The sequence below is a fragment of the Marmota flaviventris genome, chromosome 18 (assembly GCF_047511675.1).
Source record: "Marmota flaviventris isolate mMarFla1 chromosome 18, mMarFla1.hap1, whole genome shotgun sequence".
In the NCBI taxonomy this organism is placed as follows: domain Eukaryota; kingdom Metazoa; phylum Chordata; class Mammalia; order Rodentia; family Sciuridae; genus Marmota; species Marmota flaviventris.
In genome coordinates this window covers 36,118,385-36,190,473 of record NC_092515.1, presented here as the reverse complement: position 1 = coordinate 36,190,473, position 72,089 = coordinate 36,118,385, and the positions used below count along the sequence as shown (strand labels likewise).

General features: G+C 40.7%; 1 protein-coding gene across 1 annotated transcript; it reads left to right on the top strand.

The window, feature by feature from the left end:
- Positions 1–21,377: 21,377 nt before the first annotated feature.
- Positions 21,378–58,047, top strand: Ces5a (carboxylesterase 5A). The gene is given in 14 exon segments (XM_027939001.2): positions 21,378–21,450; positions 22,488–22,692; positions 25,136–25,274; positions 26,320–26,453; positions 28,966–29,119; positions 31,123–31,227; positions 33,232–33,336; positions 34,626–34,766; positions 36,741–36,809; positions 39,843–39,990; positions 54,761–54,804; positions 54,806–54,911; positions 57,665–57,737; positions 57,816–58,047. Coding segments are annotated over 14 exon segments (1,728 nt in total).
- The last annotated feature ends 14,042 nt before the right edge of the window (positions 58,048–72,089 follow it).

Here is a 72,089-nt window from a genome sequence, read left to right as displayed (position 1 = left end):
CAGTTGCACTTAACCTTCTATTAGAGTTGCCTGTATTTATGTGGTAATGCCCTGATCTCAATCAAAGCTCCCTAAGGTAATCTTTATGCCTTATGTTTCTACACACCCTCCTAACCTCCTGCCCAGAATGTTACGCATATTAGCTATTCAGTGAAGTTAATGTCAACACTCCCTAAGAACGCATTGGAAAAATAATATTTTAATATATTACATTCTCCTTCATTCCTTGTGACCACTGGGCCTTTTCCTAGTCAGTTAGGTAGGCCATTCTATAGTCATTGCTTCAGGAAAGAAAGAATCAGAATAAAGCAGCAAAAATGAGAATCAATTCTGGATTTCTGAGGTTTAATTGAGCCTTCAATAGACTAGATAAGACTCATGCTGATGAATACCAGTAAGTTTGTGATTTCTGTGTCAGACTGTGCTGTGAGTTCATTTGTGCCTTGACACCCTTCCCTACACCAAATTCACCACAATGACAGACACCATATAGAGCAAACATTAAGAAAAATCTCTGCTCAAACTCAAGTCCAGAAATGGAGCATATGTTGGTAAGCTTTTCATTGCTGTGGCAAAATACCAGAGATAGTCAAGTTAAAAAAGAAGAAATGTTTATTTTGGCTTACAGTTTCAGGAGTTTCAATCCAAAGTCACTTGGCCCCAGAAGTGTGGGCTTGTGGTGAGTCAGCACATCATGGCAGAAGGGTCAGCAGAACTGCTTACTTCATGGTGACTGAGGAAACAGAAAGAGGGAGAGAGGAAGAGGCTAGGCAGAGAAAATACCTGTTCATGGCATGCTCCCAGTTACCGACTTTCTCCAATTAGTCCCTGCCTCCTACAGTTTCCACCATCTCCCAGTAATGCCATCGGCTATGAATCCCGCAATGATGAATCCATTGATAGGGTCAGAGCCCTCATGATCCAATCACTTCCCAAAGCCCCACCTCTGAGCATGACTGCACTGGGGGCCAAGCTTTCAACACACGAGCCTTTGGAGGATCTTCCCAATCCAAAGCATAAAGAGCAGAAGCACAAAACAATGATCAGGGTCAGAGCCACACTTGGGTCTGAAAACAGTGGTGGACGGGGATTTCACCTCTAAAGGGTGTTGATGGACATTCCATATAGAAGTTGAGTTGGGTTTGAATAAAGCTGTGGTTAAAGTGCTCCTGAGTTTGTTGTTTGGACTTCTCACACACTTCCTATGTGCAGTTCTGTGTAGTTCAACTCTTCACTTAGGCAGGCCTCATCTTGGTTGGTTCTTTCTTCATGAAAATCAGAGCCATTTAACCTGGTCTGATGGATGAGCCTACCCTGTGGCAGAGAACAGTCCAGTTCCTGGAATGGACCAGAGTGTTTTCAGGGCTGTGGTCTGAGCTGGGCTTTTGGCCACTGAGAATCACTTATGAAGAGCTGACCAAATCCAACAGTTGGCTCCAGGAACAAGTCCAGATGGGCATATGTGGAAGTCAGCAAGGCATTCCGTTCAGCTTCGTTACCTGAGTACAGTCTGGAACAAAAGTGACTCAGGCTTGACGGCGAGTGAATACAGCAATGGCCTTGACTTCCAACACCCTGGGTTTACAACCCAGCAGAACTTTTCAAAATGGGACCCTATTGATTTATCCCCCAGCAAGTTGTTGAAATATAATTTACCTAGAGTCAATGAAATCTCAAATCAGCTTTATACATCTTTACATGTGTTTATACTCAGGTGCTCATTAAGATCACAACACAAAACCTTTGTATAACCTCAAAAATTTCTATTGCCCCTTTTCCCCTAATACTCCCCATTGACATTACCACCACTCTGATCTCTGCCACCATAGATCAGCTTTGTCTGTGGTATCCGGCTTCTTTTAGTCAAAAAAATGGTTCTGAGATCCAACCATATTGCTGAGTATGTTAATCATATCCTTTATTTTGTGGCTGACTAGTATGCAGTTGTTTGAATGTACCACAATTCATTTATCCATTTTCCTGTTGATGAAGATGGATGTGTCTTTAGTTTGGGACTATTAGCCATAAAGCTGCTATGAACATTCCTTTGTAAGTATTTTTGTGAAGATACACATTTATTTCTCTTGGTTATTTACCTAAGAGTATAATTCTTCAGTTACAGAGTAGGTGGATGTTTAATTTTATTAGAATCATGCCAAGCAGTTCTACAAAATAGTTTTTACCATCTTACCTCCCACCAGCTATGTATACTTTGCATCATTACCATATTTGATACAATTCACTTTAAAATGTTTTTATTTTTAGCCCTTTTGGTGGGTGTGGTTTGAATTACACCAACCTGATGGTGAATAATATTGAACATATTTTCTTGTGATTATTAGCTATTTGGATAACTTCTTTTGTGAAAGTACTTGCCTTTTCATTATTGAGGTATGGTAGTTCTTATATATTTGAGATGTGATTGCTTTGTCAAATAGATGCATTATGAAGGTTTTCTCACAGTTACTGGCTTGTCATTTCAATTTCTAATGTTGTCTATTGGTCAGAAAAATATTTTAATTTTTATGAAGTATAATTTATTATTTTTTCCTTTTATGCCTGATTAGTACCTTTTATATTATCAGAGTTGCTTGCCTATCTTAGTATCATGAATACATTCTCCTGTGTTTCTTCTAGAATCTTCATAATTTAATTTTCACATTTAGGTCTATGATGTATACTAAGCTAATTATTGTTGTGTGATGAGGTAAGGGTCAAGGTACCTTAAAGTAAATCTTGATATCTGATAGAGTAAGCTCTTCAACATATTTGAATGTCCTTTGGTTTTCCACATAAGTTTTAGAATTAGTTTTTTACTGTATCAAACCAAACCAAAGCACAACAATAGAGGCCTGCTCAAGTTTTTATTTGCATTGAATTTACTCTAGTTCAAAATAGAATCAAGCGAATTGACAGTTTTAATAATATTGAGTCCTTAAATACATGAACTTGATTTATCTTGCATTTATTTAAGTTTTTCTTTAATTTCTCATATCAATGTTTTATAGTTTAAAGACAGGAGTCTTTCAAATCTTCCATTTCATCTATTTCTGAGTGTTTAATATTCTAGTGCTATTATTCTTGGCATTTAACAATGTCCAGTTTCTGATTTTTTGGTTAATAGAAAGAAACTGATTCTTTGTATGTTGAGAATTAAAATGTTTTAATAAAGTTAGTAAGACTATTTTGTAACCATGATCACAGGGAGTCACCAGAAATGGTTTATAAACTTGTCCAACAAACCAATGACAACTTGGTTTAATGAATACATTTCTGCAAATCAACAAGTCTTTGTTAGCCTCTTGCTTTTGAAAATCGGCCAGTAAAGGCAAAACTCCCTTGAATACACACACACCTTGGAGTGCCAACTGGTCAGCAATGGGCTAGACTGCTTGTACAGATCAACCCATCTTTTATCTAAGAGTCCACAAACCCTGAACTCCACTGTCTAGTTCCTCTTGTGATTTTCTTTCTTGACTCCTGGGTAATTTGGAAGTGTGTTACTTAACTTTCAAGAGTTTGGAAATCTTCTAATTATCTTTCTGTTGTTGATTTCTAACACTGAGGTCAAAGAATATAATCGACATGATTTGAATATTTTGCAATTTGTTAAAACTTGCTTTAGAGCACATCATATGGTGTGGTAAATGTTTTGTGTATACCTGAAAAGAATACATAGACTAGAGTTGTTAATGCAGTGTTCTGTATACGTCAGTCCTAGCAAATTGATTAATGCTGTTCAAATTTACGCCATTACTGATTTGACCTTATTCAATTAATTGTAGAGAGAAGGTTGTGTTGAAACTTCTATCTGTGATTATGTTTTCTGTTTTTCCTTTCAGTTCATTTTTTACTTCATGTATCTGGAAGTGCTATTGCTATGTGCATACAAAGACTATTAAATAATCATATCCGTGGGTTTTGCATCCATGGATTCAGCCAAATGTGAATAGAAAATATATTTTATTTATTATCATTTTTATTGTTGCATTAAAATTATACATAAAAGTGGGGTTCACTATGCTATGTTTATATACATATATAACATAATTTGATCAATATCATTCCCTTTCTGAGTCTGGCTTATTTTACTTAACATGAGTCATCAATAAAATAATGGCCATCTTTATCTAGTAATTTTTCTTGTCTTGAAATCTGCTGCTCTGAATGTACTGAAAATCTCCCTCTTAAATTGTACTGCTCAGTCTATTTTTCGTTAAATGTGTTTGCTAGTATAGGTACACTTAATTCTACCTTTTTGATATTGATTTTGACTTTTTTTTTCTTTTCTTTAGCACTGGGGATATAACCTGGGGGGGGGCTTTACCACTGAGCTGCATTCCCAGTCCTTTTTATTTTTTATTTTATTTTTTTAAAGAGAGAGAGAGAGAGAGAGAGAGAGAGAGAGAGGGAATTTTTTAATATTTATTTTTTAGTTTTTCAGCGGACACAACATCTTTGTTTGTAGGTGGTGCTGAGGATCGAACCCGGGCCGCATGCATGCCAGGCTTGAGCCACATCCCCAGCCCCCTTTTTATTTTTTTGTTTAGAGACAGGCTCTTGCTAAGTTGCTTAGGGCCTTGCTAAATTGTTGAGGCTGGCTTTGAACTTATGATCCTCCTGCCTTGGCCTCCTGAGTCACTGGGATTACAGTAACTTTTGCTCCTGTCAATTTTATATTTTTATTACCTGTTCTTTCTGTGGTTGTCCCCTTTTCCTATTTTCTTTTAAATTAATCAAATATTTCCTAAGGATTTGGGGGGAGTTCTTTGCTATTGAGGGTTCTGCTACTGGGTTTTTCAGCTACATAGTTATAAGAAACTTAAAGAAAACGTCATTCCTTTTGTCCTCTATTTTACTTCTGTGTCTTTAGGAGCCTCATGATACATTTGCATTATTTTGTCATTTTCTTTTAGCCTGAAAAACATTTTGTAAAGTTGGCAGTTATGTTTCCACTTTCATTCCCAATTTAAGTAATTTGAATCTTCTTTTTGTCTTGATGAATCTAGAAATGTTTTGTCAATTTTTCAAAGAACCAAGTTTTGGTTTCATTTGATTCTCTTTATTGATTTCAATCCTCGATTTTTTTTTTTTAACCTCTGTTCTAATCTTTATTATTTCTTTCCTTTTGTTTGCTTTGGATTTAGTGGCTCTGCTGATTTTGGCTCCTTAAAGTAGAAGATTAGGTTATTGATTTGAGATATTCTTTTGAATGTGGACATTTAATGTGTAAACATCCCTTTGAGGCAGTTTCCATTGTACTCCGTAACTTGTGATATATTGTGTTTTTGTTTCCATTCCTCTCAAAACATTTTCTAATTGCCATGTGATTTCTTTCTAGATCAGCTGTTTAAGAGTGTTTTGCTAACATTTCACATGCTTATGAACTTTATTAATTTATTAATTTTTTGTTATTGATTTCTAGTTTCACTCTGTTCTAGGAGGAGAAGTTATTTCCAATGACTTCAAACTTTCAAAGTTTCTTGTGGCTTGTTGGTTTACACTATTTTTTAAATCTGTTTTTTTCCTTGACAGTTTTGTGTCTGGACTTTCTATCCACTATTGCAAGTGAGGTATTGAAATTCCCAATTATTATTAAAAGACTATTTCTCTCTTCAATTCTGCAAATTTCTGCTTCATGGATTTTGAGACCTGTTAGGTGTATACATGTTTATAATTTTTGTATCTTCTTGGTGATTTATTGTTCTTCTCTGCCTCTTATAAAAATTTTGTCTTAAAGTCTATTTTGTCTTACATTTAAGTAGCTACTGCAATCTTCTTTGATGACTGATTGTGTAGAATACCTTTTCTGATAATTTTATTTTTAATCTATTTGAGTCTTTGGTTATAAAGTGAGCATCTTTTGGGTGGCACATAATTTGGTCATATATTTGTTTCCATTCTTCCAGTGTCTGTTTTTAATTTGAGAGTTTAATCCTTTCACTTTTAATGGAAAAATTGATTGATGAACCCAGCCTAATTCCATTTTAAGATTGGGAGCCATCTCGTCACAAAGTCATGAAAAGTTAATTTCTGTTTTATTATAAATTACTGTGATTTCTAAACTTGCTTGGAATGCCTGCCCATACCTTGAACTCACCCGTGCCTGGCTTTCCCTGACCAGATAACAACAGTCTCTGAAACCCTAATGGCGCTTCACAGATTCTGATGTTGGGGTCTAAATTTACTCCCTAAGTGCAGAACCATTTAGACCATTAACCTACTACCTGCCTTTGTATTATGCTTGTCAAAATCCTGTTATCTGTAAGTTCTAAGACACCCGCCTTTTGCAACTTTTTGTGCTATAAAACTGTGCTCCTAGGGAGCTGGAGTATTGTCTTCTAACCCACAGATTTCGGGAGAGACAGTCCTGGCTAGTTGGAATTACAAGCTTGCTTTAATTTGATTTAAAATTGGAATCAGTGGTCTTTTCTTTGCATCGTGGATTAACACTGATAATGGATGATTTAATTCTGTCTATTTTCTATTTGTCTTTATGTTTTTGTTCCTCTGTTACTGACCATTTGTTCCCCTTTTATTTTCTTTTACTCTATATTTTCCCTTCATTGTCTTGGTGTCTTCCCTAGGGATTACAATCAAAATCTTAATTTATAGCAGTCTAGTTTAGTACCAACTCAGTTGCACTAGTATGCTCAACTTTTTCTTCTATATAACTCCATCTCCCCCTTTTTTTTATGTTGTTGTCACAAATTAGATCTTCATACATTCTGTGTTCACCAAATCAATTATAGGTATTACTTTATGTAGTTGTCTTTTAAATCATATAGGAAAGAAAGGCAGTAATATTGACTTTAAAATTTACCAGTGTAATTAACATCCCAGGCATTATTTCTTCATGTAGATTTGAGTTATAGTTTAGGGTCCTTTTGTTTCAGCCTAAATAACTTTTTTCATTGTTTATTGTGGGATGGCCTACTGGTGACTGTCTTTGTTGTTGTTTGTATGGGAGTATTTTCTCATTTGTGAAGTATAGTTTTGCTGTATATGAACCATTTAAATTTTCTTTCAGGACTTCATGTATGTCATTGTCATAGCCTCCGTGATTTTTAATAGGAAATTAGCAATTGGTCTAACTGAGGTGCCTTGAATCACTTTACTGTTTGCATCCAGGTTTCCCTCTTCAAATTTTTGTGATAATATGTCAGTGTGAATCTTTCAGTTTATGATTCTTGGTGTTTGTGTAGAGATTCATATATTTTATTAAAGTCAAGAAGTTTTCATGCATGATTTTTTCCAACTATTTTTTTTTTAGTGTGATTTTCTCTTTATCCTCCACTTTTTGGATTCTTTCTACAGGTATGTTGGGATGCTTGATGGTGTCCCAGAGCATCAATTTGTTAATTTTTCTTTTGTTTTGTTTTCTCGATTTGGGTAAACTCAGTTGACCTGTCTGTCCTCAAGTTTGCTTGTCCTTCTGCCATTCAGTTTTATTGGACCTCGCTATGAAATTTTCATTTCAGCTATTATACTTTTCAACTTCTGAATTTCTGTTTGTTTCTTTTTTAAAGTTTCTATGTCCCTGGTATTCTATTTGGTGAGACATTGTTCTTATGATTTCCTTCAATCCTTTGTACTTAGTTTTCTTCAGCTCTTAGGGTATATTTAAAATAGCTATTTAGTCTTTGTCTTATAAGTGCAATGTTCAGACTTCCTCAGAAAAAGAGTTTACTAATTTTCCCCCTACCCTACCACCTTGGTATAGGCCATACTTTCCTGGTATGCCTCTTTGTATGCCTCAAGATGTTTCATTAAAAACTGGAGATTTTGAATTTTATAGTTGTGGGAGCTCTAGAAATCACATTCACACCCTTTTTAGGGTTTGTTGTTGCTGTTTATGGTTGTTTTTGTGTGTTTAATAACTTTTATAAAGTAATTTTGTAAAGTTTGTCTTAAAGTATGTGTTCTTTGTCACATGTTGCCACTGGAGTCTTTATTAGTTAGCTTAATGGTCAGCCAGTGATTGACAGATGTTTCTCTCAGTGCTTGAGATGACAACAACACAAATCTTTCCATCTTTGTGGATGTTCTTTCTGTGTGTTCCCATACTCTGCTTTAGCCTTCACTTGGTGTGGTGCAGAGCCTGGAGATCAGCCAGATAGGAGAGTTTGGGGCTTTTACAGGTATTTTCTGAGTGTTCGCCCATCCTTGACCATGCACACAACTTTCCAGATTCCTAGGAATATGTGGGAGCTTCCAAAGCTCATCCTCCAAAGTATCTCATTCCCTGGGCTATCCTCCCAAGCTTTTTGCTAAGTCTATTTTTCCCCCAGTTGGTATCCCTTGCCCCAGGTGGCAAGCATTTTGAAACTTTTTATTTTTTGACAAAAGACCCCAGGTTAATTACCTCTCCACCCTGGAAGAGTTCTGAGTTGGGTCAAATAAAAACAAGTTTTTTTGAAATAGTCCTTTGGGAAGCCACCAAGATTGCCAAAGAACTGGGGAGTGAGGAAAATACCAAAAATGCCACAAAATTCCCCTACTAAGACTCAGCCACCTTTTCTTCAGAATAAATGTTTGTCTGATAAAGCTTTAACTAGTTTCCAGTGCTCGGATAAAATTGATTTAGACAGCTTTTGCCGGTGTATTTAGTTTTTGTGGAGGAATGGACCCTTGAAATTCCATACCTTTTTCTCTCATGTCACTCCATATCTTCTGAGAAATATTCTTTTTTAAATTTTTTACTTATAGGTGGACACATATCTTTATTTTATTTTATTTTTTTATGTGGTGCTGAGGATCGAACCCAGGGCCTCACGCGTGCTAGGAGCGCGCTCTACCTCTGAGCCACAATCCCAGCCCCCTGAGAAACATTCTTTATTATTTCCTATAGAATGAGTCTACTGGTAACATAGTCTCTCAGCTTATTTCCCCCAAATATGTCTTCTTTCCTCATTTTTGAAGGTTATTTCCATGATACAGAATTTAGATAGGCAGTGTCTTTGCTTTCATAATTTTCTTCATCATCCAACTTTCTCTGTTTCTAATGAAAATAGTCACTCTTCTTAATGTCTTTTTTTTCTAGAATCCAAATGATTTTTGTTTCCTGGATCTGGTAAAAAAATTTTTTTCTGGGTTTAATTTTCAGAAATTTACTATGATGTACTAAGAAGTAATATGTTTTATTTGAATTAATTTTACTTAGAATTTCTTAAGATTCCTAGATATATCAGTTGATGTCTTTCCTCAGTTTTTCAATATTTTTTCAAATAGGGAGGTGCTTCATTCTCTTTTCCTCTCTTCTAGACTCTAACTGTACACATGTTAGAACATTATATATCAGACCTTATATTACTGAAGCGTTTATTTTCTTTGCTATTATTGTTTTCAATTTTGCTAATCCTTCCTTTAGCTCAGTAGTCTGCTATTAGGCCCATTCAATGAACTATACACTGCATGTTTTATTTTTTTAGTTTTAGAATTTTCATTTAGTTTCTTATAGGGTTTTAATTTCTTTACTGAAATTTTCTATCTTTTCACTCAGTTTATCTGATTTTCCCCCTAAATTCTTTAATGTGCTTTAGTAGTTATTTTTAAATTCCTGTTAAAACCTAAATTTTTGTCACGTGTGAGAACTGACTCTATTGACCTTATTTATCCTTTGATTATAGGCCACCTTTTCTTGTTTCTTCATGCTTTTCATATTTTTTTTCCTATTTTTTTTGCCAGGTATTGTAATTAGGGCTCATACAGTCCATTTAATCAGAAGCTGAGCTGAGTCTTGGTTGGAACTTTGAGTAGTTATAGCTGACTTCTGATTTCGAATGTCTTGAAGATGGAATCAAGTCCCTCCCTCTAGGAGACTTTGATAGGCAGCACTGAGTACACAAGAGTGCTCTCTGTTTTCCAGAATTTCCTTAAACTTCTCAGTATCACTTTTTACTCAGCAAAATTCCTGTGTGGGAGAATTGGCTGTCAGGGAGCAGAATGCTTATGTTAGGCAATTTTCCAAACTTTTCTGACCTGGGATAAACCTCATTAGGCTATAGAAGCTCAAATGGTTTGTCCTTGTCCGTGAAGAACTTCACTGCCAGAGGTCATCTCACTCTTCTACCTATTGGTGACCCTACCTTGGCAATTTCTCCTAAAGATGTAATTGTATTTATCCATATTCATCAATACTCATTAGGAGCAGCTTGTTCCATCTGTGAAATTTAGTTCAATTAAGCTTCTCTGTGTCCACAGTTCTTTGATGGTTTTAAAAATATATAATTTAAGAAATTTATCCAGTGTTTTCTTCTTGCTACTGCAGGATCTATAACAAGCTTTTTATGTCTTATCTGGAAAGAAAACTCTGAGAAGGCTTGAAGTTTTCATTTAGTTTCTTATAAATTAGACATATTTTTTAAAAAAAGATTTTTCAATCTTAGAAAAGCTAAAATGATAACCACTTAAGTTTTAATATCAAGATAGAGCATTTTTTTGTAATGTGGTAAACCACATTGATTATTTTCAAATATGAAACCAACCTTGCATACAAGTGTAACTGAGGGAAAATATAAATAAATTCTAGCTTTACTTGCTTTTTTCTTCTTCTTCTTCTTTTTTTTTTTTGGTACTGATTTAAAGTAAAGGTAGTTAGTGTAGTTAGGTAAATTGGGTCTAATATCCAGTCTAATAAAGAAAATGGAGTGCTGTCTGAGCCCAGGAAATCAGAACTACACCTGGGGAATTGAAATGTTAATGTCCCCAAGCCCTTCACCTGTTTCCCACCTTTTGGCCTTCCCATCTGCAGCCCCCATCACCTGCAAGATAGAGGGAAATAAAGGAAAGGAATGTGGGAGGACAAAAGAAGACCTTAGATATAAAAGGGAGAAGACCTCCCCTTTCCACAGATTCTGTCTTTGGGGTCCCCTTCTTCCTTGGTGGAGAGGGGTGTGAGTTTTTTCTGCTATCCTTTAATAAAACCTTTCACTTTCCACTCTACACTTGTTTCTTTGGTGCTATTCTTCAGTCAGTAACAGTAGCAGGGATTGAACTCAGGGGTGCTTAACCACTGACCCAGGTCTCCAGCCCTTTTTCATATTTTATTTAGAGACAGGGTCTCACGGAGTTGCTAATGCCTCACTAATCTGCTGAGGCTGGCTTTAAACTCGTGATTCTCCTGCCTCAGCCTCCTGAGTTGTGGGGATTACAGTCATGCACCACTGTGCCAGGGTCTTCACTTGCTTTTAGTTGTCTTCAAAAGTCACTCATTCTGAAGATCATGCTTCTGAACAACATATTATTAGTCTCCTACTAGCTTGGTTGTAGATGGCTCTTGTAGCTCCTGATGGTTTAAACCTTTTGATTTTTCCTAGCTCTCCTCATTCTCCAGTGAATGATAGCTTTTCATCTTAATGATCAACTTCAAGTTTAGCTATTCCTGTAAAAAGAAAATAAAAATATATGAGTCATAAAACTTAACTAATCAGTAACTTTTCTCTAGTTTTACAGAGTAATGGACATCTGATGGTCCTCAGATAACATCAAAGTTTTGGTCAAAGACTCGCTCATCTTGTTCTTTAATTGAGAGTGGAATAATGTTTAACTGTCAGAGAATCGATGTTTTTAATCTAAAAGAAGTCACAGGGACTTGCCTAGAAGATAAAAAGGTTAAATATTATTGCAAAGATGTTCTAGCAGAAAAGAGAAACAAAAACATGCACTGAGTAACAGAGATGGTTATCACGCCTGAATGCATGACTTAGCACACAACCTTCCAACTCATTGCCACGTGGTTCTCCTTTTCCTCCCTATAAAAGCCCTTCCATGTGTCTGACTCCCTAAGATGGTCTTTGTTTGGGGCATGGTAGCTTTCAACTCCATCTTTTCAGAACTGCCTTGAATAAACTGATTTCCTTCCCTTCAACTGTTAGTCCCGACTATTGGCTTTTCAGTGGTGAGCAGGTGGTCTTGGGTCTGGTACCAGGAATAAGCTTCATTTGGTTGTGATGTGTGCTTTTATATATCACTGTGTTTGCATTGCTAATATTTAAAGGATTTTTTACACACATTCATAAAAGATATCAGTATTTAATTTTTATTTTGTCTTAAGGTCCTTGGTAGGCTTTAGTATCAAGGTTATACGGGTCTCACTAAGGCATTTGAAAAGTATTCCTTGCTGTGTTATTCTCTGAAAGAGTTCCTGCAAGAGTCATATTAATTGATTTTTAAATGCTTACTCAGAATTCTCTTCCACCTTTATCTCAATTTCCACAAACAATAAAATAATCATTTAATTTAACTCTGTTTCTGAAACATTTTGCTGTCTCAAGCATGTTTGAATGTTTCTTGAACTTTGAGATTAGGGGATTTGATTATCTTAAAAAAATTTTTAAAAAGAATATATATGTATAAATATATCTATAATAAAAATAAATTAAAAAATATTTTATATATATATATATATATATATATATATATATATATATATATATATATATTTAGATGTTGATGTACCTTTATTTTGTTCATTTATTTTTATGTGGTGCTGAGAACTGAACCCAGTGCCTCACACATGCTAGGCAAGTGCTCTACCACTGAGCCACAATCCCAGCTCCTGACTATCTTTTTTTAAAAAAACTGAATATTTCCTACAATCAATTAAGTTCAGGTTCTTTCATTTTTTTTTTTTTAGACTGTCTTGCCATACTATCTAAAGATGGCTGTCTCTCCTTTGGCCCTTTTGTCTTCTCATACAAATTATCTCTTCTCAGCCTGATGGAATGCATAGAGGAGGTCCATCCTGCATAGGTGTTTGTGGAACTCCCACAGACTCAGTTTATGCTACTGCCAGAGGCACTTAGATGAAATTCCTTTTAGTGAATGTGACTCTGATCCACTCTTGGGTGGAAGGCCATATGATTTGATTCCGAAATTCGTTCAAGAGTCTGGAAGGAGGTTCAATTTTAAGACTAGTCTACTGTGATACTGTTAAATATATTTAGTCTTTATTCCCCATTTCTTGACATGCAGCTCCTAAAACTCTTGGAATTCCCAGAAATACAAGTGCCTTTTTTTAATGTTAATGAGAGATTAACATAGCTGGTGTTTCCTGGGTAGCACAATGATGCATTTGGTTGCCAGGGAAACCCATCGTGTAACAAGAGGATTCAAACTTTCAGTCCTCCAACCCCTGGGGAGGGGAGCTGTGCTGAATGTTGATAATCAGTGATCAATTATTTAATCAAACTGGAATAGCAATTATGCTGACAAAAAATGTAAAGTCCTAAAATATATGTCTGGTGTCTACTTTGAAATCTATAACACTAACGAATACCTGCATAGAAATGGTGGGGTCAGCATTTAACATCAACACTAGCAATAAACAACCATGAACTAGATCAGCATCTGTCTACTATATCATCCACTCATATATCATCCACTCATCATAGTAATGTCTGGTAGGAATTACTTAAACTTTCTAACTCTATCAGTAGTGGAATTACATTTTCTTATGTAAAGAGAAAATGGGGAGGAAAGACAGTAGTAGAAAATTTGAAATATTTAAAAAGTAAACAGAGAAGAATCAGGGAATAGGTAGAAGAAAAATGATTATAAAGAAGAAGTAGTGAATAAAAACCAAAAGTAATAAAAAAAATGATGAAAGAGAGGAGGAAGGAACAGGAAAATTTGGATATTTGGGGAGAGTGAAGAAGGGATAATAAGAAGGTATGAAGAACAAGCAAAGAAATGTAAGGTCAAACAACTCAAACCCACAGATAATTTTAACTCACCAAAGTCAAACCAAGGCTAAGTAATAAATGGGTATAAAGGGGAGGGGAGAGGGCAGGGGATTAGCAAGGATGGTGGAATGTGATGGACATCATGATCCAAAGTACATGTATGAAGACATGAATTGGTCTGAATATACTTTATATCCAACCAGAGATATGAAAAATTGTGCTCTATGTGCATAATATGCATTCTGCTGTCATATATTAAAAAATCAACAAAAATGAAAGAAAATCATACACACAGAATTTAAAAAGTAAAAATTAAAATGAAGTAAAATTTTTAAAAAAAAGTAATAAAAAGATCGGGGGTAGGGATAGGGAAAAATAGTTAAAAATTCTTAATGAGAAATAAAGGACTTTTTCCACTGAGGTTTTAAAAACTGTTGGCAATGATGGATTTTCATTGCTGATGCTGTTGTGCCCCTATTTGTATTGATGTTGGGGAGCCTCTGTAATCCTTGGGTCAAGGACCAGGAGTGTGAAGTCCAGCACCATTGGGTTTCTTGCTAAGCTGCTCTCTGGGTGCTCAGGAGCCAAAGTTGGGTGCAGTAGCTCTCAGCTTCCCGTCTCCCAGTGCAGGGTGGGATTACTGCGGGTGCTGACAGGTGGTATACTTCTGCAGTGGGCCTGGGCAGAGTTCTAAAATGGAAGTTCCAGCAGCTGGGATTTAATCTTGGCTGACCTTTGGAACTCTGCAAGTGGGTATTGAGATTTGATCCACATCCCTTGTTCCGAGGGAGATGCTGATCTCTGCTAGATGTCTAGGTCTCAGGGGCTTCCTATAAATTCCACTATTGGGGAGTGGAGTCTCAACCTCCACAGGCCTCACATTCACCACTATGGGTGTGAATTGGCCAGGATCGGACCTGGGCTTGCCAACACTCCTGTCTAGCTGGTTATTGGCAATATCTCTTGTGGGACGCTGGCAATAGAGTGCTGTCTCCTTAGTGTTCCAAGCCCAGATCACCTTATTCACAATTCTTTCTGCACCTGTTTTAGTCACACTGCTCCAGACACACTCTGGAATACATGATAGGTGACTTCTGGGTCAGGATTGCAACTTCCTTATGTGCTTTCAATCTTCTGCCTCTGTCTGGCAACTGCTTTTATAAATGGTTCCTGCCCTGAAGATACTCGTTATCACAGAACCATTTGCCTGTGGGCTGACCAATTTTGGTTGCTTTTTATTCAACAACTTTCTCCACGGTCTCTAGGTCCATTAATATCCAGCCTCCTTTTCTACTCTATAGGTTTCCCCAAGCCATATTTTTTTCTGCTGTGCTTTCCTCTCTATATGCCAGTGCTCCTCCCCCCCAGCACCTGGAGCTGCTGCCACCACCCGCACCTGGTGCTCTTCAACATATCATTTCTTATATTATGTCAGAAGTTTCCTACTTTCCGTGTCTCTATGTTTTCTTTTACTGTCCAATGTTGAATTTCAGTGAATTACACAACTTGCAGAGAAGCAATCTTCCTGTTTTTTAAATCTTGAGCTAAGGTAGTGCTGGGAAATTCATCCTTCCTCTAATCCTCCATCTTCTCTCACAAGGTTGTCTTTAAAAGCTGCCAGGGAGCTTACTGATTTTCGTGGCATACCTGTGTTGATAGCAGATTGACCTGGATCTACTATTTTCTTCAATGTTTCCAAAGAGGTTAATAAAAGCCAGCCGTCACCACAATCCTCAGAATTACCATGGCTTCTAGACTTTGAAGTGCTAGAGTTAATGCTTTCTTAAGTGCTTCTCCTCCATCTGGAACTCATCCCAGTCCACCAGGGAGAGTCCTAGTGATAGGGTGCTATCTGATCCCACTTCAGAATTCCACAAAGGTCTGACTTCTGAATCTCCTTCTAGTACCAATGGACTTAATTTTATTCCCTGAAAGCAGAACCTGGAGCAGAACTTTGAGGAGAAAGGTAATTTACTCAGGAGGTGATCTTAAGAAGAAGCAAGAAGTAGTAGGAGGAAGACCAAATAAGGGAGGATTTCAGAGATTGCGGCTATAAGCAATGAGAACCCGATTTCTCTAGATCTCCTGCCCACTGGGCAGCGTGGTGAAGGCTTCTTGAGCTGTCCCAGCTCTCATGCCTTTCTGTGGAGGGTTAGCTCTGGGGACTTGAACTGTCCTGTGATTCCAGTATCACTTGAACAAAGACAGAAGGAACTTTTGTCATGGGAGAAGGCCCTGGGGGCAGAAAAGAGAAAGTCAAATGGCTCCCACATGCTTCAGGTGGTATTCTATCAGAGCAAAGTGAGGCTGGGCCTGCACAGAACTGTCCAAGGCAGCTATGACTTACGCCAGAAGTGGGCTGAGGTTTTGCAACAGGGATGAAAGATTTCACCCTTATCATTGTCATAGTCATCATCATCATCAGTGGCTAAACCAGCTGTAAAACAAGGCTAGGGTATTGCTAAGAATAGAGACATCAAGGGCTGGGGCTGGGGCTCAGCGGTAGAGCACGTGCCTTGCACCTGTGAGGCACTGGGTTCGATCCTCAGCACCACATAAAAATAAATAAACAAAATAAAGGTATTGTGTCCATCTACAACTAAAAAAAATATATAGAGACATCAAAACAGTGCATAATAGATGAGGAGAGAATGATTCAAACATTTGGGAATAAGCAGGTCCACATGGAAGAAATGATATTCTGTGGGATCTTGAAAGATAAGTAGATTTCATCAGATGAATAATCAAAGCCAAATGTTATCAGAGAGGAAAATTAACAAACCCTGGATGCAGAGGTGGGTGCAGTATTGGGAGAGTGATGGTGCCAGGGTGGGAGAGAGCGAGGGGTGCAACATGGGGTTTCAATGATGGGAGTGCAGAGAGGTGATGGTTTGGAATGGTAGGATGGAGCCAGAGGAGAAAAGATGGAAGGGAAGGTGCTGGGGAAGGACACTGACCAAATTGTATCATGGGACTGTGGGAAGGTGGTGTAACGCATCCCACTGTCACTTTTAATTATGACGCACCAATAATTTTTACCAAAAAAAAATCAAGTTACAGTGTTTGAGTTCAACATAAATGTGAGATGGCTTTGAAGAAACAGATGACAAGAAGGAAGCTCTAAGATTCATAGCTCTGGGTCCACATGGGGTGAAGGGCATTTCCAGGTGACCAGTTTCCATCACCCTTCTGTTGTCCTGTCCACCTCCAGCCTGGTTTTTCCGTGAGGCAGCTGCCATTCCCTGAGCCTTCAAGTTTCCTTGAGCCTCCCCTTAGGAGAATTCAGAAGTCCACTTTGATCTCCTGTGCTTATCAGCAGGGGTATATTTGTGTAGGTTTCAAACCAGACCTTAGAGTAAGATAGCTCTTATCTCGGTTTTCTCTGCCAGGGCTTCAAAGGGGGAAGGAAACAGGGGGAGGAAGGAGAGGAGTGAAAGAGGAAGTCCTGGGGGCTGAATCAGAGCGAATTATATTCCATGCTTTTATAATTACGTCAAAATGAATCCTAACGTTGTGCATCACTAATAAGAAACAACGGACAAAGAGCCATCTTGGAGAACAGGAAGAGTTGATCAAAGATCTGTGTTTCTCAGTGACTCTCCAGTCCACTGATCTGTGCTACTGATGGGGACATGAAGATCCTAGGAGGAGATGTTAGTTTCCTGAAAGATGGGGTGATTTTTCACAGCCAGGGTCAGAAGAAGCCAGTCCATCCTCCCTGATTTCCCTATTGCCCTTCATTTCCTACTCTCTCTCCTCAAATTGCAAATCCTGCAACTTAAGGGCAGAAACACTGGGCTCAAGCCTTAGGTATGATTCTTCTTAGCCCTGTGATATTTAATTGCATTAAATTAGGCAACAGATACAAAGCATTTAGCCTGATGTCTGATACCTATAAGGCATTCCACAGATGATAGCTAGTGCCTTTGTTTCCTGATACATCCATGTTTCCCAGAATATAAACCCTATATATTAAGGGACATCTGAGATAATCAGAGGTGATAACTAACCAGAATAGCAATTCAAGATATATAACTAGGAAGCCATTTCCTCCATAGTCCTCTTTCCATTCCAATTTTGTAGAAGAGATAAACTCAGTTTGGTGATAGTATCTCTTTTATATATGTCTAATGCTGGTTAATTTGACAAAAAGAAAACACCTCACCCCTCTGATTAATGGTAAATAATTACATCTAATTCAATCCAGTAAACTCAGTCCTATTCAGTAATTTAAACTGCCCACTAAGGAAGCATAGTCTCTTTCAAATAAACCCACAGCCTCTCAGATTTGCTTCCTCCTCCACCAACTTTTCTTTCCAAGATGGCATCTGGCTACCCAAGTTGGGGGTAGTTTATGTGTCCACATGAGTAGAAGAACAGAGGGCACCTGTACTCACTTCTTGCAGAGGTTCTTCTATTGTTGTGGTCTCCATAGCAAGTTTTCCTCTAGCCTGGTGTTCCTGAAAACATGACAAATTCTAGAAAGATGGGATCCTGGTCTGTCTTCTTGTCTTGATCAAAGCCCACTGGCCCTCGGTACCCTGATTAGCTCTCAGCACAATGATCCACCCCAGGTCATGCTGTGGTTCCACTCTCTTCTCAAGCCTAGGAAGCATATACCCTCCTGGAGCCTGTACTCCATATTCCCTCCTCATCATCCAGCTCCCACCAGATCTGCAATCACTTCCAAGTTCCTTTCAAGGCCATGTGGTGATGTCTGCTTCCCTTCTGAAAAATAGGGGACCCAAGGGAGGTGGGAACATCCTCTCAGATCTTTCTCCAACTACTTCTACCTTGCTGTGGCTGCCCCAGGTCAGCTCAGAGATGACCCCAAGAGATGACCCCAAGGTCAGCACCTTGGTGCCACCTCCTCCTGGGTAATCAAGGCTTCATTGTCCTCTATATAACTCCATTGCTCTATACCTGAGGTGAGGCAGAGCATCATGGTGGAAGAATATGGTGGAGGAAATTAGCTCAGGACAGACTACCAGGAAGCAGAGAGATGGCTCTGCTCACCAAGGGTAAAATACAAGTTTTGAAGGCGCACCCTCAATGACCCACTTCTTCTATTTACACCCTACCTGACTCTAGTTACCACCCAGTTAATCCCAATCAGTGGATTGACATACTGATTATGTTAAAAGCTTTCATAGTCCAATCCCTTTACCTCTAAACTTTCTTGTACTGTCTCACACATGAGCTTTTGGGGACATCTCATATGTAAACCAAATCAGTTACCTTCTCCTTTCTAAGATCCATAGTATAGAAGAAGCAGATTTTCAACTTTGTCTTGTCTGTTTTGGGGATCCTCTCTCTATATATATATATGCCCTATCAATTCACCATAATGGTTGCCAGGGAATGGGGAATGACTTTGTGGTATAGAAATGTAGAACATATTTCTCTTCTCTTCAAAACACTATCCTCATTGCATTAGGTATATAAAGTCTTCCTTGATAATAGTTTCTTAAAATGTCAAATTTTTAAAAAACCCAAATGGATAGTCAAGTTGGTAGGGAAAATGACATAAATTGTGAAGATAGGTCAATGACAAAGCTTTGGGAACCACCAGGATCCATGGCCAAAGCTGAGATGGACATTCAGATGAAACATTCTTAAATGGAACATTCCTAGGTGGAAGGAATCATATTCTTCTTTATAGCTTTTTAAAAGCCAGGATGTAGGTGGGTTTTAGTAGGCTAGATTTAGGCTCCAGTCTAGCAAATATTATTAACCACCTCTGATCAGGAAATGAGCTGAGTGCTTTGATGTCTAAAATGTTATGAAGGAGGCTGGATTTGATCATTGCACTGTATGCATGTGTTAAAATATCACACCGAATCCCATTATTTGCAATTAATACATGTTAAAAAATAAAATATTTTTAAAAAACTCTATTTGTCTTTGATCCTCTCAATGGCGAACATGTCTTTAAATATGCAGTAAAATATTTGTATGCTCAGTGCTGAATCTAAACAAGGAAGCCCTCCAAGTAAACTGGAAACATTTTAGAAATTACCACACATCATCCGGTCACCCCCAGAGATCCACAGTTACCTCAAAGGTGGATGGTTTGAACATCCAGACAGTTAATATAAACAATCCCTTTCTTTAGATCTAGCGCATACATCCTTCATAGGGTCTGTCATCACGGTTGGTCACTATGTTTCAGGGGAAATTTGAGAGATTTTCAAGGTATAGGAAAGGTAGCAGAATACAACAGTTACTAATAGGGCATTATGTAAAAATGTGGATGTGTAACCGATGTGATTCTGCAATCTGTATTTGGGGTAAAATTGGGAGTTCATAACCAACTTGAATCTAATGTATGAAATATGATATGTCAAGAGCTTTATAATGTTTTGAACAACCAATAATAAAAAAAAACCATAAGTAATTTTTTGCCAAATTCAGAATCAAACTCTCCTGTAAGATAAGATTCCTCTGAAGTCCTCTTTCCATTATTTGTGGAACTTTCAGCAGTGTATGAAGACCAGAGACGGAATTGGGGAAAGGAGGATTATTTACCGGAGGACAAAAGTTTGTGAAGCATCTGCCTTAAGAAAGTGCATTCGTAGCCTCTTGTTTCTGACCTTGCGGAAGGTCTTCCCTGCTAGACGCACAGACTTCTATATCCAGTAGGCACATAACGCCTGCTGTGGCTCCCCATATAAAATCTCATGAGATGATTCTTTTGAGAGATAGTCCCTTTATTTTATTGATGCTTCCCAATCTTATTATTGCCTTTGTTATATTCCAGGACCCTGTCCCCAAATCTCCAGGGGGTAGGGCATATGAGTCCATTTTCAACAAGTGTTCCTGATAATTAGGATCTGCCAGTCCAGCCTCCAAGCATTTGAAAGCCCTGTTGTGAGCCCTTTACTAAGTGAGGCAGGGAGCCTGTTGGGCTGCTGGGGGTAGAGTGGTAATGCTTCTGGGTCCTTCCCTGGACTCTCTATCACCCATCAAATCCTTCCGAGAGCATGAACTTATATTGGAAAGAACATCGTGATGAGTACCCAGAATGCTGAGTACAGATCCTGGCTCTGAGCCTGTTCACTTCTCTGGGCCTAATCCCTGTATTCAAACTGGGAAACCTGGGTTTGATTCGAATTGCAGAGGGCTGACCCAAGACACAATGCAAGCCACTTGAAATGCTACGTTGAGCTCACATTGTGATTTTTTTGTTTTGAAATTGAAGCTACATTTAAAAACCAAGAGATGTCACTGAATTCTCGTTTGACCCACCTACACTGTCACAAGACAAATGTTTACTGAAGCTGAGAAGTCACTGCCCCTTTAGACAAAGTATATATTATCAAGTTTTCCACAGTCCCCACCATTCCCAATTGTTCTTCCCTAGCAAGCTTCATTCATTCACTGTTTTTCTGCCTTCCTGGCCCCTGGAAGTAGCCAAGTTTGAGGTCCCTGATTTACCAGATCCTAAAAGTCTAAAGCTTACCAAATGCTCTTCCCCAGTACAAGAGTTAATCATCAACTGATTCTTATGTAAATCAGAACAGGAAAGTCTTGCTTGGTGAAAATCCTTTGGAGATCTTGCTCTGCTACTATTCTTTATGTATTCTGTGTCCTCTGTTTGTCTGCTCAACATCTGCTTACTATCAAGAAGCCCTTTCTTGTCCAATCTGAAGCTCTCCAAGGCCAGCAGCGGAGTTCATGCAGGCCAGCCAGATGATTGGTGATTGGGTATATCCAGGACAAGCCCTAATTTGGGCCATTTGGATCCTTGCAACCATCGTCAGGGGTGAGATGTTCAGTGGGAGAGGAAGGCTCGGAGAAGATGGGAGAGAGGGATGGTTTTCCATTGTAGAAATGAAATGATTTCTCAGGAGTCTCTGAGGGCCCATGTAAGTAAGCCCTCTGGGCCCCAAAGTCCTGGTGTTGCTGAAAGGCTGGAAGCCTCCATCCTAGGGGCAGGTAGAGTGTGAAAGACCCTGGTCCTGCCTTGGGTTGTTCACACTCTGAAAGGAGACACATCATTCTGAGAACTGGGGAGGGATGTGGTACGGGACCTGTGCTTCTGGAGTCTTGACTGTGAAGATGGGACTTTCATGAATGTGATAACATCATAACAAGTAGAGTCAAGACACTCGGGTCCTGCTCACTAAGTCCTGGGCAGTTTCCTTCCCACGGCTCCACAATTCTTGCAGAAAATGAGACACTTGCACACCCAGAGTCCCGAGGTGCCCTGTTCAAGCATCTAGAACTGGATGAGTTGATTTCAGGGGGCATCCATATGAGGTATTTCTTATTCATTAGCAAATATTTATTTTCAACACGTATCTACAGCATCCACCTAACTCATCAAAACCACAATCCTATAGATGTTATCACCTAGGATTCCTCTAGGTTAAACTTTAAAAGGAGTTTTTAATTTTCAGAAAAATAAGCAGCCGTAGCTGTACAGGTGATACATAGACATGCCAGCCACAATGCCCTGGGTGCAGAGATGATGAAGGGGCGGGGCACCTTGGGCAGATGATTTGGCTGGGTCCTGGCATCTACAAAGCCCAGCTGGTGTCAGTCCCACAGAAAGTAAAAGCCTTGGTGCAGAAGGGAGACCCCTCCCAAATTTTGTGGCTTATTGATGGGCTTCCAGGGGAAACTGAGTCAGTGCTCTGGTGGGAAGAAAGAGAAGGATGCGGATTCTTGGAGAGGGCATCCAGCTACTCCTGTTGTAGGCCTCTGGGTGGAGAAGGAGCATTCCCGAGGGGACCCTGGCTTCGACCGATTCCCTGACTCTTCCCACCTAACCCCTCATTCTTTCCATCTGTTTCTCAGGGGCCATGGCTGAAATGCCAGAGAGGATCACCAGCCTGGGATGGGTCAAGGGGAAGCAAGTCTCTGTTCTGGGAAGCCAAATGCTTGTGAACGTGTTCCTTGGGATCCCTTATGCTGCACCCCCTGTGGGACCCCTGCGATTTATGGACCCTCAACCTGCAAGTCCCTGGGATGGCTTGCGTAATGCCACCTCCTACCCTCAATTGTAAGACTAGGCTTAGTTCTATAGGTGGCCTGTGATTCTGGGATTTGGGGGCAGATCACTGACAGGGCAATGAAGGTCATGTAACCCAGGGGACAAGAAGGGAGAACATTGAGGATTAGGAAGATGAGAAGGAGGAAAAGAGGGCCATAGACCTGAACCTTTGCTTCAGCAATCTCGGAGCTTCCAAACTGGGTGATCACCAGAACAGTGGAGGCATTGTTAAAAATGTATGTAATCCTGAGTCTCCCTTCCCAACTTCCTGAGTCAGAACATCCTGAACTGGACCCCAAAATATGTGCTATCTGAAAGCTCTCTAGGCATTCTGAGTACCAACCAGAATTTAGAAGTGCTACAGTGGGCTCCTTGAGTCTTTTGGTCAGAAGGAAACTGCCCACGTGTTTCCAAATGACCTCACCTCGTCTCTGGAGTCAGGGAAGAACTACACGAGAGGGATTTTAGCTCACATATTTAAAACTGTTCCCAATGTAATGCCTGGCCCATAGATACCTGTGGGATGATCACGATCACATAAATGGCACTGACATAAGGGCCTGGAAGGTGAGGAGCTCCCAGTCGCTGCAGGGTTTGAACTTGTGTGGATAATCGTTACCAGGTTAATGGTGGAGGAGGTGAAACTTCTGGGTGGGGAGTCAGACTTTAAAATCCCTAAGAATCTTCTGATTCTTCAGATTTTGTGAAGTTCTAGGTTGGACCACATTAGTTCCTGGCATTAAGGTCACAGGCCAAAGGAATACGTTGGAGCTGGATGCTTCCTAAGCCACAGAAGATGACCTCATGTGGCCCAGGGACTGAGAACATTAAGACAGAAGTCATCTGTTCATTGGTTCATTAATTTAATATCCATTGAGAACCAACTCAGTAATTGGCTCTCCATTGCCCTGGGGATGCCAACAGAGAATTATAGATGTTCCTCAACTGATGGCGGGTTATGTTCTGGGAAGCCCACGTAAGTAAAAGGTACATTGAGAACATCTAACCTACAGGACATCATAGCTCAGCCACATAGAACACTGAGGAGTATGGTTTGTTTCCACTGTGATTATGTGGCTGACTGGGAGCTAAGGCTCACTGCCATGGCTGAACTGCATATATCTAACTCAGGAAACGATCAATCTGAAGTATTATTTATTTATTTATTGGTACCAGAGGGGCTGAGCCACATCTCCAGCCCTATTTTGTATTTTATTTAGAGACAGGGTCTCACTGAGTTGCTTAGCACCTCACCTTTGCTGAGGCTGGCTTTGAACTCCTGATCCTCCTGCCTCAGCCTCCCGAGCTGCTGGCCACTGTGCCCGGCTCTGAAGTACGATTTCTATTGAATGCATGTTACTTTTGCACCATTGTAAAGCAGAAAAATCATGAGTATGGGACTATTGTTAGTTTCCCTCAAGAAGGGTGGTCGTGGAGAGATATAAATAACATTTTGTGGGGAGATGAAAGAAAAGGTGACAAAGCCACTACAGGGATTAGAGAAGGGTGTGGAGGGAGCATGGAAAACCCAGCTAAACTTTGAGGAAAGCTAGGAGACAGCTTTGTTGAAAACCGTGAGGCCTGAATTTGTGATAAGCAACATACAAAAAGGCAAAGACACCTACCAGGGGTAGTCTGCAGTGATGGCTTCCCGTCACCCACACAGTGGAGTATTCTATTAAGAAAACAGCTAATATTAATTGAGCACTTAGTATGGTAGAAATAGTCACACTTGCAATCCCACTCAATCTGTACAGAGGTGACTAATGCAGAGTCCTGGGTTTTAGCTGCTCATAGTTGAGTTGGGAAAGATGATAATGTTCATGGACAACCCTAGGACAAGTTCTAGGACAGAACACATAGAATGTGAATGTTTCCAAAGAAAAGTTATGGTCAAACTGGAGAAATCTCAGAAAGCTTCTCAGAGGAGGTGGTCCTTGGCCTGAATCTGAAAGGAAGGGAAGAATGTAAGCTGGCAGATATATCCAGGCAGAGGGAGCTTGAACAGAGCCTGGGTGCTGGGGTCCTCCTGCAAATCTACCTCAGCTGGTTCCTGGTAGGGGGCATCTGGAAATATCCCTTTGCTCCTCTGGGGAATTAAGAAGCAGCTGTGGAGCAAAGCCTTTGATAGCCAACCCACTGTCCTGCCTGCCACAATCTGGGGACTTGCTGAGCTAGTTTGAGTGTTTCTGTGTGTCCATATCACAGTGGTGGGTGTGTGTGGTCAATGGTACAATCACTTGGCGGAATGTGCTTTCCTATCTAGAGACCAGATCAAAGAGAATAATAGTTTGCTTTGAAAACTATGGGGGTTGAGGACCATTGGACCTTGTACCAATAGCTCCCAGGTGCCTCCCTTGCTCAGAGAAGATGGCCAGGCCTCACTGCTGGTCCCTCCTAGGCAGGGTTTGCTGATAGTACACCTGGGGGCTTTTCTCTCCCTTTCTCCAAGGTGCTTCCAGAACACAGAGTGGCTGTTATCACATCAACACTTTCTCAAGGTGCATTATCCCAAATTTGGAGTGTCGGAAGACTGCCTGTACCTTAACATCTACGCACCAGCACATGCTGATGGTGGCTCAAATCTCCCTGTAAGGCTCCCTGCTACACCTGGGGCTGCGGCTGGCAGGTCCTTGGTCTGGGATCCAGGCAGGTTGACGGGGCATCTGGACTCAAACCTAGCCTCACACTGTCTTGAAAAGGCATTGCAATGATAGATCCACTTTTGGATAGATCCATCTTAATCCATCTTTTCTGATTGCCAATGGCTTGGCCTTGGATTTCTATTTCTTTTTCCTCTCCATTGAGTATTGAATGATCCATAAACCTTCTGGAAAGACATGTCTTGAAACCATTCTTTCTTTAATTTGAGAATTCTCCCCCCCCCCAAGAGGATTTTGTTTTTTGTTAAACAGAGGATTATTACATCTTCCAACTCTTATGTTTTCCATTAAGACAGTCAGGTTAAGTATATCATTTAAGAATGTAAAAGATCCCTGTAGAAGGGAGTAGGGTGGGAGGTTCACTGTTATGTTTTTAGCCACACCCACCCCTTAGCCACGCCCTTCATACCTAGCACCGATCCCCCACTCCCCATAGCCATGGATCTGCAATGGGAGACTCATTCTGCTGTGTAGTAAGGGCAGCATCTAGTGAGAGCTCCCTATGTGCTAGGTACCCATGGCGCTTTATGTCACTTCACTCCTACAATAACCCAGTGCATGAGGACGATCGGACCCATTTTACGTCCAGGAAGATGAGGCACAGGAAGTGAATAAGTGACTTAGTCTGGTGCACACACACATGGCAGGGCTGGGTCCTGGCATCAAGGTCCATGCTTTGTCTGGCTGTACTTTCCCTCCATGGCTTTCTTCTCTTTTCCTGCCCATGAGTTACAGTCTCGGACATGAACTGAAGAGAACGGAAGGGAGACTTCTAGAAATAGTGATAACACCATCTGAATAAGGTTTTATGCTCCCTGAGCCCAATTTTTCTCATCAAGATAAAACGTCAGACCCTACTTAGAAGGAAAAGTGAGATCTTCATAATTCCCGGAGGAAAAAAAAAATCCCAACTTTCATGGGAGGGGATGTGGGTGCCTGGTGGCTGAGCAGAGTGTGCCACTCTCTTCCTTAGGTCATGGTGTGGTTTCCAGGCGGTGGCTTCCAGAGCGGCTCTGCCTCCATCTTTGATGGGTCTGCCCTGGCTGCCTATGAGAATGTGCTGATCGTGACCACCCAGTACCGGCTGGGAATATTTGGCTTCTTCAGGTGAGTCTCCCCAGGTGACTGACATTCCAGATCCTCAAGAGACAGCTGTGCAGTAGCCATGAGCAGTGTCCAAAAACCTAGGAGGAATGAACACATTTGGCCCTCATTGTAATTTCAGCAGCTATAACAGATAAACCTCCAAGCCTTTTTAGCTTAAAACATCAAAAAACTCAAGTAAAGTCCAAGTGAATATTCATGATTGACAGATCCTTCCACATGGGCAGTCAGGGACCACCTGGGTTCTTTCCTTCTTGTGGCTCTGATACAGATTCTCCAGGGCCCAGATCTGCACTTGGCCAGCAGATGGAGCCAGAGAATGGAGGATCGCGTGAGGGCAGCTTTCCTGGGTCAGCCTGAAGGTGATGCTCATCACTTCTGTTCACATACCACTGGGCAGAACTCAGTCCTTTGGGGACCACATCCATCTGCCAGGGAGATGTGGAATGTAGCTCAGCCATGTGATGTGGAAGACAGACAAGTTGTGTGAACAGTTAGTAGTGTCTACCATAGGACCCCACTTCAAGGCCCTCCTGAGAATAATTCCTCTATGGCACTGGCCTTCCTTCCCTGTGTATATACCTGCCATGTATTTGGACCCTCCCTGTGAGTCAGGTAGGATACCATGCACCTGCCTTGTGTTATTTAAACTCACCCTTAAAATGATAGTACAAGGAAGGTTCTGATGTTTTTGCCATTTGACAGCTGAAAAATGAAGGTACAGAGAAGTGATAGAACACGGCTGGTCTCTTGATCACCTGTATTATCCTGCCTAAAACATAGCAGTCTAAATCCAGGATGCAATGTGAGCAAAGAGAGGTAGGGAGAGATGGGGCCATGGTGCTGTTTGGAGGTGGCTGTCACCTACTGTGGAGAAGGCAGCAATGATTCACATATGAATCCTACCCCCAGACGCTCATAGGCAAGTGGGGGAGGTGATGTAGGGATGCTCATATCCACACTTGCAGTGCAGGAGTAATTGTCCAAGAGTGAGAGCAAAGGGGTGTGGAAATGAGGAAGGAGATTCCAGGGATCTGGGAGCTTCTGCAGAGGGGTGCCTTAAAGATGGAGTTGGATTTGGGGAAGAGAGTTTGGGAGTCTGCTTAGCAAAGAGTTCCATAGAAGATTGAATCATGAAAACCACACTAAATACATTTACGACCCTGTGCACCTGTGTCACTGGCAATCTTCTCAATAACCATAGAGAGCGGGCACTGTTACTCTCCCTTCTATTAACATGGGAATGTTGAGCTTAAGTCAGTTAAGTGACTTGCCTAAGATCACCCAGATAATGAGGGATCAGGCTCTGACTCCTGTGCTAGAGGCTGAGGTCTTAACCATTAGGTAAAATGCTTCTCAGGATACACAGAAAGGGAGGGATGGAGACCAATGTGGAGCCCACCAAAGAATGGAGGTAAAATTGCAGAGCTTGGAAAGATCTGTGAGTGAGCAGGTGTAGGAAGAACCATCCCAGAGGTCATGGGCAGAGAAAGGAACCGAAGGGGGGATCGGTTCAGGGGACTAGAGAATAGTGGGGAGAAAAAAGTGATTCTGAGATTGCTCGGGTTCCGGTGTGCACTGCATGGATGTTTTTGGTTCTGTGGCATATTCCCTTGTACCCTCAAAACAATCCCCTCAGAGTTGTTCATTCATTCTGGGAAACAGGCAGCAGGGGCAGCGACATGGGGCGTGGTTAGGAGCATGGACTCTGGGGCCAGACTCATTAGATCCCAACTCTCCAACGTTCTAGCTCTTTCTAGCAAGGGGATTTAACCTCGGTGCCTGAATTTCCTAGTCTGTTTGAGAGAGATTATGTATCCATCGGTATCCTGATGGCAGGCTCCCACATTTCATTAAAGAAAATTAGCATGAGCTTTGGCTGTGGACAAATGTGGCCACTGCCCAAGGCACCCCCCAGATGCGGAGGGAACAGAGTGGTGTGGAGAACGTTCAGATCTCTCCACTGCACCCTCAGGCACCTGTCAAAGCCTTCCACTGATAGCACACAGCTTAAGTCTGGCCTGTGCAAGTCCTAGAGGGCCGCCTTTTAGGAACAGGGCAGAGAAGGCCCAGAGAGGCAAAGAGGAAAAGATGCAGAACTACCTGCCTCTCAGATTGTGACCAGAATTAGCCACAAACCCCATGGAACAGTGTCAGACATACCCTGCTTCTGTGGTGATTGCCATTATTGTTACTAACTTTGTCATTCATTGGAATCTCTGTGCCCAGGAAGACCTTGAACAATTGGTACAGATCCATCTCAGCAGCGGGAATCTTCTGGATTCCAGGGATTCAGGGGGAACCTAGGAATTCTCTGGAATCATGTTTCAACATTGTATGTTTCTTTTTTCCTGGGGTGCATAGTCTTCATCAGATTCTCACAGAAACCCAAATCCCAACAAAGGATAAGAACTAGCCCTGGTTTCCCCAGCTTCTCCCACAGGCTCTCTGAGAACTTGGGGCCGCAAGAACCAGTGGCCGACTAAAAACTCTCACTCTGCCTCTTGCCCCCCAGCACACAGGACCAGCATGCCTCAGGGAACTGGGCCTTCAAAGACCAGGTGGCTTCTCTGTCCTGGATCCAGGAGAACATCATGTTCTTTGGTGGGAATCCTGGCTCTGTGACCATCTTTGGAGAGTCAGCTGGAGCCATAAGTGTTTCTGGCCTGGTGAGTTTTCTGCTTTGTGACTTGAGTAAACCTTGGTGGAGGAGGTTACAAGAGCGAGGATAATGACTGACTTAAATTTAATTGGTGCCTTCACTTTGACAAACTACCCGAGACAGGCTACTGTATAAAGTAAGAGGTTTATTTGGCTCACAGTTTCAGAGGCTCAAAATGAAGGATCAGGCAGCCCCTTTGGTTGGGCCTTTGGGAAGGGCGGTGGACAGCATCACATCATGGCGGAAGCGCATGTAGGAGGAAGTCTTACATCTCAAAACCGGGAAGCCAAGAGAGCTTGGTGGGTCAGGCTTGCTCCATTATAGCAACCCTCTGGTGAGAACTGACTTAATCCCTTCCAAGGGCAGGGCTGCCAGTGACCTCCCCCTGGCCACACCTCTGAAAGCTTCCATATGATACCAGTTTTCTGATACTGCCACCCTGGGGACCAAGCTTCCAACACCATATCCATCCATATTCCAAACCATAGCATTGTTCAGTAGAAAAACAGAGCTAAGCATGAAATTACAAAAGATGCCTATAAACATTTTATTTTAATTGAAAAGACAAAAATGCACATCCCTCACCAATGATTTTATTCAGGGTGCTGTTATTATTATTTATGATTTTGGTTGTTGTTGCAGTACTGGAGATTGAATCCAGGGGAACTCTATGACGGAACTACATCCCTAGCCCCATTTTATTTTTTTATTTTGAGATAGGGTATCACTCAGTTGCTGAGGCTGGCCTTGATCTTGAGAACCTCCTGCCTCAGCCTCTCAAGTTGCTGGGCTTATGGGTGTGCACCACCATGCCTAGCTAGGGTTGATCTTTTCAGAGATGGTCTGCTCACTAGAGTTCCTCTTGCATGAGCCACCTGCAGAGTTCATGCCCTGAAGTGGCAGTTTCTTTGATTTTTATTATTATTTTTTTTATATTGGATTTTCAACCCAGGATGTCATACAGGCTGGGCAAGTCCTTTGCCACTGAGCTACAATCCCCAGCCCTTCTTAAAATTTAATTTTGAGACAGGATCTTGATTAAACTTGCAATCCTCCTGCCTCAGTCTCCTGAATCTCTGGGATTATAGGTGTATGCAGTTTTCATTTATTAACAATGAATGTAAGTTTAAAGATGTTGGCAAAGTAGTCTTGCAGCAGCACATTCGGGAGGTTTTTTACTTCCTCCCAACGATTTTACTCTTCTCTTGTCTACACCTAGGGTGACAGAGATACTTTTTGGCCACTCATCTTTTTAAGGTTTTCTTCCCAAATATAATGTCTTCTTTTTACTTGTGTAGCCAAATGGTTTCCATGAGAGCTCATTGATTACGTAATTAGAATAACAAGTGCAATTGACAAAACAAGTTTGGAAGCAAACACACCTGATGTTCAGCAAACAGAAACATACAGAGGTGCTAGAAGAAGGCCCATTGGCTCTGAGTGGCCAGCATTTCCTTGGCATAAATTAGTTACAGAAATTGTTTACATGGCAGTGGGTTAAGAAAGCTTCTGCTGTATAGCCCTTGACAATATTTAAGTTATTTTTATATCTTCAAAGTTGCCTTTTAATGCAGACAAGATTAACCTAACTTTACCTATAGGATAACAACCACCTTCATGAGTGAAATTGGACCAGGCACTGCATGGAGACTTCTAAATTGTCTATTTCCCCTCCTCCTCACAACAGTTCTGTGATCTAGGCTCAATTTCAACTCCAGTTCAACAGTGGAGTAAACTAGTACTTGGAAATATTCTTAACTTATCTAAAATTAAGCTGGGAAGTGAAGGAGCTGGAACTCATGTACTAGAATGTTTGAAATGTTTATGAGGAGCCAGAGCCCAAGAGAGGTTAAAGAACTTGCCCAAAGCTTCACATCTATTCTTGAGTCTGACACCAGGGCTCTTTCTCCCACTCTGAGGTTAGAGCCCTTCAGGAGGGATGGATGGTGTGCAGGATGGGTGAGGATCCCCAGGATAATCTCCCCTGCATGTCCTGTGTTCTCTCTCCAGATTCTGTCCCCCATGAGCAATGGCTTATTCCACAGAGCCATCATGGAGAGTGGAGTGGCCATCATCCCATACCTGAAGTCCCAGGATGTGGAGAGGAAGGAGGATGTAGGTATATGGTAAACGCCTCCTGCCCCCAGCTTAAGATCTGGTGTATGTTAAGCCACCTTCTCATTGTGCACCTGGTTTTCCTCATGGGCCATGCCCAAGGACCTTGTGCTGGCCTCAGTGGGACCTGTTTCTCCATGGAAGACCTGGCTTAGCAGCAAAGGGATCCAGATACTGAATGCAATATCACTGTCGCACCTGAGTGTGTGTGTATGTGTATTACAGGTCTCACATCTTGTCCACTATTCTCTCCCTGAGGACATAATTCAATTTTGTGAGTCTATGCAGATCATATTCTATACCTACTCTACTCTATAGGGAATGGCAATGTAGACTACTGTGTTAAGAAAGATTCTGAGGCTGTTTCCAACTCAAAGGGAAATAACACTGTGACTGACCATTGGTGTTGGGCATGGGATTTTGAAGGGGGTGAGGTGGGGCATATGTCCCCAATATTTGCTATCTGTCATCTTGTCTTAGCTTCCTACTATACAGTAAGGACCTGAAGAACAAGGTTTCTCTGTCCTTCATGCCTCAGGCATAATGCTTGGTATATACTAAGCAACCAAAAATGTTTGCTGAATGAACGAAGGGGTGATTGGATGAACTGGTCCATTCAACACACATTAATCAAACACCAGGCTACGGAGCTGTCCCCGAGTAGTAATCATCTTAGAGGTGCATGTCTCTTTTTATTTTTATATATTTTTTTGAGATGGGATATTTCTGGTCTTCAACTCCTGGACTCAATTTCTGGTCTTCAGCCTCCCAAGTAGCTGGGACTATGGGTGTGTACCACTGTGCCTGACATATAGGATATTTTTTCTTAAATACCACATAACCAATAACAGTGAACTCAAAACACAGAAATGTGGAATCACAAAATTGTGAAAATACTCTTGACACAGTTAATTTCAGTTTTCACATATATTTATTCATTTATGAAACATTGATTGAGTGCCTACTATTTACCCAAGGCTCTGTGGGTTTATCAGTGGGGAAAAGATATATAAAACTTGAGAAGGCTGATATTTTTATTACAGGTTTTTTTTTTTAACCTGGTATCTGTGGGTAGGTGTGGGAGGTGGTCCTTGAATGCTTCAATAGTATGAAGACTAGACGCTTGTGCATTCTCCCCTGGGAAAGTGTTTGCAGCTTACTTTGAATTCTCAGGGTATCCATGACTCCTAGAAGAATAAGCAAGGACAAATTCTACAATTATGGAGGATTCAATGACAGGGCAAAAAGGTGGTTAGCAATGAGCTAGGCAAGGAAGTGGGGGGATCCCTGGGGTGACAGGAGGTTGTGGGAAGAAGGGGTTTGCGGGGGATGCAATGGTCTGACAGAAAAGACATTTCAAGAGGAAGGACTTGGGCCTTGAAGAAAGAGTGAGTGGATAAAAGTAAATAGAAACAAACACAAAATTTTAAATACAAAACATGGAAAAAAGTAAGAAGAAGAAGAAGAAGAAGAAGGAGAAGAAGGAGAAGAAGAAGAAGAAGAAGAAGGAGGAGGAGGAGGAGGAGAAGAAGAAGAAGAAGAAGGAGTGACTCTGGTCTGCAGAGACAGGAAAAAGCCCAGAAGCTGCAGGCTGTGCTGGTAGCTGGGGCTTGAGCAGAGTTGACAAGCCAAGCATTCATCTAGAATGGTGCCTCAGCTGATGACGAAGGAGCTTTCAAAATCACGCATCAATCCTGGGGCTCCTGGCTCCATCTGGGGCCTAGTGCCTGTGCAGCTGAGTTCACAAGACTGACTTCTCTGTGGACCAGGAACCTTGATTCCAGTCCATGGCCATGGGCTGTCAAATCCCAGTCTCCATCTCTGGTATTTGCTAAAGAGGACAGGAAGTGCAGGCCAGAGACTAAATATACACTTAATGATACTTTCCAAATAAATGTGTGGGGCTGGGGAAGGGCAGCAGGCTGGTCAGAAGACACTTTCCAACTTTCATTTTGGTGGATGCTTTCAGTGCCATACTCTGACCTGCTCCTTCTCTGGAAATAGATGCAGATCATTGCAGAAGCCTGTGGCTCCAATGCCTCGGACTCCCAGGCCCTACTGAAGTGCCTCAGGGCAAAATCCCCTGAGGAGTTGCTGAATCTCAGCCAGGTAATGAGGGAGGGGCGAGTTTCAGGGTAGGATTGTGCTTTGAATGGAGTGATGGAAAATCCTATGCCTCTGTTATTTATTTTGATTTGGGACTTGGAAAAAAAAAAGTGGGAATTCGTGGTAATAACTGTAAAGAACAATGTGGGGTATAGAACACGTATAGGTGACTTAAAGAACTTGATGGGACAGGGTACTGCTTAGCCTGGAAAAGGTCCAGCAAAATACAAGGGTCATCATTAAGACATTGAAGGTGTCTGCCTGGGAAGATGGACCACTCGTGTTCCACGTGCTTTTAGAGGCTAAAGTTGACCTCAAGAGCTGGAGTCTATTATCAAGTAATTTTGGTTTCCTATAACTGAGAACTTTCTAAAACCTCAGTTGTCTGTAAAAGGACCAGGCTCCTGGGAAGGGAGGTGCCCAGCTCTGAAAATATTCAAGCCAGGTCTGACTGACTGTTGGCAAACTCTCCATCACTGGATGGAAAAGTCTGGACTAGATGATGTTTTATGTTCCTTCCAATTTTGATAATCTTTGCTAGTCCTTGAAAGATCAAGGTGATCATCTGTCAAATTCAAATACATGTTAATTATTTGGCATGTGTTGAATATCTGCGTGCTAGAGCCCACGAATGGGTAATACATCCTTGACCTGATGCTATCGGGCTCTTTCATGTGTTCTTTTCTGCCTGACTCCCCAAAACAGAAACAAACAAACAAAGCTATGAACACAGTCAGCTGTTGCTTTCTGAGACCCAAGAAATATCTCCCCTGTCCACAGCACAGTGCTTTGAGGTCTCAGGAAGTTGGCTGTACCAATCCCTACTGTCCAGGTTATTCTCATCCCTCCCCATTTTGCCCACTGAATTTGGCTATGCCTCAGAATCACTGGGAGGATTTGCCACAAGAAGTTTGCTGGGCTGCACCTCCAAAGTGAAAGGCCCAGAGTGAGGCCTGCCAATTTGCATTTCTAACAAATTCTCAGATGATATCAATAACGCTGGTCTAAGAACCACACTTTGAGAAATCCTGTACGAAGTCATTATTTGTCTTAAATACTATTGTTATTTCTATTTAGTAGATGAGAAAAAAAAAATAGAAAAGTTCAGCCTTTCTGCCCAGGTAAGTGGCAGGGCTGATCGGAAACTAGTGCATTGGACTGGGCCAATTTTTTCCTTTTCTTTTCATGCATTTTGACCACTCCTTGACTGGATCCGTTTAGTGTGGCTAGGATTTGGGGACAGCAGATTTGGGGAACATGAATAGATGCTGATTTTTCTTCTCTTATTGCAGAAAGCAAAACATTTCACTCGAGTGGTTGATGGTAAATTCTTTCCTGAAGACCCTCTAGACCTACTGATTCGCAAAACATATAAAGCAATTCCTTCTATCATTGGAGTCAATAACCACGAGTGTGGCTTCCTGCTGCCCATGGTGAGAATCCTGGCTGTCCTCCCTGTAGCCACCTCAGCAGTGGCTGGCATTTCCATAGATGACACACAGTGTTATGAGGGCTACAGCCCATCACCATGTACCTGGTGAAAATCTTCCCTCTGTCTGAAAGAGGGCTTCTTGGTCGGTTTGGGTTGCTATGACAGAATACCAGGTGCTGGGTAATATAAATGAGAGACGATTATGTAGTTTATAATTTCAGGGGATGAAAAGTCCAAACAGTATGGTGCTAGTATTTTGCATTGGTCTCCCTGGCTTTGTTACAACAGGGTAGAGAAGTAGAAAGGGAAATTTTGGCTGCGTGCAGAAGGGCCAAGTAAATGAGGTGGACTTGCTTTTACATTTTGCTCTCTTGAGAGCCAACTGAGTCCTGTAAGAACCCAGTGGTGCATCATTTTTATGCATGTAGGCCCTGTCTTTAAATGCCGAGTTCTCTGCTTATCTGCTTTGTGACATTAGGTGAGTAGCTCAGCCTCTTTAAACATTTGTTCTCTCATCTCTAGGGCTAATTTTAGGACTCACCTCACAGGTACACATCAAATAGACTGGCATGTAGTAAGTGCTCAGTAAATGCTGGCTATTGGAATTGTTCTGGTGATGGAATGGGAATTGGTACCCATATCTGCAGAGCTCAAGGGCCTACATGGGTATAAATATTCCATATAAACTTGCAGTTAAACCCATTCCTGGCTGATGGAGACCATAGGTAACCCTCCCAAACCAAATCCCAGCTCCTTACTGTACACTGAGGAGTTTTAGTATATAAAATATGTTTGTGGATGTGTTGAATGGGTGTTCCCTGAGTTTCCTGAACAAATATCTTCCTGGTGAATCATTCCCCCAAGATTTTCAACAGAAAAGGTACCAAGGAAATTCATTTGATCAGTCAACAGTATTTCTACCCCCTGATGTTTTAAGCTGTATTATTGCCAGGAAATGATCATTTAACAAACAATTACACAAAGCTCTTGCTACATAACAAACATCCTCGAAAATGCTTTATAAATATCAGCTTACTCAGTACTCAACACAGCTCTGTCCTGCAGGGACTTTGCTATCTCCATCTTTATAAATGAGGCATCTAAGGCAGGAAGAGTTAAGTCAGTCCCCAGGTTCACAGCAGGTACATGGCAAGGGAGGGATTCAAATCCAGGTTGTCTGGCTCCACAGCACTCGTGTTCTCAACCATCATGCTGACTACCTCCCACTGGTGGCTTCTCAGAGGCTCTGGCTATACAGGTCTTTAGAAGGAGAATAACAAACCATTAGCTTTGAGATTTTCTGACTTCTCTTGGAACTTGGTGTCAAAGCCAAGTTGTGGCTTGTATTAGTCATCTCAGGCTGCTGTAACAAAATAACCATAGACTCAGTAGTTTAGACAACAGAAATGTATCTCATAGTTCCAAGATCAAGGTGTCAGTGGCTTTGCTTTCTTCTGAGGTCGCTTTCTTTGGCTAGTAGATGGCTGCTTTCTAACTTTGTCTTCCTGTGGTCTTGTCTCATGTGTTCAATTTCCTGTATCTCTGTGTGTCTGAATTTCACTTCTTATAAGAACCTGGTCAGACTGTATGAGGTCCCACTGTTGTAGCCTTATTTTAACACAAGCACCTGTTTAAAGGTCCTATTTCCAAATATGGCCAAGTACTGAGGTGTTGGCGGAATGGTACCATATGAATTTGAGGAGGGATAAAATAAATTCAGTTTGTAACAGGGACTTTTCTACAGAGTGGCCACTTGGGCCCCGTAAGGCCCTGAGTAAGACAGGGAATGGCCGTCAAATGTGAGGAGAAGAAGTTATTAATTATATATCTCACCAAGACTGCTACATAGCTCCTGGGGGTGAGAGGGTTCCTGCTCTTCCCTCTCCATCAGAGTCAGGTGTCCCGGTCCTGAATAAACTGATTTACTTCTGGAATACCCAATGGCTCACAGAAGACACTCTGCTTCTCTCCTCAGTTGGACACTCCTGACATCCTCAAAGGCTCCAACAAGACTCATGCCTTTAACTTGATACAATCCTTCTTGGTAAGTGAACTGGGATGGTGGTGGCTCTCCAGAAATCCATTTGGGAACTTCATCCCAATGTTGCACAAACATTCTTAGAGCATAGACATTGGCAAATAGATATTCCTCATTCACTCATTTATTCAACAGAACTTTACTAAGTATATGCCCCAAATCCCTTATCCACACTCTCCAAATCCAAAGGGCACCAAAAATCCAAAGGCTTTTTATAACTCAATGGCAGGTTATAGGCTAAACCTGACCTAGACTCATCTGTGGCCAAGGCTTTCTGTTCCAATATGTTCATTCACTGTATTTATCTTACTATTCATGTTTGTATGTGGGCATACTAATGTGGGTGTTGGGGTGTTGCCCTCCACCCCTGCATGTTACATAACACACTGCATAAGTACTGTATTATCTATCTAAAATTTAAAAGGTTCTGAATTCTGAAACCCACATGGGACTAAGGAACCATATTTACTGCATGCTCTCTAGGTATTATGCTATATTCCAGCCATACCATCATTGAATCATTCATTCATTTATTACTCAATCATTCACTCAAGTAAGACATGGAAGCGTCACATCTTACTTTAGACATTAGGGTGTAGAGACATATCTCCCTCTTTCCTCTCTTCTCTCCTTCCTTCCAACTTCCTTCTTTCTGTAAATGTCTATTTAGCATATACTCAGTGCTGATTCATTTCATTCACTGATTCATGGAACAAATATTTATTGACATGTCCCGGAATTTCCCTAGGCACTGGGGTGCAATGTCAGGTGCACGGACATGACAGTGCATAAGAAGAGCAGAGCCTGAGTCTTTTAGTGCCCATAAGGGGTTCCACTGAAAAGAAGAATTTTAAAGGGTCATGGGTAAGAGGAGCTTGGGAAGATCCCCGAGGACCACCCGGGAACTAAGGGATATGCAGAGATCAGCTGAGGGCTGGACAGCAGCAGGGAAGGAGGCTTGAAGCTGTTGGCAGCTGAGAAGGAAGGTGAACTTTCTCCCAAGGTCTGGGAGCGGAATGAAAAGCAAGTGATTCCATTTCCACTTTAGAAAGTGCCTTCGGCCACTAAGTGGGCCCAACCTGGGGGCAGGAAATCCCTTAGGCCCTAAGGCCTTGGCGAGGGATGTTTGAGGATTCTTGGCTGTCTGATAATGAGAATTGAGACTAAGTTTGGTTTGAGAGATATTTAAAATATAAGTTGGATGGTGAAATTTCTCTGGCCAGATTGCAGATGCCTCATGAAGGAGATGGTCATTTATCCATTTCTTAGAGCAGGGGAATGCTGGAGAAGGGGGACATTTCAAGCGGAGATGGTATCTCGAGCCAAGTCCCAGGGGCATGGAGTAGGTTGTGTGGGAAGGTATAAGAGGAAGGGAAAGGTGTGCTGGCTCTCCTAAGCCTGCCAGAATGCAGGAGCTGCTTTGTAAATGGTAAATAGTTCTCTGACGCAGACGATATAGCCTTTGCTCAGAACCCTAGGGTTGGATGCTATGTGTCTTTGTCAGTTTTTTCACTGCTGTGACTAAACTATCTGACCAGAACAACTGTAAGGAGGAGAAGTTTATTTGAGGGCTCACGGTTTCAGAGGTCTGAATCCATAGAAGGCTGGCTTCATTCCTCGGGGCTCGAGGTGAAGCTGAACATCATGGTGGGAGAGTGTGGCGGAGGGAAGCAGCTCACACCAGAAGGCAGAGAAAGACTCCGCTCTCTACCTACAAAGTGTATACCCCATAGCCACGCCCCCAATTTAAGCACCTCCTCCAGCCACACCCCACCTGCCTCTAGTTACCACCCAGTTAATCCCATCATGTATTAATTAATTGATCTGGTTAAGACTCTCATAATCCAATCATTTCTCCTCTGAACCTTCTTGCATTGTCTCACATGTGAGCTTTGGAGGGACACCTCATACCCAAAGCATAACACTGTGAGCGTCTGTGGGGACTCAACGGAGGCTCCACCCAGCTTCTCTACCCGCTGTGGATGTCTCCAGAACCTTGAGGTCTGCCGGCTGTATGGTTCAAGTGGCCAGTTCCTTTCATGGCAGCCTACATCGGCTGCAGAGCCCACCCTCATTTTAGGCTAGATTAAAAACGATCATCTCTCTGAGGACCTGATAAATGATTCTGAGCAAAACTGCCAGATGTGTTATATGTGGCCTCTCCTCTAAATTCCAAAGAAAACTACCAAGGGTCATGCCACTGAATTATTGGTAGCAGTGTAACATGCAGCAAATTGTCCAGCATCACAGAGAGCACCAGACCCCCCCAAAGCATCATCAATGAGAGAGACCCTTGAATCCTCAGAAAGTTTACTTTCCACCTTGTACTGTTTGTGCTTGGGGCAAGTTGAGGGGGATAAGTCCGAGGCAGGCTGGTTTCGGGTCAAAGAAGGCATCAAATGCTGTGCTAAGCACTCAGTGATGAGTCTCAGGGGAACCAGCAGATCTGAAGACCCACTTTGTGCCAAGAGCATGCTTTTGTCTTCACATCTCAGGCAATCCTTCAAATACATTCAAAAGACTATCTAGCTCAGGTAAAATGGCAAAGGGCTAGAGGCAGTGCTGGTCCTAGGAGCAGGGCCAGTTTCCTGGATGTGTGGCAGGTGTAGTCATAAAAGGCTTTGCATTCAAAAGGGTCCTCCATGAGATATAGTGCTCCGCTGTTGCTATGTAGAACTTGTTAGTAATTTTTGAACAAGGTTACCCATATTTTCATTTTGCACTAAGCCCCACAATTGATGTAGCTTGTTTTGCTCAGGAGTCACTCTTTCTGAAACATGAAAGAGAGGCATGTGTATTGTGGTTAGGAGCATGGTATTTGGGTGCAAATAGACTTCTAGAGGAATCATGGTTCCACCAACCACTTTGCCTTAGTGTCTGTCTCCTTCTCTGAAATGAAGCTAATTTTGATACTGGGATCATAGGAGGGCTACATGGATTCAATGAGGCAATGATTCTGAATGATGCTTGCCCAGGCAATGCTTAATGTGTCAGCCATTTCTGTTGACCCGGATCTCCTCTAACCATGACTTTTTACAGAAAATCTCTACCCAATATTTGTACACTGTGTCTAAAGAATACTTCCATGACAAGAACTCCCTGCTTGACATCCGAGACAGTCTCCTGGACTTGCTTGGAGATGTGTTCTTTGTGGTCCCTGCTATAGTTACGGCTCAATATCACAGAGGTGAGTCTCTGAACAGCACCCTCCAGGCACACAGCCCAGTAAGACCTGTGGCCACAGGGCTCTGTGTTGTCTCCTGACCAGTTGCCTGCTCTGCCCCTTGATTCCCTCATGGAGGGAAGTTCTCTGGTATGTCTGTGATGGAACCATACCTCCCTGACTTTTGCAATTCCCCTGCCTCACAGAGTCTGGTAGCACTGATCAGTTCTTGTTCTATTCCTTCCCCTTCTTCATGATCATGTAGAAAATTTCCATCTCCTTATAAATGCTCTGGGTTTCTGGGTTTCAGCCCCAGGTTTTTTTTTTCTCTCTCTCTGGAATTGGTTTTACAAACATTTTAGCCATAAGGAGTAATGGGAAAATCAGAAAGATGATGGTATGGTGGGGGCAAACCTTCTCTGCTTCCCCTCCTCCCTTCCTCTATCCTTCCTTTCTTCCTTTTCTCCCTCCCTCCTTCCCTTTCTTTTCTCTTCCTTCCCTTTCAAACAAATCTTTTCAAGGGCTTCTTATTTCCCTGGCCCTGTTCTATATATATATCCTGGAGATTTAGTGCACAAAACAAGGAGACTTGTAACAGACGAGAACATGTGGAGAACGTTAGATGGTGATAAATGTTATGGAAGAAAAGCAGGTCAGGGGTCATCAGTGACACGGTGCTGTGGGAAGCCACTGTGGCACGGGGCTCTCTTAAGGTGACAAGTGAGATGAAGACTGAGAATTGACTGCTGAATGTGGAGACATGAGGGTCACTGGTAACCTGGAGGAGAACTACCTGGATGGAATGACAAGGGAGTAAAGACCTGGTTAATTGATCTATAAACTCAATGTAATCCCAATATCAATCAAAGTCTTTCCAGTAGTTGTAGAGAAATAAACTCATTCCAAAATTTATATGGCAACAAGGATGGTCAAGACAATCTTGAAAAAGAGTAATCCAGTTGAAGGACATATAATTCACCTGATTTTAGGACTTATCTTTGAGCTACAATAATTAAGAAAGTCTGGTACTGGTTGAAGGATAGACAAATAGGATGGAGTCTAGAAAACTCTCTCTTACACGAGAATGAAGCTGAGGCCAGGTGCAGTGGCCCACACCTGCAATCTCAGAGTCTTGGGAGATTGAGGCAGGAGGATTGCAAGTTCAAGGCCAGCCTCAGCAACTTAGTGAGATCCTGTCTCAAAATAAAAAATAAAAAGGGCTGGGAATGTGGCTAAGTGGTTAATGCCCCTGGATTCAATCCCTACCAAAAACAAGAAACAAAAACAAAATGAACCTGGAATAACTTGATATATATGTGAAAGAAAGAGTGAATCACAGCTCCTAACTCACTCCATACATAAAAACTAATTGGAGATGAATTGTAAATCCAAATATATAAGCTAAAGTTTTACTTAAACTAAAATAAAATTAGATTGCTTGTCCAAAGATGCTGTTAATGATGGCAGTAAAAATGGGGGAGTACAGAATTTCAAAAGCCCATTCCCCCACAAAATTAGTGAATAACAGGCAAGGACTGTCTGGGTTAATATTTTTTAGAACTCTACAAAGAGTTTATAGACAGCAGGTGCATATTTAATTAAGACACAAACCCACACGTCTCGTTAATAGAGTTTTATGTCATTTTCACTTACTCTTGAAGCACCCCCTGCTACACAGCAAGGCAGTGGTCTTAAATAACCCATATTTATGGTGTAGTATGTTAGTATTGGAAGGAGAAAAATGGACTTTATTCTCAAATAATTGTGGCTGTTTGTTTTGACTTGTCTTGTAGTTCTGTAAATGACTATCTCAAAATTACTACCTAAGACTTTCCTTTATTACATTGAAATCAGGATGAGACAGCTACCTGAAAGGTATCATTCAAAAGTTGTTAAAGGTAAGTGCATTTGTCACTGCCACTAGGGGCAAGGGACATTAGTTGGCGCAAACAGTAAACAAACTGAAAAGCTTAGGAGAAAAGGCTCAGCAATGAGAAACTTTGGGTAATAAAAGCTTGAACAGCTCCCAGTTGTTCCTGGGAATCTAGAAACCTAGGGAAAAAAATCCTAGGAGGCCCTATGTTCCCTCCTCAGCCCTGACCCTCAGGCTCTGTTCAAGCAGAAAGAAAAAGCTAATGTAGACTAAGGTTGACTTGGTTAAGGTAAACTACCCGGCCAAGTGTTAAAAGTGTCTTTGAAAACACACACACACACACACACACACAGCCTGACTGAAAAGATATTTATTCATTTGTTTTTCTTTCTTAATTTCTTTCTTTTGTTGGTTGGCATCAGGCATTTATGTAAATCTCAGCTGACCTGTTAAATCATTAGATAAACACTACAATAACAGAATACAGACTTCAGTGGCTACACATGATAAAGAGTACAGGCTTATATAAAATTAGTGCAGAGAAACCATCAGTAAACAAATAAACAACACCAACCATACTGATTAGTAGAAACCCTAGGGAGAGGGGAAAATCTGATGTCCAGAATTCTCATGTTATAATACTTAAAAATATCCAGTTTCTAGCAAAAAAAAAAAAAAAAAAAAAAAAAAAAATCAGGCAAAGAAATAAGAAAGTGTGGTTTATATTCAGGGAGGAAAAGAACAAATTAATAGAAACTGTCTTTGAGGAAGTCCAGATATTGTAATTACTGGGAAAAGACTTTAAATGAACTAGTTTAAATATATTTAAATAGCTAAATAAAACCAAGTAAAAAAATACCAAAGGAAATTCTTGAGAATAACTTATCAACAATTAGGGAATATAAATAAAGTGGAAGAATTTATAAAGATATGGAAATAAACCAAAGAGAAATTCTGGAGTGGAAAAGTACAATAACTGAAATGAAATATTTGCCATAGGGGATAAATGGCAGATTTGAGCATAAAAAGGAATAATAATAAAATTGAAGATTGAGATTCCCCAATATGGGAATCACAAAGAAAAAAATAACAAATAAAAACAAACAGATCCTAAGAATCCTCTGGAACACCACTGAATATCTCAATATGTCCATAATAGGAGCTCAAGAAGTAGAGGACAGAGAAAAGAGTCAGCAAGGAATATAAAGGTTGCAATACCCCAAATTTGATGAAAGACAGAAATATACATACCCCAAATTTCAGTAAACCCCAAATAGGAAAAACTCAAAGACTGAAAAGACACACATTATAACCAAACAATGAAAGGTCAAAACAAAGATCAATTCACGCAAGCAGTAAGAGAGAAGATGCTTGCAATGTACAAAGTAACTTAAATAACATTAACAGCTGTTTTTTCACTAGAAACAATGGAGGTCATAAGGCAATGTAATGACATTTAAAGTGGAGATAGAAAGAACAGAAGGAAGGAAAGAAGGAAGGAAGGAAAAACATCCACAGAGCCTGCCAACCAAGGATTCTGTATGTGGCAAACTTATCCTTCACAGGCAAAGGAGAAATTATTATACTCCCGGTTAACACAAATTGACTTTGTAGATCGTAAACCTGCCTGAGAAGAAATACTAAAGAGAATTCTTAAAGCTGAAACAAAAGGACATTGGAACATATCTCAAATCCACAGGAAGGAATAAAGAAGACCCATAAAAGTAACTATATAAGTAAACATAGAAGTCAGTATTAATATGTTTTTGATTTATAATTCCTCTTTTTTTTCTTTATGATTAAAAGACTGCTGAATAAAACTGTCATTATAAATCTATGTTAGTGGTACCCAATGTATAAAGATGTAGTTTTTGGATGTTAACAACATAAAGAGGGTGTGGATCTATATAAGTTTTTGTGTACTAGTAGAACAAAATTGATATTGATTTAAACTAGGTTAGTATAAGTTGATAATTATAATACCCACAACAATCACTTCAAAAACTAAAAAAGTACAGAAAAAGAAATAAAAAAGGAATCAAAATGATACACTAGAAAATCTCTAACACAAAATAAGACTTCAATGGAGGAACTGAAAAACAAAAATGATGAAAGATATATAGGAAACAAATAGCAAAATGACAGAAATAAATCCTCCTTATCAATCATTATAGTAAATGTAAATGGATTAAATTCTCAAGACAGAGATTGCAGAATGGATTAAAGAAAACATGGTACATGGTATCTGCAAGAAACTCACTTTGGAACCAAAGATATAAATTGCTCGAAAGTGAAAGAATCAAAGAGCATATTCTGTGCAAAGAGTAACTAAAGAGAGTTGGAGTGGTTGCATAAGTCAGAAAAAATAATTTTGGAGGGAGAGGTTTACCTAGGATTGAACCCAGGGGCACTTAACCACTGAACCACATGTCCAGCCTTTAAATTTTTTTAAGTTTTGAAACAGGGTCTCATTAAGTTGCTTAGGGTCTCTCTAAATTGCTGAGGCTGGCCTAAAACTTGCAATTATCCTGCCTGGCCCTCCGGAGTTGCTGGGATTACAGGCATGTGCTACCACACCCACTACACAAAATAGATTTTAAGACAAAAATTTTTATGAGAGACAGGGAAGGATGCTGTAAAAGGATAAAAGGGTGACTCTACTAAGAAGATATCACAATTATGAGCTCAAGTGCACCTTACAATACAACTATAAAATCATGAAGTAAAAAGTAATGACGAAAATTTGAAGGGACAAACAGACATTTTTATAATAATGTTTTGAAAATGTCAAAATCTCACTTTCAATAACAGTCCATCAAATATAAAGAACAAAACAGAAGACTTGAATAAAACTATAACCAGGTCAAACAGGTAAAGAACATTGCACCAAAAATATCAGACTCCATATTCTTCTCAATGCACACGGAGTATCTTCCAGAATAAGCTGTATATTAGGCCACAAAACAAATTTCAATACATTTAGAAGGGTGAAAATTATACAGAATATCTTTGCTAGCCACAATGGAATGAAGTTAGAAATAAATAACAAAAAGGCCTAGAAAATTCACCAAATTCACCAACATTGAGAAATTAAACAGTATATTGTTTTTTTTTTACATTAAAAATTGTGGTAAAATACGCATAACAAAACATTTACCATTTTAACCATTTTAAAGTACATTGTTCAGTAGAATCACATTCACATTATTGTGCATCCACCGTCACTGTACTCCTCCAGAACTTTTTTATAATCCCAAACTGAAACTCTTATCTAGTTAAAAATATCTCCTCATCCCCTCTTGCTCTGCTTTCTGTCCCTATGAGTTTGACTGTTTCAGTTACCTCATTTTTTTTGTTTTGTTTTATGTGTCAAAATTTCCTTCCTTCTTAAGGCTGAATAATATTTCATTTTATGCATACCTATCCATTGTTTGGTTTATTCATTCATTTATCAATGGGCATTTGGTTTATTTCCACCTTTTGGCTATTGTGGATAGTGCAGCTATGAACAGGAGTGTACAAATATCTATTCAAACCCTTCCTTCAATTCTTTCAGATGTATGCCATAGGTGGAATTGATGGATGATATGGTAATTCTTTTTTTTTTTGAGGGCTACTATGTCATTTTCCATAGTGGCTGCACCCCTTAATATCTCCACCAGCAATATACAAGAGTTGTAATTTCTCCATATCTTTTTTTTCATTTTTTTTAAAATTTTTATTGTTGGTTGTTCAAAACATTACATAGCTCTTGACAAATCATATTTCACACTTTGATTCAAGTGGGTTATGAACTCCCATTTTTACCCCGTATACAGATTGCAGCATCACATCGGTTACACATCCACTGTTTTACATATTGCTATACTAGTGTCTGTTGTATTCTGCTGCCTTTCCTATCCTCTACTATCCCCCATCCCCTCCCCTCCCATCTTCTCTCACTACCCCATCTACTGTAATTCATTTCTCCCCCTTGTTTTTTTCCCCCTTTCCCCTCACTTCCTCTTGTATGTAATTTTGTATAACCATGAGGGTCTCCTTCCATTTCCATGAAATTTCCCTTCTCTTTCCTTTTCCCTCCCACCTCTCACCCCTATTTAATGTTAATCTTCTTCTCATGCTCTTCCTCCCAACTCTGTTCTTAGTTACTCTCCTTATATCAAAGAAAACATTTGGCATTTGTTTTTTAGGGATTGGCTAGCTTCACTTAGCATAATCTGTTCTAATGCCATCCATTTCCCTGCAAATTCTATGATTTTGTCATTTTTTAATGCAGAGTAATATTCCATTGTGTATAACTGCCACATTTTTTTTTATCCATTCGTCTATTGAAGGGCATCTAGGTTGGTTCCACAGTCTTGCTATTGTGAATTGTGCTGCTATGAACATCGATGTAGCAGTGTCCCTGTAGCATGCTCTTTTTAGGTCTTTAGGGAATAGACCGAGAAGGGGAATAGCTGGGTCAAATGGTGGTTCCATTCCCAGCTTTCCAAGAAATCTCCATATTGCTTTCAAAATTGGCTGCACCAATTTGCAGTCCCATCAGCAGTGTACAAGTGTACCCTTTTCCCCACATCCTCGCCAGCACTTGTTGTTGTTTGACTTCATAATGGCTGCCAATCTTACTGGAGTGAAATGGTATCTTAGGGTGGTTTTGATTTGCATTTCTCTGACTGCTAGAGATGGTGAGCATTTTTTCATGTACTTATTGATTGATTGTATGTCCTCCTCTGAGAAGTGTCTGTTCAGGTCCTTGGCCCATTTGTTGATTGGGTTATTCGTTTTCTTATTGTTTAATTTTTTGAGTTCTTTGTATACTCTGGATATTAGGGCTCTATCTGAAGTGTGAGGAGTAAAGATTTGTTCCCAGGATGTAGGCTCCCTATTTACCTCTCTTATTGTTTCTTTTGCTGAGAAAAAACTTTTTAGTTTGAGTAAGTCCCATTTGTTGATTCTAGTTATTAACTCTTGTGCTATGGGTGTCCTATTGAGGAATTTGGAGCCCGACCCCACAGTATGTAGATCATAGCCAACTTTTTCTTGTATCAGATGCCGTGTCTCTGATTTGATATCAAGCTCCTTGATCCATTTTGAGTTAACTTTTGTGCATGGCGAGAGAAAGGGATTCAGTTTCATTTTGTTGCATATGGATTTCCAGTTTTCCCAGCACCATTTGTTGAAGATGCTATCCTTCCTCCATTGCATGCTTTTAGCCCCTTTATCAAATATAAGATAGTTGTAGTTTTGTGGATTGGTTTCTGTGTCCTCTATTCTGTACCATTGGTCCACCCGCCTGTTTTGGTACCAGTACCATGCTGTTTTTGTTACTATTGCTCTGTAGTATAGTTTGAGGTCAGGTATTGCTATACCGCCTGATTCACACTTCCTGCTTAGAGTTGCTTTTGCTATTCTGGGTCTTTTATTTTTCCATATGAATTTCATGATTGCTTTATCTATTTCTACAAGAAATGCCGTTGGGATTTTGATTGGCATTGCATTAAACCTATAGAGAACTTTTGGTAATATCGCCATTTTGATGATGTTAATTCTGCCTATCCATGAACAGGGTATATTTTTCCATCTTCAAAGATCTTCTTCTATTTCTCTCTTTAGGGTTCTGTAGTTTTCATTGTATAAGTCTTTCACCTCTTTTGTTAGGTTGATTCCCAAGTATTTTATTTTTTTTGAAGATATTGTGAATGGAGTGGTTGTCCTCATTTCCATTTCAGAGGATTTTTTGCTGATATACAGGAATGCCCTTGATTTATGCGTGTTGATTTTATATCCTGCCACTTTGCTGAATTCATTTATTAGCTCTAATAGTTTCTTTGTAGACCCTTTGGGTCTGCTAGGTATAGAATCATGTCACCTGCAAATAGTGATAATTTAAGTTCTTCTTTTCCTATTTTGATGCCTTTAATTTCTTTCGTCTGTCTAATTGCTCTGGCCAGTGTTTCGAGAACTATGTTGAACAGAAGTGGTGAGAGAGGGCATCCCTGTCTTGTTCCAGATTTTAGAGGGAATGCCTTCAATTTTTCTCCATTCAGAATGATGCTAGCCTGAGGCTTAGCATAGATTGCTTTTACAATATTGAGGTATGTTCCTGTTATCCCTATTTTTTCTAGAGTTTTGAACATAAAGGGATGCTGTACTTTGTTGAATGCTTTTTGTGCATCTATCGAGATGATCATTTGGTTCTTATTTTTAAGTCTATTGATGTGGTGAATAACATTTATTGATTTCCGTATATTGAACCAGCCTTGCATCCCAGGGATGAATCCTACTTGGTCATGGTGCACAATTTTTTTTGATATGTTTTTGTATCCGATTCGCCAGAATTTTATTGAGGATTTTTGCATCTAGGTTCATTAGAGATATTGGTCTGTAGTTTTCTTTCTTTGAAGTGTCTTTGTCTGGTTTAGGAATCAGGGTGATGTTGGCCTCGTAGAATGAATTTGGAAGTTCTCACTCCTTTTATATTTCCTGAAATAGCTAGAAAAGTATTGGTATTAGTTCCTCTTTAAAGGTTTTGTAAAACTCTGCTGTATACCCATCCGGTCCTGGGCTTTTCTTAGTTGGTAGTCTTTTGATGGTTTCTTCAATTTCCTCAATTGATATTGGTCTGTTTAGGTTGTCTATATCCTCCTGACTCAATCTGGGCAGATCATTTGACTTAAGAAATTTATCTATGCCTTCACTATCTTCTATTTTATTGGAGTATAAGGATTCAAAATAATTTCTGATTATCTTCTATATTTCTGAAGTGTCTGTTGTGATATTGCCTTTTTCATCCCGTATGCTAGTAATTTGAGTTCTCTCTCTTCTTCTCTTCGTTAGCATGGCTAAGAGTCTGTCAATTTTATTTATTTTTTCAAAGAACCAACTTTTAGTTTTATCAATTTTTTCAATTGTTTCTTTTGTTTCGATTTCATTAATTTCAGCTCTGATTTTAATTATTTCTTGCCTTCTACTTCTTTTGCTGTTGTTTTGCTCTTCTTTTTCTAGGATTTTGAGATGAAGTATGAGATCATTTATTTGTTGGTTTTTTCTTTTTTTAAGGAATGAACTCCAGGCAATGAATTTTCCTCTTAGAACTGCTTTCAATGTGTCCCATAGATTCCGATATGTTGTGTCTGTGTTTTCATTTATCTCTAAGAATTTTTTAATTTCCTCCTTGATGTCTTCTATAACCCATTGATCATTCATTAACCTATTGTTCATTCTCCAAGTGATGTATGATTTTTCCTTCCTTCTTTTATCATTGATTTTCAGTTTCATTCCATTATGATCAGATAAGATGCATGGTATTATCTCTACTCCTTTGTATTGTCTAAGAGTTGCCCTGTGACATAATATATGATCTATTTTTGAGAAGGATCCATGTGCTGCTGAGAAAAAAGTGTAACTGCTTGATGTTGGGTGGTATATTCTATATATGTCGATTAAGTCTAGGTTATTAATTGTGTTATTGAGTTCTATAGTTTCCTTATTCAACTTTTGTTTGGAAGATCTGTCCAGTGGTGAGAGAGATGTGTTGAAGTCTCCCATGATTATTGTATGGTGGTCTATTAGACTCTTGAACTTGAGAAGAGTTTGTTTGATGAACATAGCTGCACCATTGTTTGGGGCATATATATTTATGATTGTTATGTCTTGTTGGTGTATGATTCCCTTGAGCAGTATGTAGTGTCCCTCTTTATCCCTTTTGATTAACTTTGGCTTGAAATCTATTTTATTTGATATGAGTATGGACACTCCTGCTTGTTTCCGAAGTCCATATGAGTGATATGATTTTTCCCAACCTTTCACCTTCAGTCTATGTATGTCTTTTCCTATCAAATGCGTCTCCTGTAGGCAGCATATTGTTGGGTCATGTTTTGTGATCCATTCTACTAGCCTGTGTCTCTTAATTGGTGAGTTTAAGCCATTAACATTTAGGGTTATTATTGAGATATGGGTTGTTCTTCCAGCCATATTTGTTTATTTCTGTTACTAAACATGGTTTGTTTTCCTCTTGGATTATTTTCCCCCCTTTACTGTACTACCTCCCACTGTTGGTTTTCATTGTTATTTTCCATTTCCTCTTCCTGTAATGGTTTGCCGAGGATGTTTTGGAGAGATGGTTTTCTAGCTGCAAATTCTTTTAACTTTTGTTTATCGTGGAAGGTTTTAATTTCATCTTCCATCCTGAAGCTTAATTTTGCTGGATACACAATTCTTGGTTGGAACCCATTTTCTTTCAGTGTTTGAAATATGTTATTGCAGGATCTTCTAGCTTTCAGAGTCTGTGTTGAAAGATCAGCTGTTATCCTGATTGGTTTACCCCTAAATGTAATCTGCTTCCTTTCTCTTGTAGCTTTTAAAATTCTCTCCTTGTTCTGTATGTTGGGCATCTTCATTATAATGTGTCTAGGTGTGGATCTCTTATGATTTTGCACATTCGGCGTCCTGTAGGCTTCTAGGATTTGGGATTCTGTCTCAATCTTCAAGTCTGGGAATTTTTCTCATATTATTTCATTGAGTAGATTGCTCATTCCTTTGGTTTGGACCTCTATACCTTCCTGTATCCCAATGACTCTTAAGTTTGGTCTCTTAATGTTATCCCATATTTCTTGGATGTTATGCTCATGGTTTCTTAACAGTCTTGCTGAGCTGTCTATGTTCTTTTCAAGTTGAAATACTTTGTCTTCATTGTCTGATGTTCTATCTTCTAAGTGTTCTACTCTGCTGGTAGTATTCTCAATTGAGTTTTTAAGTTGGTTTATTGCTTCCTGCATTTCTAGGATTTCTGTTTGTTTGTTTTTTATAACCTCTATCTCCCTGTATAGTTGATCTTTTGCTTCTTGGATTTGTTTATGTAATTCATTGTTGAAGTGATCTTTCATTGTCTGATTTTGCTGTCTAATGTCTTCCTTGATACTCCAGATCATCTGAAGCATGTATATCCTGAATTCTTTATCTGGCATTCCATCTGCTGCAGATATTACCTCTTCTAACGTTGAGTTGACCTGCATTGCTTGTGGTCCTTTCTTTCCTTGTCTCTTCATACTGTTCGCGTTTCTTTCTGCTTGGTGAAACTGTTGTGCTATTGAATTTTCCCCCTATATATTTATATTGCTCTTGTATAGTTGCAAAGTCTCCCTCGCAGGCGCGGGCGGCGGCTCTACCCCTCCTCCAATTGGGGCAATGTGCCTACCACGCTGGTAGCCCGCTGGGCCTGTTCTGCCGGTCGGTAGCAGGTCCGCCTACCTTGCAGGCGCGGGCGGCGGCTCTGCCCCTCTGCGGGCCGCTGGGCTTGTTCTGTCGGTGGGTCTCAGGTCCGCCTACCTTGCAGGCGCGGTTGGGGGGCAGCTCTACCCTTCCACAGGCCACTGGGCCTGTTCTGTCTGTCGGTTGCAGGTCTGGCCTGTTCTGTTGGTGGTCGCAGGTCCGCCTACCTTGCAGGCACATGGGGCAGCTCTGCCCCTCCACGGGCTGCTGGGCCTTTGCTGCCGGTGGGTCACAGGTCCGCCTACCTTGCAGGCGCGGGGGGAGGGGGCGGCTCTGCCCCTCAGCAGGCCGCTGGGTCTGTTCTGTCGGTGGTCACAGTTCCACCTACCTTGCAGGCGCGGGGGGAGGGGGCAGCTCTGCCCTTCAGCAGGCCGCTGGGCCTGTTCTGCCGGTGGTCACAGTTCCCTCTCCATATCTTTACCACATTTATTTTCTATAGTTTTTAAAGTAATAACTCTCCTAATGGATGTCAGATTGTATCTCATTATGGGTTTTGTTTGCATTTCCCTGATGATTGGAGATGTTGGGCATCTTCTCTCATGATTTTTAGATACCTGTATATCTTTTTTTGGAGCAATGTCTACTCAAGTCTTTTGCCCATGTTTAAACTTCTTAAAGTTTAAACTGAGATGTTTTTGTTGTTGAGTTTAGGAATTCTTTATATATTATAGATATTAATTCTTTATGAGATATATGATTTGCAAATATTTTCTCTCATTCTTTGAGTTGCCTTCTTTTCGGTTGATAATGTGCAATCACTGTGCAATAGTTTTTAGTTTCAAAAAAAGTTCAATGTGGCTGTTTTTCCTTTTGTTGATTATGTGCTCAGTGTCAGATCTGAGATTCTATTGCCAAATACAAGGCAAGGGAAATTCACTTCTGTGTTATCTTATTATAAGAGGTTTAGAAAATTTTAAAGTCTATAAAATTCACAAAATTCACCAAATCACCTACATTTATGTCTTTATCGCCTACATTTATGTCTTGGTCCATTTTGACTTAGTTTTTACACATAGTATGAGGGGAGAATCCACCTTCATTCTTTTATATGTGTTATCTGCTAAAGTGGCCATCATTTAAACAAAAAACAAACAAACAAAACAATAATAATAATAATAATAATAAGAAGAAGAAGAAGAAGAAGAAGAAGAAAAGCACAAAGATTGTTGTGTGAGTTGATTTTCTGTTATTGTAAAAAAAAAATCTCTAAGGTAATCAACCTATAAAGTTGAAAGTTTCATTTTGGCTCATGGTTTTGGAGGTTTCAGTCAATGGTCTGAAGGACCTGTGGGGACACATCATGGAAGGAGCAAGGAGCCTAGCAAAACCATTTACCTCATGTCCAGGAGTTGAAAGGGAAGAAGAGGAAGAAACTGGGCCCTACTGTCCCCTTCCAGGGCACACTCTGGTGTCCTAAAGGCCTCCGGCTAGGCCCCAACTATAAAGTTTCCACCACCTCCTGACAGTACCATGCTGAGGCCCAGCCTTTATCACATGAGTCTTTGTGGAACATTCCAGATCCCAATTATAGCAGCTGCAAAGGCTCTGGAACCCTCACATGCTCTGTGTGGGGACATATGGTGCAGCCACTCTGGAAAACAGTGTGGGCATTCTTCAGAAAGTTACCCAGACTGAACCCATCCACCCCTAGGAAGCTACACAGGATAACTAAAAACAGGCATTCAAATAAAAATTGTACACGAATGTTCATAGCATCCTTATGATAATAGTCCCCAGTGGTAACCCAAGTTCCTATTGATGGATGAAAAGATTTAAAAATGTTGTATAGTCCTGAATTATTAATTGGCCATGAAAATGAATGAAATGTTGATACATGCTGCAACATGGATGAACCTTTGGAACTGTGCTAATTGAAAGAAACCAGACACAAAAAGCTACATGTTGTATGATTCACATGAAATGTCCAGACTGAAATAATTGTGTTCTCCAAGGGCTGAGGGGAGGGGTGAATGGAGCAATTACTTAGTGGATCTGGGGCTTTTGTTTGGAGTAATGGCAATGTTCCTGATCTAAAATAACGGTGATGGTTGAACAATATTCTGAATGGATTAAAAACCGCTGGATTATAGACTTTAAAACAGTTAAAGTGGTGAATTTTATGTTAAGTGCATTTTACCTAAAAACGGCAAGCCACAGACTGGAAGAAAATACTCACAGTACAATTATCTGACAAATAATTCATACCCAGAATAGGAAAAAAATAACTTTTACCGTTCAGTAATAAAAATGTCTTTCCTAATAATGGGTAATGGATTTGAAAAGACACCTCACAAAAGAGAATAGTGAAAGCCTCAAAACCCATGAAAAGGTGTTCAACATCATTAATCATCAGGGAAATGCAAAATAAACCCCAAAGGAGGTAACTATGATCACTAGAATACCTAAGATAAGAAACACCAACCATACCAAGAAGTATTCCCAGGACTGTGAAATGTTCATAGCTCTCAGATCTTTCTCGTGGAAAAGCAAAGTGGTACCACCACTCTGGAAAACTGGCATTTTAAAAATTAGGCTCAACACACCTACCCCATCATTCAACCCTTTTGCTTCTTGCAACTTACTAAAGAAAGGTGAAAGTATATGCCCATTAAAAAAGACATGAACATGAATGTTCATATGCTTTAATCGTAGTAGCCCCAACTTGGAAACAACCCAAATATCTATCATCAGATGAACGGATAAGCAAATTATGGTATATCCATGCAATAGCGTAATACTCAGTGATAAAAAGAATCATAAAAAGAATCAATCTGTACGCACACAACATTCATGAAACTCAAAAACATCATGCTGAGCAAAAGAAGCCAGAGAATACATAATAGAGTACCTGTTCTATTATCTCAATTATGAGAAGTTCATGAGCAGAAAATTATGTAATAGGAATAAGAAGACTGGCTGGCGGTCTCTCAAGTGCGTGACTAGAAGGAACCTTTCTGGGATGGAGGAAGTACTCGACGACCTGACTGGGCTGGAGGTTACTGGACTCCCTAACCACTTGCAAAAACTCACCAAACTCTACACTTAAGATCTGTGCTTTTTATTATCCACAAATGATACTTCAATAAAAACAGAACCAGAGGAGGGGAAGTGGAGAAAAGTATAAGACAATTGTGTGGTGGGGTCTTGCTGGAAAAGATGCAGGTACAAGCCAGTGAGTGACTAGAAGGGATAGTGAAACCAAGTGTGTGTGTGTGTGTGGGGGGGGGGGTGCTTGTATGTTGGGAATTCCAGAGCAAGACCTTTAGTAGAAGAGAGGAATTTAGGATGCACGCTCATGGGTTGTCTAGGAAACCAGGAGGTAACCTTACTCTGTCTCCTGACATTTGAACCAGAGTCACTAAGAGGAAGCTGCATCAAGGTAGATCTTGGCTCAGTAGGAAGGAATCTTTTGAGGAGCAGAACTTTTGCCTTCTTAGGCTGCCCGGAGGGGTAGAGGGTTCTTTGTCATGAGGGCTGCTGTAGTAGCAAACTCTAACCTCAAATGAGAAGGGGGAAGCTGGGCTAGTTTAGGTCACCTCCTGTCTAAGCTGTCCCACTTGTGGGTATGTAAATCAGGACTTGGTAGCAGGGATGCAGGCCAGCCCCTTGCTCCACCTGATACACTCCTGACCATCCCCAACCTTCTCTCAGATGCTGGTGCCCCTGTGTACTTCTATGAGTTTCAGCACCGGCCTCAGGTCTTTTGAAAACACGAAGCCAGCCTTTGTCAAAGCTGACCACACAGATGAAATCCGCTTTGTCTTCGGAGGTCCCTTTCTGAACAACGACATTGTCATGTTTGGTAAGAAACTGGCTGCAGGGGCTTCTGCTCTTGCAGGAAATGTGGAACTTAGGATGAGCTGGGGAGAAATCTGCTGCTGACATAAGACCCTGCTCATCCCAGCTCCGTGCAAGAGCCTGGGCGGGTGATGGGATACTGAGGGGCTGGGATTCTGTCACCTTCATGGTTTGCAGACCTTTCTCTGGAAAAAGCCCACTTGGATTTTTAGAAACCAAGATGAAAAAGAGCTGCCACCATTGCTTCATGAGACTTCACTGTGCTGAGGCCTGTAGGATGTGAACTTTAGAACATTCCATCTAATATAGAAAGCCAATTAGATCCGTTTTCTTCCTTTTCCACGACCACTGGTCTCACCGACCCTGTCCTTCCCTGAAGTTCCCTGAGGAAACATCCAGGATTTTGGAAGGCAGGATCTAGGCACCCCCTGCACCCCAGAGTAAACCCGGGGCTCCGTACTTGCTAGGCAAGCACTCTGTCACCAATACATCCCCAGCCCAGCACCCATGATTTTTATAGTATTTTTATAATTCCAGCTCCAGATACACTTGTGAACAGTTACCAACAATGTTCACTTATTTATTTTTGAATTTAGGATATATTCAGTGTCTAAAATAAGCCAACCAGATATAGTCATTACTGAACAAAATTAACAGAAAAATTACATGGCAGGAACTATCACTAAAATATTTAGTGGAAAATATTACATAATACAGGTTCCTAACTAATACAAATAGGATGTATTTGTAGACTGTGGTTTAGTCGTTGTTTCATTTATTCATCCTCAACAGGTAATTCAGATCATGATAGATCTCTTAGGTTGTTGTGAGAATGAAATAATTGCCATAAAGCAAACAGTGAGTGCTTCTTCTTCTTCTTCTTCTTCTTTTTTTTTTTTTGTGTGGTGCTGGAGTTTGAACCCCAGGGCCTTGTGCATGTGAGGCAAGCACTCTACCAACTCAGCTACATCCCCAGTCCCAATGAGTGCTCACTGAATGTCACTGCTCTTACCCAGCAATCATGACTGAACCTGTTCTTTGTGATGGCACATGGATTCTCCAAACTGGATAAAATAGCCATCTATGTATCAAATGATTAAATTCCTGATATCTGGAGGGCTCCTCAAGTTAATAAGAAAAAAACCCCAAGCCCATCAATAACTGGGAAACACTCAAACAGATGGTTTCTGAAAGGGAAGTAAGTGGCTTTTAACCACGAAAATCCACTCAATCCCACTGTAGATTTGAGAGTTGTGGACTCTCCTTGGCTGAGAAGTCATTTTTCATCCTTCAAGGTGGAATGAACAAAGTATTTTTGACAGTGTGTTTCAGCAGATAAAGGAAAAAGACATTTTCATGCATTAATAGAAAAATCTTATTGACATTTAAAATGCATGCAGTGTTTAGTGTGGTATTTCTAAGAATTTTTGTGTAATTATACCTCCACATGTGCAAAAGTGTATGTGCACACTAAAGCATTACTTTAACAAACAAAAGATTGGAAACAAAACAAAGATCCATTAATAGAATACTTGTTGTGGCCCAGCATGGTGGCACATGCTTGTAATCCCAGCAACTTGGTGTGTCATGGAACCAGTCCCCTGGGCTGAGGCAGGAGGATTCCAAGTTCAAGACCAGTGTCAGCAATGTAGTGAGGCCCTAAGCAACTTAGCAAGGCCCTATCTGAAAAAAAAATAATAAAAAGGGCTGGGGATATGGCTCTGTGGTTAAATGCCCCTGGCTTCAATCCTGGTACCAAAATAAAATAAAATAAAATAAAAAACAAAAACTAAGAGAAACCTAATGGCATGTATTATATATTTGAATATATTTGCATATAAATACATATTTTAAATTGTATACTATGTAGAACAACAAATAACAGCATTTCAGGTGATGATGTAGAATTATCTCCTAGACATAATTTCAGGAAAAAGATGTAATTCATGTGTCCAATATGTATAGAAAGGTGTCCTCCACTTACACCTGTGGGTTTTCTGGAGGACTCAGGAAGCCTATGGCAGTGATTGATGCTGAGACTGGTAACTGGGTCTCTGGAGGAAAGTGACAGGAATGAAACCTAGTTAATAGATGGAGTGTTTTTTTTTTTTTTTTTTTTTTTGCATTTAATCAGGTATTACCTTTTCAAATAAAGAAATACACTACAGTCAGCCTTCCTTCTCAGTGTTGAACTGACTGCAGATTGAAAACATTGGGAAACCCACTGAGTCTATATGGATGTCATGCGGAGTTTTTCTTGTCATTGTTCCCTAAACAACACAGCATATCAACTACACATGGTTACATTGTATTAGGTATTATAAGTCATCCAGAGATGATTTAAAGTGTAAGTGAGGATGTAGGTGGGTTATTTGCAAAACGATACTATTTTCTATAAGGAACTTGAGCATTCTTGCAGGTGTGTCATGGAACAAGACCCTGGGCATACAAGAAACAGCTGTAATGAATTGTTTGTTGAAGTGTGTATGTGTGTGGGGACGGGGTGGGTAGGAGAGAGGTTTCTGTGTCCCCAAGTAACCTGCAGCCAGATGGAAGAGCAGGGGAGAGACAAGGCCGACTTTCATCATGATTCTTTGCATACATCCCAGTTGCTTCTGGTAGCTGCATATATGAAATGGGTAGAGTAAGATGGTGAGATTGTTGGGATCTGGCAGGGCGGGAGGCATCATCCCATGGGAGGTGCATTTGGCTCCTGGTGAATCTAGGAGCAGCTAGATATGTGCTTATCTCTTGCAGAAGAACCCACCGAGAAGGAGAAAGTGCTAAGCAGGACCATGATGAAATACTGGGCTAACTTTGCTCGGACTGGGTAGGTGAACCTGCTAGCCTCCCCCACCCAAAGTCCTGGAAGATGAAAATGTCACCTGGCATCTGTTGTCACTTCCAGGGACCCTAACAGTGATGACCTGCCCCACTGGCCAGCCTATGATGAGCAGGAGCAGTACTTGATGCTGGATTTGAACTTGAAGGTTGGAGAGAGATTGAAAGAGTCCAAAGTGGTGTTTTGGACACAGACCTTCCCCTTGATTATGTCTCCATCTGGAGATCTGCTCAGCCCTCATTCCTTTCTGATCTTCCTTTCTCTGCACATGGCTTTCTTGTTCTCGTTTCCTCCTTAGAAGTCATCTCTGTGTGATTCTGATTTTCCCACTTCTGAGATTCTTCCTCAGATGGGCTGCTTTCTGTGGAGATATTTGTGGAATAAGTGGCGTTAGCTGATGCTTGATGACTTAGGAATTGTCTTTTTGATATTCCTTTCAACACCACCCAATGTAATTGGCCTTGGAAGGCAACAGGATCTCTTCAGTAAGTCTGATGAACAGTGGGCCCCTTAGTTGTTATAATAATGATCTTGTGACTCCTATGAAATAAAATCAGAATGTGAAATATGCAAAACAGAATGATTCTGTGCTAATAACTCTCTCTGCCCCCAGCATCCAAGATGAAGTAGTTTTTCTATTGTTGTCTGTGTGGTACATAAAATATGAGTACCCAATGCCAACCAGGGTAGCTTTTGCCACAAGCCAAAAATGGATATCCCGGATGTCTCTGGGTTTAAGTTGGGTCTCTTTGTCTAGATGGGCAATCATATGGGGGAGATAGGGATGTTTTGGAGAACATCTTTCTCAGCCATGGAAACTAGACATCATCCAAGGTCAAGAACCAAGAAATAGAACCCTAGACAGCCAGGGGCAAAGCAGGGATGCCAAGGAGAAATGAGGTTTCCCTGATGGGGTCAAGATGACTGACCATTCAGTAAATGTGCATTGAGTACTGATGAGTGTTGGGAGCTGCCCTGGACAAACACACCCTTAACTCCTGATGCATGAAGCTCTGACCAGTCACTACATTTTGAAATGACTTTGGTGTTGTTCCAGATGGGATATCAAGGCATGACTTCAGGAGTAGGTGTACCCACTGGGGTTGAGTTACACTCAACTATTCCTTTGTAATCCTACCCCTTTGCCCTGTTTGGGATAGAATTTTCCATGGAATCTCCCTTTGTGTGTCCCTTTTTCTTGCTCTGACTTTGATCCCCACTCAGCACATGAGATGGGTGTGGCCGTCCTAGATGTCAATCAACCTGCTGACAGCAGAAATCACAAAGCTAGACTCAACTCCCTGAAACCTGACCCCTTGCCTCATTTGAGTGACTTCTCCCCAATAAAAGGGTTCAGCACATGCCTCTCTCTTTCCACAGACTCCTAAGGTCGGAGAAGCCATCACAAGACCCAAAGAAAAACATATTTCTCTGTGTGTGTGTGATGATTTCATGCCAGCCCAGCTCACCTGGAGTGACTTTAAGTGTTTGACAAATGAGCATCAATTGTACCTCCAGTGTGGATAAGGTAGTGAGCAAAAGCTTGGCCTCCACTAATAGCAAGCAGACAGCCATCAGCAAACAGCTGAATATCTTAGCGTGTACATTTGTAAGTGCTATTCAGGAAAAGCATGATATTTTAAGAAAATATAACAGAGGGGACTTTATTTACATTAAAGTCTTGAGATGCTCTCTGGAGAAACAACATTTATATTAAGAAAGGAGGGATTGAAGTTAGCCACATGATGGGGGTGCAGAGAATATCATATATACCATACCTAAAGAATATACTCGTACTTTGTGTATCATCAAGATTACAGCGGAGGTGCATAGGAGGGTTTCAAAGATGCCAGTAACTTCAAGTTTATCTGCCTCAGCCATCTCTAACTCAGCCTGAATCCATCCAGTTAGAGATTAGATACAGACATAGATATTCAGAACAGACAAATAAAAAGAAGAGCTACAAACCACCTCTCAACTCATTTTAAAAACACCATTATATTAAAGAACATTACACACATCATTTATATGCTGCTGGCAGTCTCTGCATCCTTGAATATATTTCTAATTTTGGTAGGTATCTTGAGGGGTGGGGCACATTTCCAGCTCACCTAGAAATGGGGCCCTTCCTCCTTCCTGTCCACGTGCAATTAGATACTCTATGGAGTTAAAGTTGATATGTAAGTGACATCTTTTTTTTTTTTTCATTTTCCTTAAGGCTTTTCTATCTGTGGTGTAAGTAGAAGAATCATTTGTAGGAATTTTTCACAATTCCCAAAGCTAATTTCCCAGTACAACTGAAATATAATCTTGATCGGGACCTGGACCTATTTTTTTTTTTTTTTTTTTGAGTTTGTAGGTATTGTGGCGTCTACCTTTGATTCAGAACACTGAGTTTTAACCCTGTGGGATGTATATTTTCCAAGTTGCTAGAGTCTCTTAAAAAATTCTGCTTTAATATTCTGGATATTTATGGACAAAATTTGATAAGTGATTTTGGAAATGACTCCTTTTATTTAAAAATATTATTTATGGTATCCAACTTTGCAGAAGATGGTCTGGGCCAAAGTCGAGGCCCTTTTAAAATTACTGTTCTTAGGCTCTGCAAATTCCCTTTCCTAAAGAGCCTTATCGCTTCATACTTTTCAGCAATCCTAGTACGTCTGCTTTTCCATCATTGCAAAAATATAAAATATATAATCAATTTCTTATTGTAAAACAGATGATTTAATTTTAAAATATACATTCTCCCCTTTTGTCCGAATACAATCTTGGACCTGATTGATTAAATCAAACCAAAACCAAACAAGGTCAAACCACATCCGTCTTCACCTGTAAACTTCCCTGTGTCCAGCAGAGGGCAGCACTAAGACAGGGAAACTGCTTCTCCTTCCTGGAGGCTCCAGGGTGGCTGGTGACAGGTGAAATGTTAAAGAAGGGCAACAAAGTAGAAGAGAAACCAAAACAAATAGTTAAATCAGAAATCAATATCATATACCGTGTTGTCCTTTCTCTCTGTGTGAGAACAGGGAGAAGATACCATCTATGACCTAAAAAGATTAAACTCATGGGCAGCACCGAGGTCAGGGTTGCAGCTGCAGTTTTATCTTTTCTAATCTTTGTGCCTCTGGGGCAAGTTTCAAGGGAGGCTCAGACATAGGCATAAAGCAGTCCTTTCTCCTAGGGCTCTCGGTGCCTTCTCTTCCCTGAGAGTCTTTTAAACTCTGTACCTTTCACCCAGTCTCATAGCCCCACTCTGCCTGTCACCACCTCCATCCATTCTCTGGGGCAGAGGGGATCATGCACAGACCTTGCACTTGGGAAGCTGCCCCACCTGGTTCTGCACCACAGCCCATCTAGATGAGCCTCCCTTCTTCCCTCTGCTGAGATGGGTCCTACTTGGTGACAACCTTGTGCTCTGCTCAAAGTTTGTTCTAAGAATGTGCCTTATTTCTTCCCTGGGAAGCCGGGCAAGGGGAGAAAAGCCAGTCCTAGTACTTGATTGTGTCAAATACAAGGGGACTCACTGAAGAAGTGCTTGCTGGGCTCCACAGGGGACTTAGGGGACAGCTTTTTATACTTTGACTTGTAGGAAACTTTAATCATTTTTTTTTAAACTGGAGTGATCCTCCTAGTTCATTTTTTGTTGCTACAACAAAATCTCTGAGATTGAGTATATTTTAATGAAAAAAGGTTAAACTAACTCACAGTTCTGGGGGTTGGAGAGCATGATGCTGGCCCCTACTTGACTCTGGTGTAGACTTCATGGCAGGTGGCATCACAACGGTGAGAACATACACAGGAGAGATCACATGGAAAGACAGGAAGCCAGAGATCTGGGAAGGGCTAGGCTCATTTATTATTTTTGTTTTTGCTTTTTAAATAACAACCTATTCTTACAGGAAGTAGCCTGGTCCTGTAAGAACGATACCAATCTCTTCCAAGGCTGAGACCCCCAGTGTGACCTTATTACCTGCTGTTAGGACCATCTCTAAAAGATACTGTCAACTCTCAGTGAAATCACTCTAGGATCCCCATGATGGATCACGTGATGATATCTCGTGATTCCCTGGGGAACACACTGAACGCCTACTCAAATCCAAACCACAGTAGGAATGAGAAAATGAAAGGTGAGTCTCTCCACCTGTCATCTATCTACTCACCTACCTATCAGTTGTCTATCTATCTTTGTCTCTTCATATAATCGTACTTGAAGCTTTATTCACCTCCCAGACTTTTCCTGTATGAGAGGCACTTTATTCAATAAATGCCTTAGGTAAAATTTAAGTTGGATTTCTGTTAGAACAGACAATGAAATCTTTATTAAATAATTGCCACCTCTGACCATTTTATTCTACCCTAAAACTAATCTTTGCATGATCTACATAAATTTTCTGTTTCACTATTGCCTCCTTTATCAAATGCTGCCCCTGACCAGCCTGGGAAGCTGAACTGAGGTCTCTCGTATGAATTTGCAGGGACATAAAATAAAACACAGAAACAATTTATACAATTTATCTTTACACAAGTTCAGGATGGCTTCTCTGGCCCTGGCCCTCAGGCTCCCCAAAAGGGAGAGCAAGAGAAAGTCACGAGAGGCTGGAGAGAGAGAGAGAGAGAGAGAGAGAGAGAGAGAGAGAGAGAGAGAGAGAACATGATGTTCGGAAGTCAGCCAGCTTCTATTGGGGGACACTGTTCTTAGAAAGTTCTATCCATAAAAAGGCAGAAGGGGTAGGTTTACAGGAACAGGTGAGTGTAACTCCAACCTAGGGTTACGCCCACAAAGAAGACCTCCTTGCTTGGGTCACTGCCCAAGCCACAAGGAATGCAGTGGTTGGTCAGAGCCGGAGGCATCAGGACTGGAAGGCATGGTCATTCAGTGTGGCTCTCCACACTCATTCTTAGTGCCTGGTACAAACTTTCAAGTTTTTAAATTAAATATAGTACACACGGAAGAAAGCATCCATGCACATAAACAGTGTGTGCAACATACTATGTCTTGATGAATGTGTACAAACTGGTTGCACTTATGTAATTTGAGAAAAGGAATGCCATAAGCCAGAAGCCCTCCAAAGCCTAGCTGCAAGCCCTGCCTCTACCTGCTCATCTATTTTCAGTGGTCACCTCTGTCCTGACTCTCTATATTAGCATATACTAGTTTTTCTGGGTTTTGTGCTTTATAATAACAGAACCATGTGCTCTTGCATCTGGCTTCCGTCTCTCCCCACAGGGATCACAGACTCAGTTGTGCTGTTGTGTGTGGTCATAGTTGGTCCCTTATCCGTGTTGTAAAGTCATCCGTTGTGTGACCGTTCCCTGGTTTATCCATTCTACTTTTCCTGGGCATTTGGATAGAATATTAATCTGCTCAGATCGTCATACCGAAATACCATACACTGGCTGGTGTAAAACACAGCATTGTTTTTCATCCTAGTTCTGGTGACTTGAAGTTCCAGGTGAAAGTATCTGCTGGATTCTTGTCCTGGTGGGGGATCTCTTCCTGGCTGGTAGACAGCTGCTTCCTCGCTGTGCCCCGACATGGTCTTTCTTCTGGGCACATGGTGATGGTGGGGTAGAATAAAGTCTGGTGTCTCTTCTTATAAAGACACCAATTTTCCTTGACTAGAATCCCACTTTTATGACCTATTTAACCTTTCCGACCTCCACAAATGCTCTGTTTCCAAATATAGTCATGTAGGAGGTGGAGCATTCAACATAGGAATGTTGGAGAATGGGCAAAATTGAACCTTACAGATAGTCTCTAATTAGAGGTCTACAAATGATTTTTGTAGAAATATTCTAGAACATGTCTTCCTATGAGAACACGCATGTATTTCTCTTTAATATATACCTAGGAATAACTTTGCTGGGTCATTAGGATTCCATATATCAGTGTTAGTAGATACTCCAAAAGGTCTCCAGAAGGGGTTGCACCAATTTGCAGGAGGAGAGCCCCAGAGTAAATAGAGTTCTGTCTTGTTGTCGATACCGATTTTCAGAAGGTCAACTGCACTTTGGTTCTTACTTATGAGGGTGGATTTCCTGCTTCATTTTACTGTATGAAACAGCTGATTTATAGAAGTGCATACCCCCAAAGGGGTCACTCACTGGGGAAAGAGGACCATGGATGGTTGGTTGGTAATTTATCATCATAGTCACTATTAGGTGAAGAGGCATGAACTTCACCTGAGCCATCATTACTTCAGTCATGTCCTTGAGCGTCAGGAAATTTCTTCCTTTTGAAACTCAATTTAGGGAGTTCTTTGCTATCTCTGTTTTATACACTAGTATTTGCTTGGGGTCTCCCCCTTCATACTCATTGATTTCCACTCTCTCCTCTAAAAGCAGTTCTGTTGCCTGGTCAATCTTCCAGTTTCCAATGCTGTTGTCTCCTCATCTACTTGTCCATGTTTGTTGAGGGCCACAACCGAGTCGGGATGACGCATGGCATTTTTGCCAGAAGTAATGGTTGGGAGGTGACGCTAGCGAGCCATTAAGATGATGACTTTTGAGTTCTGGCGGAGTTCCTGTTGAGTTCCGATTGAGCTCTCGCAGGGATTCCTGGAGAGTTCCCATTGGTTGGGGAAGTGCCGGAGGAGGGATATTTCCGGTTGCTGGTTCCTGGAGGGGCCGCGTGGCCTTCGGGAGAATGGGAGAATTCCCGGGGAGCGTGTGTGGAGTGTGCTGGTGGAGTTCAGAAATAAAGTTTGTTCCTGCTTCAGTGGCTCGTGATTTGTGCCCAGCCAGACTGTGGCATTTGGCGGCCCATGTGGGGAACGCCTGAAGCTCGGAGGTAAGTGAAATCGCTCGCCCCTGAGGGAAGGCGAGAGAATGGGTAACCATTTCAAAAAACAATGTGTTCTTGTTTTGATTTGTTTTGTTTCTGTTTCAAGCTGCCTATCCCTAGAACTTTCTCAGGCAAACTGGGAAAAATGGTTGGCTCAAGGTTTGAAGTTGTTTACCCCTGAGGAAGAGATAGAAATAGACCACAAATGCACATGTCAAGAAAATAGGAAAACTGATACAACGATTTTTTGTTCTGTTTTTGTTTCATTCTGTTTCCGTTTTGTTTTGTGTTATCTTGTTGGGTTGCTTTATCTTTATAGTAGATTAGAAATTAGTAAAAAACAAACTGAAAGAGTGTTAAGTAAATTGTTAGAGGTCCAGACTATGGCAGAAAACATGCTAGATCAAGCAAAAGAGAAGGTCTCTCGAGCTAGTCAGATAGAGGAAGAAAATTTAAAGGAAGAAAGCTTAGAGGAGAAACAGCTGTCAGGGGGGAAGCTACAACAGGAGGCTGCTACTAACTCTGTTCTATCACCAGAGGGCGTAATTCAACCAACAGCTCCACCTATGGAGACAGCTGAGTGGCCCTCAACCCCCATAGTTGATAGATGGGATCCTGAGACAGGACCTAAAAGATTAGCATGCCCTGTACTTGAGCAGGCAGGAGGGCAGCGAATTCACCGTGCTCTAGATTTCAAAACAGTGAAGCAGTTAAAGGAGGCTGTAACAACCTATGGCCCTCAAGCACCCTTCACTGTAAGCATGGTCGAATCCATTACCAACTTGGACATGACGCCAGCAGAATGGGCTAGCATGTGAAAATCTGTGCTAAATGGAGGACAATATTTGTTATGGAAGGTTGCCAATGAGGAATTTTGCATGAAGACATCTAGGCGAAATGCAACAGCCAGTTACCCTCAAAGAAATCTAGATATGTTGTTAGGAAAAGGACCTTATGAGGATCAGCAGCAACAAATTAGATATGATCCTACTATGTACTCACAAATTGCTGCAGACGCAGTTAGGGCATGGAAGACTTTACAAGGACATGGAGATTTACAAGGTCAATTATCTAAGGTAATACAGGGAGCTAATGAAGCTTATGCTGAATTTGTAGATAGGCTTATTCAAACAGCTACCAGAGTTTTGGGGGATACAGAAAAGGAATGTCATTAATAAAACAACTGGCTTATAAGCAAGCAAATTGTTGGTGCAGAAAGGTCATTAGACCATGGAAACATGGAGATTTAAACACATATATTAAATTATGTAGAGACATTAATGAACAAGGGCAAGTCTTGGCAGCTGCAGTACAACAGGCTTTAGATGCCAGGCCAAAAACATGCTACAATTGTGAACAAACAGGACATTTTAAAAGGAATTGCCCCATAGGAGGAGGGTTTAACAAAGCTAGGTATCAAAGGAGTAGAATACCAGGTATTTGCCCACGATGCCATAGAGGGAGACATTGGGCTAATGAATGCCATTCTCAAACCACCATAGAGGGTACTCCGTTATCAAAAAACGGACAAGGACCAGGTGTTTACCCACGATATCGTGGAGAAAGGCATCGGGCTCCATTGCCAAAAAACGGACAGGGGGGCCCAATGCTCCGGGGCCCATGACCACAAATATATGGGGCACTGGAGGAACCCAGAAACACCATGGAGGAACCCAGCAACACCATCAGGGTAATGCCCAGGACACATTATCCATCAGATCTCTCATCAGACGAACCAGAGGGAGCTCAGGGTTGGACATCTGCGCCTCCGCCAGAGCAGTACTAACTCCAGAGATGGGAGTTGAAATCATTCCCACAGGAGTAAAAGGACCTCTTCCCCAAGGAACAGTGCGCTTGTTGTTAGGACGCAGTTCTTCTACTCTAAAGGGACTTATGATAAGTCCTGGGGTAATTGATCCCGATTAGGAAGGTGAAATAAAAATTATAGCTAGTTCTCCAAGAAGTATATCAGTAATTTCACCAGGAGATAGAATAGCACAGTTATTAATAATACCCAGCCTACATGATAAATTTTCTAGTAGTACTATAGAAAGAGGTTCCAGGGGATTAGGCTCCACAGGTGTAGATTGGGCTATGCTTTCTTTAAATTTAGATTCTCGCCCAATGCTAAAACTATATATTCAAGGACATGAATTTAATGGGCTACTGGACACAGGTGCAGACCTTAGCATCATATCTCGTCAAGAATGGCCAAAACATTGGCCATTACAACAAGCCACTCAAATGCTACGAGGCCTAGGAGTGGCGACTAATCCCCATAGAAGTGCAATGGTATTAGATTGGAAGGATCCTGAAGGATGTGAAGGAACTATACAGCCATATGTATTGGATCATCTTCCTATAAATTTATGGGGACGAGATGTCCTAGATCAATTAGGACTAACATTAACAAATAACATCAATCCAAATGTGCCCATTATTAGGGCTAGACAAGGTTTTAGGAAAGAAAAAAAGATTAGGAGAACAAAAACAAGGTATAGCAGCACCAATTCAAATAGATCAAGGAATAAATAGACATGGATTGGGTTTTCAGAAGGGGTCACTGAGACAATAAAAATTACTTGGAAATCAGAAAGACCAGTATGGGTTCCTCAGTGGCCCCTGACTAAAGAAAAGATACAAGCAGCCCATGACCTGGTCAAACAACAATTAACGGAGGGACATATACAACCTTCCGTATCTCCTTATAATACTCCCATTTTTGTCATTAAAAAGAAATCTGGTAAATGGAGATTATTGCAAGATTTAAGAGCCATTAATAATGAGATGGTTATTATGGGACCTGCTCAATCAGGGATTCCTCAATTGTCTGCTTTGCCAAAAACCTGTATGTTTTAGCTATAGATATTAAAGATTGCTTTTTTTCAATTCCAATTCATCCTGAGGATAGTTCATGTTTTGCATTTACTATCCCTGCACTAAATCATGAAGGTCCTGATCAGAGATATGAATGGAAAGTACTCCCTCAAGGGATGGCTAACAGCCCAACTATGTGTCAAATTTATGTTAACAAAGCAATCCAGCCACTTAGAAATCAAAATCCTAAACTAAAATATTTCACTGTATGGATGATGTATTGTTAGCACACAAAGATAAAAACACATTGCTAGAATGTTATGCCACACTTACAAACTTATTAAAAAATTATAATCTAGAGATAGCAATAGATAAAGTACAATTAAATTTTCCAATTAATTATTTAGGAGTTCTATTACCTCAACCATGGTCCGTCCACCAAAAATTCAAATACGAGTAGATCAACTCAAATCACTTAACGACTTTCAAAAGTTATTAGGAGACATAAATTGGATAAGGCCTTATCTAGGCATACCAACAGGAGAGTTGGGACCTTTATTTGATATCCTAAAAGGTCCATCAGATCCAAATTCACCCCAAATGTTAACGCCTGAAGCAAGAAAGGCATTAAAAATTATTGAAACATATATGGAAAATATGCATTTGGATAGAATTGATATAAGTTTGCCTTTATTATTTATTGTAATACCAACAAAAAATATTCCTACAGGAGTATTTTGGCAAGAAGGTCCATTATTGTGGATACATTTATCTTATTCTCCTAACACTATTCTTACTAGGTATCCTGAGGCTGTAGGACAGTTAATACTCAAAGGAATAAAAGCAGCAAAGGGAGTGTTTGGAATTTCTCCCAATAAAATTATTACTCCATATACTATGGATCAAATTGATGAGTTAGCTAATGAGTTAAATACTTGGGCAATAATCATGTGTAAATCTAATGTTTCATTTGATAATCACTTACCATCTAATCCTTTATTGTCTTTTTTGTCTTTGCATCCTGTAGTTTTTCCAAAGATGACAAGAAAAACCCCTATCATGAATGCTCCAAATATATTCACTAATGGGTCAAATAATGGTACAGCAGCAGTGGTTACCCCTGATCAAACTTTTACATTTTTAGTACCCAAACAATCAGCTCAAAAGGTAGAGCTTAATGCAGTTTTACAAGCTTTTGTGATGTTTAAAGATTTTGTATTTAATTTATTTTCTGATAGTCAGTATATAGTTAATGCTATAGTATCCCTTGAAGATGCTGGTAGGATTTCTCCTTCCTCTACTGCTTTCTCTTTGTTTTCCACTATACAAAGTCTAATCTGGGACAGAAAAGATCCATTCTTTATAGGACATATCAGGGCACATACAGGATTGCCTGGAGCCCTTAGTTTGGGCAATGATTTAGCAGATAAAACTACACATGACATACATATTTTCTCTACACTAGAAGAAGCTACAAATTTTCATAAAAGGTTCCATGTCAATGCTAATACTTTACAAAAGCATATTAAAATAACTAAGGAACAAGCTAGACAAATAATAAAACAATGTCAAAATTGTGTGACCTTTTTACCACAAGTTAATCTTGGAGTCAATCCTAGAGGACTGATACCTAACCATATTTGGCAGATGGACGTCACACACTTGCCAGAATTTGGAAAATTAAAATATTTGCATGTTACAGTTGATACTTCTTCCAGATTTTTGATGGGCTCCCTTCATGCTGGCGAAAAAAACTAAAGATATTATAGCTCATTGCTTACAAAATTTTGCCACTGTAGGCGTTCCAAAACAGTTAAAAACAGATAATGGTCCTGGTTATACTTCTACCTCTTTTAAACAATTTTGCTCATCATTTGGCATTACTCACATAACAGGAATTCCATACAATCCACAGGGACAAGGAATAGTTGAAAGAGCTCATCAAACTATTAAAATGTACTTATTAAATAAGCAAAAAGAGGGAATTGGAAAGGGATATATATCCCCCAAAGATAAACTTAAAATAACCCTTTTTACTCTAAACTTTTTAAATTTGGATTCATCAGGGCTTAGTTCTGTGGAAAGGCATATGTGTCCAAAAAATGTACATAAGCCTAAGGTACTTTGGAAGGATATTCTAACAGGACAATGGAAAGGTCCTGACCCAGTGATTGTCTGGAGTCCGGGGTCTGTTTGTGTGTTTCCACAGGGAGAACAGCAGCCGATTTGGATTCCAGAGAGACTAACCAAAGCGATTTCTACAGACCAAAAAGAAGATGATTTGACTCAAATCGATAACAGCTGATATCCAGAGCTCCAGCTTGGCTAATCTTATATCTTCAACAGTGGTTCTCCCACACCTGGAGGCTAATGAATAATGAACACCATTAAAGCCTATTTCAAATATAAAAAACCTTGGGGCTTGCTTGTGGTAATATCTTCAGATCCATATACAAGTTATAGGAAGAAGGATGGGATATCAAATAAGAGTCAAACCCAGGTGGTAACCAGGATGCTTTTTTCAATATCTATTTTATTATTGCCCTTTCCCACATCTATTTTATTTTTTGAGCTCATACAGACCTAGGTTAATGTTTTTCTGATCAGTTTTATTTTTTGACTGTGGAGTTTTTAAACATTGCAATGGAGATTTCACCTGTGTAAAGCTACAAGGCCTTTACTATTGTCTTATGTGTTGTATGTTATGTGTGCAAACTTGTGTTTTGTGTTGTATGTCTGTATGTGCGTATGTCCATATATCATATATGAGGAGCGCTCATGAAAAAATGGATCCGAATTTTTTTTTATTCACGTGATTTAAATGGTTTAATTTAAATAGGGTAAACAGCTGTTGAGGATTGTTTTAATATGTGAACAAATAAGGATCTGTTTGTTTACTTTCACCTTTCCTTTTCATTATATTTAATAATTCTGTTCAGGATAATGTAAATTGTTCATAAAATTGTTTTCTTAGTACCCGTTGGAATGTTACATAATTTTTTTTAGCCATCATTGCCAGAATTCCTATCTTCATCCCAGTGCCGGTGAAGACAAAGATAAAACCAAACTATAGCTTCTTCGATAGCTATCACAGTAAACTGTATAAACTGATGCATCAATGAATAATAACTCAACAAGTAATGCTCAGTCAAGGAGTCGATTTACTTTGGGAGGAAATGGACATATTGATAGATTCCTCTGCTTTGAACTGCTTGCAGAACTTGCCTGGACTATGTATCACTTGTATGCATTGTGAACTATTTGTTGGTGCAGTGAATTGTGGTAGTGCTGGAGTATCTTTGCTGATGGTGTGACCGGTGGTACAATTTTTCCAAAAAGAGCCGTCATTTGGCTTGGCATTTTGCATCCTCCTCCCTTCTGCTAGTGATGGTGTAAAATTTGGGGGCCAACAGAGGTGAGGCAAAGAACCTCACCCCCCCACTGGCAAAGGCCAAATTTGGGGGCCAACAGAAGTGAGGCAAAGAACCTCACCCCCCCACTGGTGCATAGGCCTATCCACAAGTATGGCTGTATGCTAGACCGGTAGTCAGTGACGGGTAAGATCCAATTGCAGTGGTACCAACCTAAGACAGGAGGCTGACGCCTTGAGGTCAGCTCATCCGATAACGGGTAAGGACCATATGTAGTACTGGACAGTCTAACAGGCACGGTCCCTAAGCCACATTGCTTGTTGTTTAATTAAACAGAAGGGGGGAGATGTTGAGGGCCACAGCCGAGTCGGGATGACGCATGGCATTTTTGCCAGAAGTAGTGGTTGAGAGGTGACGCTAGCGAGCCATTAAGATGATGACTTTTGAGTTCTGGCGGAGTTCCTGTTGAGTTCCGCTTGAGCTCTCGCGGGGATTCCTGGAGAGTTCCCATTGGTTGGGGAAGTGCCGGAGGAGGGATATTTCTGGTTGCTGGTTCCTGGAGGGGCCGCGTGGCCTTCGGGAGAATGGGAGAATTCCCGGGGAGCGTGTGTGGAGTGTGCTGGTGGAGTTCAGAGGACTTAACTGTTTGAAAAGGAGGGCCTATCTGCCCCTCCCATTGAGTATCTTGTGTTTCTCTTAATCACTCTGCTGGTGCCTCCAAATGGCTCACCTGCTTCCGTCAGACTCTACTTTCAGATACACACTTTTTACTTTGTAGTTGTCGTTCAGTGATTTCCCATTGTCTGGGCATGCAGTGTGTTCAAATTCTTTTCAACTTTCCAGTTGGACTGAATCCCCCAGGCAGCACCCAAGCCTGCCCTGCACCAGTGCTAATGTCCTCTCTTCTCTTCTTCTCCAAGTCCTGCCCATCTCTCAATACCCAGGACCATCAGCAGACATCACTGATTATTTTGAGCTTAATAGATATAAAAACAAAGAATTCTCAAAGGAAGAAAGCACACAAAACACCTTTCTGTTTTGAGATCACTATTTACTCAGATGTTGGTAATATCATCTATGGCTTGATTTTTTTGCAGAACACTTTCTGGGCTATAGTTCAATCTTAATTTTCTGCATCAAATTTTTTTACATTTCTTTCTGAATTTCCTTTTCTTTCTTTCTGATTAAAAGGCTAAAGAAAACCTTTACAGAATATCCCTAGCAAACAAGGACTGGTTTTGCGATCAGGCTCTCATGATTTGATTCAAACAAACACAAAAGTGCAGTGTATTTATTCTTGGAGTTTGGTGGGGTCTTTAATGATGGTGCACAGACTAAATTATTAATATAAGGGATACGCATTTC